Source organism: Mustela lutreola, chromosome 13 (genome assembly GCF_030435805.1).
Source record: "Mustela lutreola isolate mMusLut2 chromosome 13, mMusLut2.pri, whole genome shotgun sequence".
NCBI classification, from domain to species: domain Eukaryota; kingdom Metazoa; phylum Chordata; class Mammalia; order Carnivora; family Mustelidae; genus Mustela; species Mustela lutreola.
The window spans coordinates 22,990,365-23,062,453 of record NC_081302.1 but is presented as its reverse complement, the minus strand read 5'-3'; the positions used below and the strand labels follow the sequence as shown (position 1 = coordinate 23,062,453).

The 72,089-nt window shown below is 33.0% G+C and overlaps 1 pseudogene; it reads right to left on the bottom strand.

Moving 5' to 3' along the window:
• Positions 1-52,470: 52,470 nt before the first annotated feature.
• LOC131814255 (U4 spliceosomal RNA) lies at positions 52,471-52,623 on the bottom strand (annotated as a pseudogene).
• Positions 52,624-72,089: the final 19,466 nt, after the last annotated feature.

Below are 72,089 nucleotides of genomic sequence, written 5' to 3'. Positions count from 1 at the left end.
AATAAATAAATAAATATTTTATGAATAAATAAATAAATAAAAATAGATTATATAAATAAGATATTTTATTTTATAAATAAAATATTTTTATATTTTATAAATAAATAAATAAAATATAAATACAATAAATTAATATAAATAAAATATTATTGAAATATATCCACTTTATTTATTTATGTATTATCTATGGCTGTTTCCCCATAATGGCATTATAGTTGAATGTTGTGATGGAAACTTTATGTCCCCCCCAAATCTAAATTATTTGCTATTTGTATTGAAAAAGTTTACAGATCTTTGATTAAATAATAATAATCACTGATTATGGAAAGTTAAAAAAAAAATAAACTGGAAAAAACCCACATTGTCTTAAACTGAGCTGTCATTTCAGATCTTGTTAGATGAGTATTTTTCAATCTTCTTTAGGATGCTATACTTGGCACATTTGAAGAAATATATGCTAGAGCCAACTAGGTATTGAAATCCCAAAGTATCACTACTTCAAAACAAAATAATTTTTGTTATTTATTTTGTTTGAGATGTATTGGCATATGTTATCTTAGTTTCATGTATGGAGCATGATTTAATATTTGTATATATTGTGAAATGATTACCACAATAATTTTAATTAACATCTATCTCCATAGAGATACCAAAAATTTTTGTGATACAGAATTTTACTAATTACTCTTAGCAAATTTCAAATGTCTAATATTCTATTATTAACTATAATCACCACAGATTATATTGTATTCCCATAACTTAATTATTTTATAACTAGAAGTTTTTATCTTTTGACAGCCATAATAAATTTCATATAACATAAAAAATAAATGTTATTGAAAATTTCAAAATGTAAATATTTTGTGTAATTGCCAACTATAGTTTCTAAATTCATTTATACCTGCCAGATTAGTTAAAATGATTAACCTAATGGTTCATGTTTTATGTCACAGATGCTGAAATTTATTTTTTCTATGATGGCTATTTTCCCAGCTTTTGGTACAATTATGTTTGCAAAAGTGACTGTGCTTTAGTGTGACAGAAATTTGCTAAGAATATATAAATTTCAAGTGTTACCACACACACACACACACACACACACACACACACACACAGAGTTAACTACCTGAGGTGATGGACATGTAATTAGTTTGATTACTAACAGTAATGGTAATCATTTCACAATGTATAGATATATCAAAACATCACAAGTACATCTTGAGTATATATATATATATATATATATACACCCTTTGACTAGTATTTTTTGTTTCCCCCTTCCCCCAGTCTCTGGCAACCAGGATCTTTTATGAATTTGTCAATTTTAAAATACTCATTTAAGAAGTAACATGTAATATTTGTCTTTACGTTCTGGCATATTTATCTTACCTTAATATCCTCTAGCTTCATCCATGTTGTTGTAAATGGTGATGTTTCCTTTATTTTAAGACTAAATCAAGTATGTTATGTGTGTGTGCGTGTGTGTGTGTGTGTGTGTGTGTATAGAGAGAGTTTATAATATATTATAATATATTATATATTTATGTAAATAAAATTTATTATATATTTCATATAAGTTTTATTTATATAAAATATATAATATATTATATATGAACTATATATATGTATATTTGTTTATGAATTCATTCATCATCCATCAATGGATATTTAGATTGCTTCCATGTCCTGGTTATTGTCAATAATGCTGCAGTGAGCATAGGAATGCAGAAACACAGGAGTGAAAGATCCAGATTTCAATTTCTTCAGCTATATACTCAAAAATGGGGATACTGGATGATATGGTAATGTCTTTTTTTTTTTTTTAGGAACTTCCATATTTTTCGCAGTGGCTATGCCAATGCACATTCCCAACAGTATACAAGGGTCCCCTTTTCTCCATATCCTGAATGACACTTATCTTGTTTTTTTCTTTTATTTTTTGAGAACAGTCATTCTAACATGTGTGAGGTGGTATCTCATTATGGTTTTAAGTTGCATTTCCCTTATGGTTGTGATGTTGAGCACCTTTTCATATATCTGCTGGCTATTTGTGTATCTTTTTGGAAAAATACCTATTTAACTCCCTTGCTTTTTTTATCTTAAGTGTCATATTCAAGAAATCATTGTCAAGGCAAATGTCAAGATTTTTCTCTACGTTTTCTTCAAGGAGTTCTATGTTTCCCAGTCTTATATTTAATTCTTTAATTGACTTTCACTTGATTTGTATAAAGACTGTAAATAAAGAGTCCAGGTTCATTTTTTGTTTTCTTTTGCATGGGGCCTCCAGTGTTCCCAACATCTTTTATTGCATAGACTATCCTCTTCCAACTGTGTAAGGCCATATAGCTAGTATGATCCATTTTATATGTATTGATTTATGTAGTTAACTGAGATTTCAATTTACTCAGTGATATCCTTGTTTTCAAAAACATTCCAAGTATTAACTCACTTCTCTGTGGCATATGTTAGCTGAAAGAATATGTTATCTTCTTGTTTAGTATACTCTAAATGGTGTCACCCTACATATTAGCAAATTTCAGTTATTTGGTGGGGATAAAGTACCATTAAAAACTGTCAATGATTTCTAAAACCACGGGCTCAGATATAATTAGATAATAAACCAATATCTGTGATTAAAACTTGAGGTCTTCCATGGGTTTGCTTTCCTGCTCTGGTAATTGCCTCTCTTCACATTCTCTATTCTCCATCAGTTTCTGAGGATCTGAGTAGGAAAAGAACACTATAATTTCATCACCCAATTCTATCAACAATTTTAAATTCATCTCTACCCACTGCCGTCACAAATATTCAGGGATAATAAAAAAGTTCTACTTTGCAACATTTAATAAATTATCATTATGAAATCAAAGATTGAGCACAGATTGTATTTTAGATTAATAAAAGATGGAATAAACTAAAGGCAAAGAAGGAATAAATGACACATAGATAACATTAATTGCCACTTTGACCATGATACATGACCAACAATATATAGAAAAATTAGCTAGCATATTTATACTACAGACAACTGAAACTAAGAGGTAAAAATTAAAAAAGGCAAATAGGCTTGCCAGAAATAAATGAAGCTGTGTTTACTCATTCTAGATTGTCACTGGTAAGAGAGCTTTGAGTTCCCTAATTGAACACATTGTCTCTTGAAACACATTGAGAACTTGAGAATAAAATAAAATGCTACATATAATAAAATATTAACTAGATGTTATGTGTCTGAACTGAGAAAAGGTACAATTTCAGATAAATTAGTTTCGCTGACAAAAGACAAGTAGGACATTATTGGACCAGAGGCATGCTTTCGGGAAGATTGTGTTAGGATTTAAGTTTCTTGTATAAAGTAAAATTTAAATAACATTTTTAAAATGCTCAGTAGAGAGTTGAACATTGTAAATATCTAGTAAGAAAGACAAAATGTGCTTAAATAATGAACTATTTATGAGATGGAATTAGATATATGGCCAGTGATGAGATGTGAGTTCTGGGTGATATATGCAATTGATGAATTTTTGAGCACTACATCTGAAACTAATGATGTACTATGGGGTGTCTAATTGAATTTAAATATTTTTTAAAAAGAGAAAGAAAGAAATGTGGCCAGCAACAAATACAAATACAAATATTTTAATAAATAAAGAGACAAAGGAACATATTTTGACCTTGATTGAAAGTTCTTATTTCATGTAAGAGCAATTAAAGACCATGAGAGAGTTCAGAGAAGTGAATAGCTTGACAGAATAAAAATACTACTTCAGGAAAATCATTCTTGTTATTTTTGGTACTTTTGAAAAGTAAAAAAGAGTAGCGATAAGACTATGCTTCAGATAACTAAAACATTATAGTTCCGATGTATAAAATACCTGGATTAACACTGGTATTAATTTTAAAAATGTGGTATAGAAAACAATTTATGGAAAATTTGACATGAAGAAGCTTAAAGGAGACAGACTCAGGGATGCAAACTAATCCAGGATATTATATCTGAGAGAATGATTAACAAAGAGAAAGTTATATTTCTCCCATACTCAGAGATATAATGATAATGGACTAGAAACTTTGCACCAATATTAACGGCTGAATTTTCAGGTATCTTTAAATGGTTATAATACATCTGCATAAGCCAGTTGTATTTAAAAAATAATAAAGATGAAAATGAATTATTCACAAAAGGATCAATTAACAAATGGGATAACAGAAAAATCACATTTTCCTTGTCTCTTATGGCTCATGGATATCTCCAGGTTCTCTTGGAAACCCAGCCTTTTCTTCCATCTAGTTATAGAAAGCATTTACAGAAATCTTATTGGGATGACATCTGCCCATTAGCAGCTATCTCAAAAGCTGAGGAGGAATCTATACCCCTGAGACCCACCTTTTAGCATAGCGCAGATATTGATAAATCTTTCTAGAATAAGACTGTAGTAGTTAAGGGTAGCAGGAAATAAGAAGTTTTTCCTGTGGAGCATTTGGTGCGGCTTTCTCTTCATGGAAATGACTACACCTTCTAATCTTTTGTAGATCATTGTAGGTAACAATTCACCTGATAAATAGTTGGGCCTCTCCTTTGGCTTCTGAGAGAAACATTCTTACTATATACACCCTTTATAACATAAGCAATTGACAAATCCCTAATGAAGTTTCTAACTTCAGTGACCTAAATAGAGTCATTACAATTCCAATAAGGCTTAACCAACGCCACCCACAAAGGCTGGTTACATGGAAATTTAAAACCAAATATGTAGTACAAGAGAAAGAGTCTTTCTTGGCATGTCTCCTTCATATAGACTAAGTAATTAGTTGATAAACTTGATATATCTACCCAGTATTTCTGCTCCCAATTTGGAGTTATAGTACTTTCTGCATCCATTTCCATTGGAAACACAATAATATAATTTTAAATAATTCAAGGATAAACAAATACTTAAAAATAATTACATAATATTTGTTTTAATTTATTTTAAAATTTAATTTATTAATTAAAATTAAAATTTAATTTATTTTAAATATTTTAAAATTTAATTTATTTTCAATATCACAGTGTAGAATTTAAGATAATACTTGACTAAATTTGGTTAGAAGAATTTTTTTTTTTAATTAAGATACATCTTTTAAACTACACAGAGTTATTAAAATCAGTTAAATTTTAGCCCTGGTAAGCAAGTAGAATAGATGTACTTCTTGTCTTCTATTTTCTACAATGAAATGGAGTGCTTTCCAGAGCAATAATGCTGTAGATATTCCTGGAATAAAATATATAAGAGAGAATATATTTTTGTTTCAATAGCCTCTTCTACTTGGCTCAGCTGTTTTAAAACACATTGGATTTGAGAGCTTTTTTATTATTTAGGCTGACTAAAGTTTAATTTACATTAGCTTTATGTTCTTGTAGGAAAGAGTGGTTATTTGTGACCAAGGAATCCATTTATTACTGATTCTACCATTGATTTACTGTGTGTCCCTGAGCAAGGCAATTAACTTCTTTTTGACTCTATTTCTTAATTTATAAGGTGCAGGTGCCACTATTATGCAGAAGTGGTAGAATAAATTTTAAATTTCCAATGAAGAAGAAACTAAGGGACAGAGGGTACAAAGTGATGGAAATCTTGTCAGCTCTTTTAAAATGCTTGCGTTTAAATTCCATGGAAGCTACTTAACCTAGCCTGAGTTCTCAGTCTATACAATGGTAAAAGCAAGTGCTAGAGAATTTAAAGGGGTAATATATCTAATTCTTCTTTTCCAACACGTGAGAAATGCTATTTTATGTATGAATAATGTCTCACCTACATTAGCTGGCCTCCACAGGTCATTAAGAATGCAATAAAATGCCAATCAGAGCAAAAAAATAGGTTAGAAATAATTTTTCTTTCCTTATCATAGAAAACTATGAAAAAATTACACTGCTAGACTTTAGCTTTATAGAAGATTTTCACATTTAACATGATTTTGCATAAAAATATCCCCCTCAATGACAATTCAAATGCCTGAAATTATAACACTAAGAATGTATTTTCCTTATAGATATGGAAATTGCCCTCTGCTCAATAAAATGAAAACTTCCCCAATCAAAACACCTAAAACATTGAATTAAACATAGCAAACATCCTCTAATATTCCTGTAGTAAAGAGTGTAGGCAAATGAACAGGAAGATGGTGGAATCTAGAATTGTAATCTTGAACCAAAAGCAGCTGCCCTGGAAAATGGTCAGTGTTGGGGCAAGTTTAAATTAGCAGGAGAAAGACAGCATGTAAATCTGACAAACAAGAGAATGAGTTTCACTTGATTAAAAAACTGATTTATGAAAACATAAAACATTTATGAAAACATAGGAGGAAAGAAAGAAGGAAAGAAAGAAAGAAGGAAAGAGTAAGAAAGAAAGAAAGAAAGAAAGAAAGAAAGAAAGAAAGAAAGAAAGAAAGAAAAAGAAAGAAAAAAAAGAAAGGCCAGAAAGACATAAGATACATAAGAGGAGAAAAGCGGACAGGAGAGGAGGAGAAGAAATTTTTCTCATCTGTGATTTAGTTAGTGAAGTATAATATATTTCCCTCAAAAATTATAGAAATCATATTTCCTCCCATTATTCCATAGTTATCAATGCCAAGTAAAATCTGTATCATCTCAGAGGGGAGGTGGGTAGGGGGAATGGGTGATAGGAATTAAAGAGGGTACTTGTGACGAGCACTCAGTGTTATATGGAAATGTTGGATCACTAAATTGTACACCTAAAACTAATATTACATTGTATGTTAACTAACTGGAATTTATATGAAATTCAAAAATACTTAAACTGATACAAACTAATAGAGTTTTTACTTTTGCTTACATCTTTGGGAAGGGCTTGAGTGAGATAGAACCTGACTACAGTGGTAGAAATATTCTATTTTGACTGGTTTTGTGTCTATATAAATATAATAATCTATTGAGTGTTTACTTAAGATTTATATAGTTTACTTCATATAAACAGGACATAAAATACATCTTACTGTGTTTTCCTATTAATTGCCTTGTGCATTTGCAAAGTTTTGATATACAGCAAATAAGTATAATTTACCTAATTGATTCACAGTTTTATGTGATCTTACTCTAATATTGACTTTGTATACAATTTGTTTATATGTTAAAATGCGATAGTCTTTTAAGACCATCACATAGCTTATTAATTTTGAGAAACATTTTTTCTACATTTCTTTATTTGAGTACAATATGCTAAATAAACTTTGCTATGTAACTATAACTAACTCAGTTCTTTTACCTATGACCAAGCAACTAAATATACTAAAGCAACAAAATATACTAATAATCTCACAATTCAATACTATAGTTGATCAAAATGTGTACAGTTTCATTAATGAAATTTATATAGATTAATGTAGATTGGTAGTAGTCTTTTGTTACCCTATGATCCCTTGAATCATGGCTCATTGCAAAGTTTCTGGTAAAGTACACTAATAAATACTAGAAGACTGAAAGTCACTGATATTAGGGACATGTCTGTCTTAAATAGCTCCAATTGATATAGAAAATAGAATCTCTTTATATTTCATCCCCAGGGTCCAAATGATATCGGCATATAATGTATGAAAAATAAATGCATAGATTATTTTAAAAATTCTGTTAGATTGATCAAATATCTTTACACATTTTACTTACTTAACATATTTACAGAGCTTTTAAATAAATCATCTATCTATGTGTGGTTGCATGAAATTAAAATTCTAATTAACTCTCTTGGGGCACCTGGGTGGCTCAGTGGGTTAAAGCTTCTGCCAGGTCATGATCCCAGGGTTCTGGGATGGAGCCCCACATCAGACTCTCTGCTTGGTGGGGATCCTGCTTCCCCCTCTCTCTCTGCCTGCCTCTCTGCCTACCTGTGATCTCTCTCTTTCTCTCTCTCTGTCAAATAAATAAAATCTTTAAAAAGAATAAAAAAATAAAATAAAATTCTAATTACCTCTCAATTACTTATGTATTCATTAAAAGCATTATATATATATCTAAATACATTTTGTATTATTTTATATTTAAGTCACAATGAAAGGTGTCTTCATTAATTAATTTTAATATGTATTCAAAAATATAATATGGTAAGTACTGCTCCATATAGGTAAGAAAAAAATAGAAGCTCATTATTTTAATGGATTTATTATGTAGTAAACAACACACATAATGTTAAATGTAAATATTAACACACATATAATAATATTTCTAACACCATTAAATTTTACAAGTACATAAACAAAAAGAACATAAGAAAGTAACCTTAGAATATTTTATGCATTTTCTTCCAACAATATGAGTATATTTACAATAAAAACATATATTTATGAGTTAAAGTATTTGAATAAAACCCTTAGTCTGCTGGTATCCTGGAGTTCAATTTTGTGGGAGTAAATGTTCAAGAAACCTAAGAATTTTCTGTGCAAAATTGGTTTTATTAGTTAAATAAGTCTTTTTTTTAAAGATTATATTTATTTATTTGACACAGAGAGAGACAGAGATCACAAGTAGGCAGAGAGGCAGGCAGAGAGAGAGAGGAGGAAGCAGGTTCCCTGCTGAGCAGAGAGCCCGATGTGGGGCTCGATCCCAGGACCCTGAGATCATGACCTGAGCTGAAGGCAGCAGCTTAACCCACTGAGCCACCCAGGTGCCCAGAAAATGTGAAAATATTTTAAAAGAAAGTCTGCTAACATTAAAACCATGTTGAGTATTTTGATGTAGGAATCATATCTTCTTTTCTAAATTATGAAATTCAATATGAAAATACATATCTCTGAAAAATTACAAAAATATATATTTAAACCAAAAATCTTTAAATCTTCAAGATAAAACATACCCATAATATGACAATATTTTAAATTTTGGTAATCTAAAACTAATTTTGGAAGGAGTATTTTAGTAACTAGTAAAATTAATATCAATTGTGATTAGAAGCATTAAAAATTCCTCAATTGGGGGGCACCTGGGTGGCTCAGTGGGTTAAGCCTCTGCCTTCGGCTCAGGTCATGATCCCAGGGTCCTGGGATTGAGCCCCACATCGGGCTCTCTGCTCAGCAGGGAGCTTGCTTCCTCTTCTCTCTCTGCCTGCCTCTCTGCCTACTTGTGATCTCTGTCAGATAAAAAAAAAAAAAAAAAAAATTCCTCAATTGGTTGTAAAGTGGGTTATCTTCTTACAAATAATACTACTGTGCTCCAATTATGCATCCAGTACTTGCTTATCATTAGAAGAAAACAATGAATTTAAGCTATTTAACATCTTTATTAATTTAATGAGATAAAACCATATTAACATGAGAAAAACCCTAAATTAGTTATTTGTAACTAAAATGAAAGTTGGTTTGATAGCAGTGGAATGACAGATAATCAAGAGCAAATTTTCACAGATACAACACCCCCGTTTTCTATAAGAAAACACTACACATGTGACCATTATATTTACAAATATAAATTAGAGTTTGATTATTTGAAAGGAAAAGGCAGAGACACTACTATCAAGGTAAAGAAGGGTTGACTGAATGGGATAATGCCAAAGTAAAGAAGTGCTCTAAGTTTATTTAGTAGTGAAATCAATAAAAAGTATCCCTCAGGTCAGATGGAGGTGCAAATTACTAATCTACAAGTTTAATTCCAGTGACAGCTAAGTGGTATTTTCCAACTGGTTTGTACTGCGGTTTTCTGCAGATAAGGCTGTTTATGCACTACACTTTTAGCATGCGATTCGGTCTCCATATCTGACATGTAAGGAGTGTATCTGTATAGTCAGAAGAATTTTGACACTCATACCTGGAACGATTTTTATAAATGATTGTTGCCTAAAAGCCCATATATATTTATTTGCGAGAGGGAGAGCATGAATGGGGGAGGGGTGCGGGGGTGCTGAGGGCCAGAAAGAGAGGGACAAGCAGACAACCCACTGAGCAGGAGCCTGATGCAGGGCCAATTCCAGGATCCCTACATCAGACCTGAGCTGAAGTCAGATGCTTAACTGATTGAGCCACCCAGGCACCCCTATAGATCTGAACTTTTGTGGCATGCTCTATAGTTTATTTAATTTTGAAAACACAGCTCAGTGGGAGTTATTTGGAATCCACTCAAAAAGTGAAGTAATGTCCCAACACTTTTAAAAGAAAAGAATATAATCATCTGTAAATCAGGGAACATCGTATTTACAGCTATATGTGCTGCCGTGTGACCATGACATCTAATATCCTTTGACTTTGCTGTTAAAGGAAAAGAGTTTCCACATATCTCTGCTGGTCTCAAAATAAAAGGATGCATTTAAAAAATTTATATATTTTTCCCCAGCCACAGATATTTGTCCAGAGGTCATCAACTCGAATTATGAGGTCATCTCTGTTCTACAAAAAGGTTTGGAATCTTTGGTAACTTCTGAGTATTTGATATGCAGAAGTAACTCCTTGGAATCCTGGTAATAGTTTATCCTGGTTTAATTAGGCACACTGTCTCATTATGAGACCTAATAAAAAGATTTAAATGATGAACTCATTTGAGACAGGTTTGAGACTTTCCTCCACTCATGATGGCTGAGTCCTGATTTCTTCAGGGACAGGCATTCAGGCAGGTAGCAAAGACTGCAGCCAAATCTCTCACAAGAGAGATTTCACTCTGTAACACTAGTTATGCCTCGAAATACTTGTAGGCGTACCCTATAAAATAGTGTATAAAATTCTTGTCAGAGCTGAGCTTAGATTTTAAAAAAACAGAGAAGAAAAAAAAATAATAATTAAAAAAAGATAAATGGGAATAGAAATAGTGAGGATGAGACATCAGAATAACCGTACTTGAAATTAGTTGATAATTGACTTTTTCTTACATGGGACTTTTCTAATTATAATTATTATTAAAATTATGATTTGACCTAGATAAAATAGTTTATCTCTGTGAGTCACTGGAAGCACAGTCTTTATTTCATTTTTTATCAACTCCTATTACTTGCAATGTAAAAGAGCAAAAGGTATACACCTCATTTCAACTTTGAAATAGATGTAATAAAAATAATACATTCCTTATCAATACCAGGAATTTGAAGAATACAGTGTTAATACCATTCATTGTTTTATTATTTTTTAAATACATTTATACTTACAGTGACTTTGGACTAACTATAAGGCTGAGAATATCTTCCTTACATTTTTTCTCTGTCTCACATCTAAAATGTTAGCATGCATTGCATTATGTAAGACAATTGTCATCTTTTCAAGAGAGCACTGACTCCTGCACTGGCTTTAGGATTCATATTTCATCCAGCTACAGAGACAGGTTTGTTCCAAAGTCTGAGTGATACTGTAGTTCCATTATTCAAATTACATCTGTCAGTTCTTCACAATACTTTATTCATACATTACACTAAACTCTCACCCCCATAAGGATGAAAATATATTTTTATTAATTTTAGATTATTTGTATTTATTTTTATAATAGGCAAACCATTACTCACATAATCAAGTAAGAAATGTCCTAAGTGAGATTTTAAAATTCATCAATCGTCTTCAAAGAACAGTAAACTTGTGTATGCACATGTGTGTGTTTGTATGTGTGTGTGTGTTTGTAAAAACAAGTTTTAGTGAATATTAATAAATTTATTACAAGAGAAATTAGTTAAGTGAAGAAAAATAAGTTATAAGATTGAAATTTAGTTCATTTTAAGATATAGAAATAGCCTACATGGTTTTTTAATATAAATGAAATAAAATCTGTGAATGTTTATACTTATAATGATGTTGAAGATAATGATGATTATGATGGTCATTAATATGACTGATGGATTGATTGATTGATTATAGATACCAATGCTCTTTGGAGTCCTTTGCCCATGTTGAATTGTTTGAACTCTAATTTGAGTAGTATTTTTATTACAATTTTTAGATGAAAAATTTAAAAGAGATATGGGATGGTTTGCCTTAGATGGTATGGCTTGTGAGTCACACAGCTAATTCCTCAGCACAAAATGCATTTGAGTGGAAGCTGTGATTTGTGGTATTAAGCTAATGACTTACTAATAAAAGTTATATCATAAATATATTTTAAAGTACAATTTGCCCTAATAGTGATATAAAAAATATTAAATATATTATATTAAAATGTTAAGCAACCAACATATGAGATAGCTATTCAAATGAGAAAAGGTTGCTGAATAAAAGGGAAAAAAATAAGGTGTAGTACTTATGTTAGTTAATATGTTATGGTTTTCTGTCAAAATTTTAATCTGTAAGTAATAAATATGTTTTGTTTTATATAACTCATACAACCTTTTGTTTGAACAAAATAATTAGGTTGAAAAGTTTTTCTTCTAGATGTGAGGACTCAGAATTATTCTCCTAAATAAATAGGTACCTTCCAAATGAAAATATATTTTTTAAAAGAATGAAAAACATTAATGAGACAAGTATCATTTTGTTTAGTGAAACATGTCATTCATTAACTGAGATAGAGGAAATGTGGCAGGAAGTCCAGGTCTTGTCCAGGTATTGATTTGGGGGAATAATACAGAGATGATGTATTGCTAGTTTGCTATGGTTGACATAACAAAATACCACAGGCTGTCTGGCTTGCAAAGCAGAAACTTATTTTCTCAAAAATTTTCTGAAAGCTAGTAATCCAACATCAAGTTCTTAGCACGTTGGGCCCTTCAAAATCTCTTTCTGTTACTTAGACATGGCTTTTGTCTTCACATGATCTTCCCTTTATTTATCTATTTCCTAGTTTCCTCTTCTCATAAGGACATCCACTGTATAGGATTTGGGGTTACCACAATGACCTCATTTAAACTTTATTATCTCGTTAAAGACACTATCTTCAATCACAGTCAATCCTGAAGTACTTAAGTTTAGGATTCAATATATGAATGTTGAGGAGACCACAGTTCAGTTCATAATAGATGGTGTAGATATGTTTGGAATTTTGTTTGTGACCTTGACTCTATGTTGTCTGAACTCAGAAAACAAAAATTAGACTTCTGAGTCCTACTCTTTTTCTTTATGGGTATACAAAGAGGGTATATTAAATATATTTAAAAGTGGAAAAGGTATATTATTAGACTAATTAACAGAATACACATATTTCTGGCACTTGGAATCTGGAAAAAAAGCTAAATATAGGATTGTCCTTGTATGGGTGCTGGAATGAAAGAAAACAGAAAGGGCCTAACCTTTAACTAGACAGCAAGTATTTTTCATCCTTTTGTGTGTTTAGCACAGACCCAGTCAAGCTACAGTAGGAAATCAAGGACATGGCCAAGACGTGATAGCCTGATGTGGTAGCCCTTAAGAAACCTAAGGAAGGGGCACCTGGGTGGCTCAGTGGGTTTAGCCTCTGCCTTCGGCTCAGGTCATGATCTCAGGGTCCTGGGATCAAGCCCCGCATCGGGCTCTCTGCTCAGCAGGGAACCTGCTTCCCTCTTTCTCTCTCTTTGCCTGCCTCTCTGCCTACTTGTGATCTCTGTCAAATAAATAAATAAAATTAAAAAAAAAAAAAAAGAAGAAGAAAGAAACCTAAGGAAAATACTCATCTCTGGAAACCGCAAATACTTGTCATTTACCTATCAAAAGAGAATTAAAATTACAAATCAGCTGACTTTAAGTAGTTGTTCTGGAGTATTACTAGAACAAGCTCACTATTTAACAAGCATTGTTAAAAGATAGAAAAGACAGTATCAGACTGATGCAGCATGAGGAAGACTTGAGTGGCTACGATGGCTGGCTTTGAAGATGGAAAGAGACCACCGGCCAAGGAATCCAGATATACTGCAGAAACCGGAAAAAATTATTAAAATTGATTCTATCTAAAGTTTTCATAATGCAACTCTGTCAACATCTTGGTTTTAGTAATTTGTTACAGCAGCAATAAGGAAACGCAGGACAACATTAAAATAGATTCAGTAAAACAAATCTGCCCCTGACAGATTGGGGGGAAAAAAAAAGAATCTATGTTTCTAAGAGAGATAAATTCAAATGAAGAACAATCCAAAGGAAGTGGGTTTACTTTTGCCGAAGGAAGACTGAGAGTGAGCAAATTTTTAGGTCCCATTCACCTTGAAATACTAGCCTTGGATATAATCGAAACTAAAAAGGACTAGGTTTTAGAAGAAAACAAATAAAAATAACAATAACAAACACAAGAACTTGAAGTTTATAGTTTCTTTCCCAAGTACAAATGCTATTTAAAATTTTAAAATAAAAACAAATTTTATCTTAAGAAGTTAAAGTTTTTGAATAGAAACATGGTTAGCTAACCCTCAGCCGTTGTTATTAATAATAATAATAATAATAATAATGTTATTGATGCCACAGAGGCAAGAAATCCACTCCTTTTTTTTTTTTAAGATTTTATTTATTTATTTGACAGAGATCACAAGTAGACAAAGAGGCAGGTGGGGGGGGGGGGTGGAGGAAGCAGGCTCCCTGAGGAGCAGAGAGCCCAATCCCGGGCTCTATCCCAGGACGCTGGGATCATGACCTGAGCCTAAAGCAGAGGCTTTAACCTACTGAACCACACAGGCACCCCCCACTCCCTTTTTTAAACTAAAAATTGCATACCAAATGGAAGGATTTAAGTCCAAACAGAACACCCTATTTTCTTCTCTATGGGTATTGTGCATTTGTCATAAATCAAGGTAAGAGAGGGGATCCTTAAGACAACTGAAGAGAAATCTAACTGGAGGCTACTGTAAAAGCTTATTAATGAGTTGATCCTTACAATTATCCCAGCAGATTGTTTTAGTAAGTTTTCCAGGCAGTTGCATAGGGAAAAAGAAGGAGGCAGAACCCAGCATTTTCTCTAAATTGAGGACTCACGGATGGAAATCCAGGGACAGCCACAAGCACTCTGTTCAGATTCCATAGGGCAGAATACTAGAGAGGAGAAAGCCACACAGAGACAGAGATTTTTGGAGATTTCCAGATAACCCCAAGAGAGTCTTAAACTGTATTCTAAAAAGGGTATCTATATGAAGAAAATACTTTATGTTGAGAAAAGAAACACATGAAAAAATTAGAACAATCCCAGGAGAACATACAGGGGTGACACTATTTCTGCCCTCATCAGTCACGGTCATAGAAAAAGGATATAATAGGCAATAGGGTTTGTCTCAGTCTTGGATTGAGATCTATAATAGACATTGCTGTAGTTGAACACAGCAAAGCTTAAAATCAAGAACAAAAAGACCAACTGTTTTTAAGAAACTTTAAAACAGAAGAAAGCTCAAGAATATTTGTAGAAATATGAAAATATACATGATATAACAATGTAAATTTTACAAAGTTTGGAATCAGAAAAAATTACCAGGCATGTGAAGAAGCAGGAAAATATGACCCATAAGAGAAGAAAAAGAGTTAATAGATAATATAGATATATTTTCTCATATTTGAATATTTTAGAACATAAACATTTGTTAAAAGCAAAAGTTATAGTGATGTTTTATGTGGTTATAATTTTTTTAGTAGTAAAATGTATGACAAAAGTAATACAAAGCCTGATCAGGAAGAAATGGAAGCATACATTAATGTTCTTTTGCTACAAACAAAATACTGTAAAATCACTTAAAAGTAGACTATAACAAGTTAAGCATATACACTATGAATGCTAAAGCAGAATTTCTCTAAGATGGCACTGTTGATATTTTTGGATGGATGATTCTATGTTGTGGAAGGCTGTCTTCTGCATTGTAGAGTTTATTGTGCCTCTGCCTGCTAGTCACACCCCTCAGTGTGTCTCGAAGCATTGTCAAAAGACCTCTAGGGAGAAAAAAATTCCCAACCTAAACAACCACAGGCCCAAGTCAACTAATACTATATTAACTAATACTATATTACAAGAAAGAGTAATACCTAATAAGTCAACAAAAGAGATAAAATAAAATTGTGAAAATATTAAACTAATCTGGATGTAGAAAGATACAGCATGAACAAAAAATAAATAACATGAGGGTGATTTTAAAGTCAATTATATCAATAACCATAACATGTGATTTAGCCAATTAAAAGGCAGGGGTTCTCAGATTTGAATTAAAGACCAAGGCTGAACTACATGTTTCCTACAAGCTATTCATTTTAAATACAAATATGAAAATGGCCAAAATTTAAAAGCATGGATATATTTTATCACACTAACACTAATAACAAGAAAGTTGGAGTAGCTGTATTTAAATTAGACAAAGACTAGAACAAAGAATATTACCAGGGATAAAACAGGTCATTTTATAATGACAAAGAGAACAATTCAACAAAACACAAGTCTATTTACACACCTAATAGGAGTTTCTCAAAGCACATAAAGCAAAAACAGGTAGAACAATTGGGAGAAAGAGACAGATCCACAATTCTACGTGGAGGTTTCAGTACCTTTTTCATTTATTATTAATAAAAAGAAAATGGAAATCACTAAGGATGTGCAATAGTTGGACTACACTTCCAAAAATGTGACCTACTTGACATTTATAGAAGTTGCCATCCAACCACGGAACACATTATTTTCCATGAAAGAAGAAAAAAGGCCATGATTGATCACATAATGGAGTTAATGCCCAGTCCCAGAAATGGTGACACCCACTTCTATATAACAATTTTCAGAACCTCAGACTTCCAGGTTGTCTGCAAATTATTCAACTTACCTTCAGAGAAATGACTCGAATGATAAGGTGACTAGGTAACATAAGCTTGTAGAATTAATGAATAATTAATTCTATAGTAAAGGGAGTTCTTCTATCACCAGACAGGTAAATTAGGATATTCCAGGTAGGATTTTTTTTTTTCTTGGTCACGATGTATACTGTGGGTTTTCAAGAGAGGAGTGCTTCTTATCCCTAAAATAAAAATACTGCGTGCAGTATTCCAACGTATCTCTATCCAGTGATAGAGGAACTGATTTTATTGAACAGTTATTCATGAATTTTATCAAGTTTTGGTTTTAGATTTGGAAAAAAAAATGAAACTACAGTAAATTTCTAGAGCATAACTGTGCAGGTGAAGACATTTAATTTTTACTATGTTTGGCAACTGGAATACTAAAGAAAGCTCAATGAAAAGCTGTTATACAAAAAATGTCTTTAGGTTTATCCAAGCTGATTTTTGTTAGACATTGCTGTGGAGCAATTGCTAATCCCTTACAGAATATGGACAAATATATATCCTTCATTATTAGATTTTGAGAAAGTAAAGCAGATGAATTACAAGGCCTGGAAAAAAATAATTATTAATTCTTTTTTTCCTCTCTCAAAATGGCTATAGTTGATTAGTCTAAGATCAGCTTTAAGAAAATATTGAGGGGCTTTGATAAACAGTTTAGATACAACAATCTAGACTGTGCTCCAGTGTTTCTAATTATATACAAGGAATCTTTATCTTTATCTTTCCCTTTATATTTATTACATTGTTATTCATGTAGGAATATTCATGTGTAGGTCAGCTGTAATTTGATTGTGTACATAGAATAATTTTCTGACATAGAGTTTATTTAATGAATGAACATAGAGTGTATTTAATCTGGAATTTCCACTGTAAATACGATTTCTTCCTACTTGATTTTTTTGAAAACTTGCTACAAAGAACGAAGGAATATTCTAATGATAATGGTGTCATTACAACAGTTAAGAGTTTGGGAGATGGGAAAGTCTTGTCAATTCTTAGAAGTTTCCCCTAAGTCACTTAGTACTCCAAGGAATCTTGTGTTATATGTTGGACAGACACATGATGTACAGATATCCAGGTGACAGAAGAGACTAGTCAGACTGCTGCTCTTTCTGCATCAGCTGGGTCAGAAGCTAGCAGTCATTCCTGGCCAAAATCTGAACTATGAACTCCACCATGACCAGGTTGAAGGCTGAGATGGATGACGAGGGGGCTGTCTGCACTGAAATCAGGAGGGAGCTCTTTGAGCTTGATTGTCTCTTTTTGTTCATTTCAATCTGTGGATAATGACCCTTGGGAGGTGGACAGGAAATCAGGGGGTATTATTAGCTCTACTTACAACAGTGTAGTTCGATTTATTTTTAATAGTGGTCCTCTTGTATCTAGCCAATATGGAATAGTGGTTCTTCTAATGGATCTTTTGCTTGAATTTTATAAGTTATATCTATTAAACTCACAATTCATTGATAAGTGAACTTCTCTGTCTTCTATTATTTTTGGAGACCAATTATTTTATCTGGTGAGCCACAAAGCTGATTTCCAGATTATTTAATTTTTACTGTTGTTTATTTTACTTATTTATTTTTGCCAGTTAAGAAGATGATTTATTAAACGCACTTAAATGAAAGATGACTTGGTGTAGATACACTTGGATTCACATCGCATTAAAACAGTGAAGCCATAAGTTTTTTGGGGGGAGGGGGTTGTTTGTTTGTTTTAAAGATTTTATTTATCTATTTGACAGAGAGAGAACAAGAAAACACAAGCAGGTAGAGCAGGAGAGGGAGAAGTAGACAGGGCTGGATCTTAGACCCTAAGACCATGCCCTGATCTGAAGGCAGTTGCCTTAACAAACTGAGACACTCAGGAGCTCCAAGCCATATGTTTTGAATGTCAATTTCCAAGTCCTTTCTTTTTCCTTGCTAAGACCTATTTCAGATTGAGATACTTGGCAAATTGGGGAGAAACTCTTTTTTTTCTTTTACTTTCTGTCTTCTAGAATATTTTGAAAATTTTCTAAAATCAATTTTTAAAATCATTTATTGATCAGCTCTATTTCATTTGCCATTTGGAATCTGTTCAGCCTATTCTTAATGAAAAGTTTCTGAAATAGCTTTATGTGGTAGGTATCACACTCTTCAAGCACATCTATTTGAATTATTAACAGCTATGCTATTTAAATGTTGTACCAGCTTTCTTATTCTGCTGCTTTTAACATTTCCCTCTAAGGTGTTAACAATTAAATGAACTATTGGATTAAATAAGTATTAACAAAATCCTTAATTCAGAAGCAAATTCTTCCTGTCTTCCTGATTTAAGGAAATCTTTAATTATTGACCTTGTCTTGGCTGTAGATCATGGCTTAAATGCAATTTGTACAGATCCAGCATTTGGTCCAGAAATCTTAATGGAATATATGCAATAAGATTGTTCTTCCCCTTAGAACAAAAATGAATGAAAGAGTAGCTCATTTACAGAAACCAGAAGAATGGGCAGGAAAAAAGGAGAAATTTAAATAAATGGTAGAGGGGTGCCTGGGTGGCTCAGTGGGTTAAAGCCTCTGCCTTCTGCTCAGGTCATGATCCCAGTGTCCTGGGATTGAGCCCCGCATCGGGCTCTCTGCTCAGCAGGGAGCCTGCTTCCTCCTCTCTCTCTGCCTGCCTCTCTGCCTACTTGTGTTCTCTATCAAATAAATAAATAAAATCTTAAAAAAAATAGATGGTAGAAAATATATATATATATATGACAGAGAGAAAGGTTTTAAGAAGTTTAAGTTTAAAATGGTTTGAGTGCGAATCATTTTCTGTGACCTTTGTTAATTTTAAAAATAGGGTATCACTAGAGAGTTCTGAAGAGAAGATATCTTTAATTTTGAGGTTTCAGGACTCAAATCAAAGATAGTTAACCATTGACTGATCTGTTTTTCTCCCCTTTCTAGAGTTTTTGTTGTTGTTGTTATATATATTTTTTAAGATTATTTATTTGAGAGCAAGAGAGTGAAAACAAGACATCGAGAGAGTGCACGAGCAGGTGGAAGCGCAGGGAAAAAAGCAGACTCTCTGCTGAACAAGGAGCCTGATGCCAGGCTGGGGCCAAACCTGGGGCTCAATCCCAGGAACCCTGAGATCATGAGCTGAGCTGAAGTCAGAGCCTTGATTGAACGAGGAGCTCCATCTAGGTTTTTTGTTTTGTTTGTTTTGTTTTATGACTTTTTTTAACATGTCAAAATCTCCTGAAATTTTTATTCTATGTATCTTTTTTTGGAAGGGATTTTTAACATTTTAATTCCAGTATAGTAAACATACAGTACTATATTAGTTTCAGGCATACAATACAGCGATTCAACACATCCACACATCACCCACTGCTCATCATTACAAGTTCACTCTTGATTCCCCATCACTTATTTCATCCCTCACCCCCAACCACCACCCCTCTGGTAACCATCAGTTTGTTCTCCATAGTTATGAGTCTATTTCTTGGGTTCTCTCTCTTCTTTCATTTTCCTTTGCTTGTTTTTTGTTTTGTTTTGGTTTTGGTTTCTTTAATTCCACATATAAGTGAAATTATATGGTATTTGTCTTTCTTTCACTGACTTATTTCACTTAGCATTATACTGCCTGGCTCTATCCATATCATTGCAAATGGAAGGATTTTATTTCATTCTTTCTTATGGCTGAATAATATTCTACATATCTTTAATGAAATTTTACCATTTCTGTCAAGACAAAGAAGTTAGACTTTAATTGAAATTATATTTAGGAAAACAGGTTTTTTTTCCCCAGGAGGAGACTTCAACTTTCTTTTAGATGAAATCATGACATGTAAGAAAGAAGCCACTACAATTCTAAAATGTATGCTTATAAAAGAAGTCTCTATTTCCCAACTAAGTGGTAAAACTTGATATTAGAATTTACAGCTCATCTCCCATTGATTTACATGCAAACTAAGCAAAATGACCCTGTTTTGTACATTTTTCATGTCAGAGAACGTTCTAAAGTTTCTAATGATGAATCCAAAGCAAAGTCTGAGTAATTGTCTTTTATAAAAATAAAAATTCCATTTATTTATTTATTTATTTATTTATTTTATTTAAGAGGGAGAGAATGAGAACACAGAGCCGGGGGAGTAGCAGAGGGAGAAGGAGAGGGAAAAGCAAACTGTGGACTGAGCACAGAGCCTCACATGAGGCTCAATCTCATGACCCTGAGATCATGTCCTGAGCCAAAACCAAGAGTCTGATGCTTAACTGACTGAGCCAGCCAGGCACCCTTGAACAATCATCTTTGTATTGATTAGTAATCAGATGAATGCAGTTAAAATATTAGTCTTTTATGCCAGCTTAGATTTGAGACTTAACAAAATTATGCCTTCATCCATTCCTTATGGAGTACTCCCTCACAAATGCAATAGAGATAAAACAATCAAATGAGATGAGATTCTGTACAACTAGACAAACAAAAAACAGCATTAACTGCCATAGTCAAGAAAAATCTAAGAATAAATGGGATCTAAATATCATATAATATTTCGGATGGGATCCTAGAACAGAATATAAATATTGGGTAAAAGCTAAGGGCACTTGGGTAAATTATAGACTTATTTAATAATAAAATATAAATATAGGTAACAAACATAAGATGTTAATGTAAGATGAGAAAATTGAATGTGGAGTATATGCATACTCTCCATACTATTTTTGCATTTTTCTGTGAATCTAAAACTATTATAATATAAAAATTTATTTTAAAAATCAAGAATAAATAACTCAATTAAAGAATAAGAAATTTAATGTCAAGAATACTTAAGAATTGTGTTCTTCCAAGTCAAAGATCTAATAATTTATACAAAGATCTATTTGCTTACAAATTCTAAGATAACTAAGTGAATTAAGAAAGAAAATCTCAATCGGAGGTCAAACTGTTGTTTAAGCAATTATCTGGCAGCAAATCTGAAGGACTGTAGGGGTAAAAAGACACTAGGGGACAACTTTTTTTCCCCAAGAGGAAAACCACAAAAAGATGGTCTTCAAAGCAAAAAGCAAACAAAATATCATTGAAGCCTTCAGTTGTCAGTGCCATAGTGCCTAAAACAAAAATAAAATACATGTTTTGTTCATGAGGTGCTCTTGTAAGTCACAGCTTCCTTGAGCACAAAAAAAGGTGCTGATCTTATGTAGGGTTTAAAAAAAAGTATGAATGAAGCTCAGAAATTGGCCGACTTTCAGAAATCGAAGTGTTTAGGAAGGGTTGACCTTTATCTGTAGAAGTATATTTAATGGATTGTTGCTGTTACTTATTGGCTGACTTCCAGAAGCATTCACTGAAGTGAATTGTCATTGATTTATGAAATGAATATAAACTAGTTCTAGTGGTTATGTTTTATCGTGACTAGGAAAAAAATTGTTCTTTTCCTAGAACACTAGGAATTTTTATTATCACATCAAATAGGATACAAATATATCGTTGTTCAACCTTTTTTTATTTGATAACAAATTCACTAGCTTCCATAATATTTGACAAATGTTATGACATTTGTCATAACACTTGTACAGTATACACCCTATATACTGTATGTAAGGGCCAAAGCTCTTTCAGTGTTATAGATCTAAACAAAAAATGTAGGAAGAACTATATAATACTTAATAATGTCCCCTTCTCGTTTTTATTGCATCTTCTCCAATTTCAAAGAAAGTTAACAATCTACCAAGAGTGTCTTAGATAATCATGATTCACAAGTGAAATAAAATTGCATTTACTTTCATTCTTTATAACTATAGATTCCAACAAGGCAATTTATGGAATTTGCAAACTTCTGCCCTTGATAAATGTTTCATATTATATGTAAAGACATTATGGTGTGATACTAATACTATACAATTATATTAATAATGGTCATATCTTGAGTTTATGTTTCAAGTTTTGTAGTAACCATACATCACAATTGATCATTATAATAATCCTATGAGGAAAATAGGAAATGGAATAATATAACTGGCAAATCCTTTATTTAAAAAGACCTATTGAATTGGAATAGAAGTCTCATTTAAGAGTTTTAATTAACATGAAATTGTGAGACAAATTGCTTTTACTTAAATGTTTTCAATTTTTATTTTTTTAAAAAATTTTATTTATTTATTTGACACACAGAGGCCACAAGTAGGCAGAGAGGCAGGCAGAGACAGAATAGAGGAGGAAGCAGGCTCCCCACCAAGTAGAGAGCCTGATGGGGGGCTCAATCCCAGGATCCTGGGATCATGACTTGAGCTAAAGGCAGAGGCTTTAACCCACTGAGCCACCCAGGCGCCCCTCAATTTTTATTTTTAATTAAAGTATAATTGACATACAATATTATTTTCAGATATACAACATAGTTATTCAACATTTATGTAAATTATGAAATGCTTACCACAATTAACATAGTTAACCATCTGTCATCATACAGAGTTATTATAATATTATTGACAATATTCCCTATGCTATACTTTATGCCCGCATGACATTTTTTTATAACTTGAAATTTATACATCTTAATCTCTTTCAACTATTTTGTGTCTCTATTCCAATGCCCACCCCTGGCAATCATGATTGTTCTTTGCTTTTATAAGTCTCTGATTCGTGTGCTCATTTGTTTTGTTTTGTGGGTTCCACATTTAGTTGAAATCATATGATGTTTGCCTTTCTCTGACTTTTTTTTTTTTTTTTTTACTTATAATACCCTCTAGGCCCTTTCATGTTGTCATAAATGGCAAGATTTCATTACTTTTTAAGACTGAATAATATTGCATTGTGTATATATATACTATATTTTAAATGTGGTAAGCCTTTAATGTTCTTAATTTAATGCCATTTCTTCAATGTTTATAATAAGATGAAAAGTAGAGACATAATAAGATTAAAAAATTACAACCCAGGTCAATAGGCCAATAATCAATACATTTACTCATCTAGATGATAAGTTACAAATAAGATTAAATTTAAAGGAGTTCTTCATGTGGCAACAGATAGGTAATTTTTTTTTTCAGGCCAAGATTTCCACAGAGAACAATTCAGAAAGATAGACTGTAATGCTTTAAAACAAACTCAATCACAAGAAAAAAAATTGGAAGGAACACAAATACATGGAGGTTAAGGAACATCCTACAAAAGAATGAAAGGGCCACCCAGGAAATTACAAAAGAATTTAAAAAAACTCATGGAAGCAAATGGAAATGAAAACATAGCAGTTTTCAGAACCTTTGCGATGAAGCAAAAGGCAGTCCTATAAGGGAAATATACAGCAATACAAACCTCTCTCAATACATAGGAGAAGTCTCAAATACACAACCTAACCTTACAACTAAAGGATATTGGGAGAGACCAGCAAATAAAACCTAAATCCAGCAGCAGAAGAGAATTAATAAAGATTAGAACAGAAACCAATGAAATAGAAACGAAAACAACAGTAGAACAGATCAATGAAACTAGGAGCTGATTCATTGAAAGAGTTAATAAGAAAAATAAACCCTAGCCAGACTTATTAAAAAGAAGAGAGAGGATTCAAATAAATAAAATCATAAATGAAAGAGAAGAGAGCACCATCAACACTGAAAAAATACAAACAATTTAAAGAACAGATTATGAGTAACTATATGCGAACAAATTAGGCAATATGGAAGAAATGGATGCATTCCTAGAAATATATAAACTGCCAAAAGTCAAACAGGAAGAAATAGAAAACCTGAACAGACCCATAACTAGCAAAGTAATTGAAACAGTAATCAAAAATCTCCCAACAAAGAAGAGTGTAGGACCAGATGGCTTTCCAGAGGAATTCTACCACACATTTAAAGAATTAATACTGGGGTGCCTGGGTGGCTCAGTCATTAAACATCTGCCTTCAGCTTATGTCATGATTCCAGGGTCCTGGGATTGAGCCCCATGTCAGGCTCCCTGCTCTGGGGGAAGCCTGCTTCTCCCTCTCCCACTCCCCATGCTTGTGTTCCCTCTCTTGCTGTCTCTCTCTCTCTCTCTGTTAAATGAATAAATAAAATCTTTATAAAAGAAGAAGAATTAATACCTATTCTTCTGAAGCTGTTGCAGAAAATAGAAATGGAAGGAAAACTAACAAATTCATTCTATGAGGCCAGGATTACCTTGATCCACAAAACAGACAAATACCCTATTTAAAAAGGTGAATTTCAGACCAATATCCCTGATGAGTATGGACACCAAAATTCTTCTTACAAAGATACTAGCCAAAAGAATTCAACAGTACATTAAGAGGATTATTCACCATGACCAAGTGGGATTCATTCCTGGGCTGCAAGGGTGGTTCAATATCTGCATATCAATCAATGTGATATACCACATTAATAATAGGAAGGACAAGAACCTCTCAACTGAGACAGAAATAGCATTTGACAAAATACAACATCCTTTCTTGATTAAAACTCTTCACAGTGTAGGGATAGAGGGAATGTACCTCAGTATCATAGCAAATATCATCCTCAAAGGGAAAACAAACAAACAAACAACCAGCTTTTTCCTAGGGTAAGGAAAACAAGAGGGATGTCCACTCTCACCACTGTTATTCAACATAGTACTACAAGTCCTAGCTTCAGCATTCAGACAACAAAAAGAAATAAAAGGCATCCAGAATGACAACGAAAAAGTTAAACACTCACTGTTCATGGCTGGCATGATACTCTATGTGGAAAATCCAAAAGACTCCACCCAAAAATTGCTATATCTCATAAAATAATTCAGTAAAGGGGCAAGGTATAGTTAATGCACAGATATCAGTTGCATTTCTAGACATTAACAATGAGGCAGAGGAAAGAAAATTAAGGAGGTGATCCAATTTACAATTGCACCAAAGATACCTAGGAATAAACATAACCAAAGAGGTAAAGTGTCTGTCTCTGAAAACCATAGAACACTTACGAATGAAATTGAGGAAGACACAAAAAAATAGAAAAACATTCCATGCTCATGGATTTGAAAAACTGATATTGTTAAAATGTCTATGCCACTCAAAACAATATACACATTCAGTGCAATTCCTATCAAAATACCATCAACATCTGTCAAAGAGCTCAAACAACTAATCCTAAAATATCGAACCTGGAATTACCCCAAATAGCCAAAGCAATCTTGAAAAAGAAAAACAAAGTTGTGGCATAACAATTCCAGACTTCAAGTTATATTACAAAGCTGTAGTGATGAAAGCAGTATGGTACTGGCACAAAAACAGATACAGATCAATGGAACAGAATAGGGAACCCAAAAATGGACCCTCAACTCTATGGCTGAAAGTCTTCAACAAAGCAGGAAAATAATATCCAATGGAATAAAGACAGTCTCTTCAATAAATGTTGTTGGAAAAATTGGACAACCACATGCAAAAAAATGAAACTGGGCCATTTCCTTACACCATATACAAATAAATTCAAAATGAATGAAAGACCTATATGTGAGAGAGGAAATCATCAAAATCCTAGAGAAAAACACAGGCAGGAACCTCTTTGACCCTGGCCACAGCAACTTCTTACTAGACACATCTCCAAAGGCAAAGGAAACAATGCTAAAAATGAATTATTGGGATTTCATCAAGATAAAAAGTTTTTGCACAGCAAAAGAAACAATTGACAAAACCCAAAGACAACTGACAGGATGGGAGGAGATATTTTCAAATGTCATATCAGATAAAGGGCTAATATCCGAGATCTACAAAGAACTTATCAAACTCAACACCCCCAAAACCAAAATATTCCAGTCAAGAAATGGACAGAAGACATGAGTAGATATTTCTTCAAAAAAGACAAAGTAATAGCCAACAGACACATGAAAAGGTACTCAACATAGTACTACACTCGGCATAAGGGAAATATAAATAAAAACTACAATGAGATATCACCCCACACCAGGCAAAATGGCTAAAACTAACAACTCAGGAAACAACAGATGTTGGCAAAGATGCAGAGAAAGGAAAACCTCTTTCACTGTTGTTGGGAATGCAATCTGGTAGAGCCACTCTGAAAAACAGTATAGAGGTTCCTCAAAAAGTTAAAAATAGAGCTACGCCGTGACCCAGGAATTGAACTACTAGCTATTTATCCAAAGGATATAAACATAGTGACTCAAAGGGGCACATTCACGCCAGTATTTATAGCAGCCATGTCTGTGATAGTTCAACCTTGGAAAGAGCCCAGATGTCTATCAACAAATGAATGGATAAAGAAGATGTGATACACACACACACACAAAGAGATACATATGTATATACATATGCATATACAATGGGAAATTACTCAACCATCAAAAAAATGAAATCTTATCATTTGTAGCATTGTGGATGGAACTAGAAAATAATGTGCTAAGAGAAAGACAATTATTATATGATTTCACTCATATGTGGAATTTTAGAAATAAAACAAAGAATCATAGGGGAAGGGAAGGAAAAATAAAACAAGACAAAAACAGAGAGGGAGAGAAACCATGAGACTCCTAACTGTAGGAAACAAACTAAAGGTTGCTGGAGGGGAGATGGGTGAGTGGATAGGGTAACTGGGTGATGGGTTTTAAGGAGGGCATGTGATATATTGGGCACTGGGTATTATATGCAATTGATGCATCACTGAATTCTACCTCTGAAACTAATAATACACTATATGTTAATAAACTGAATATAAATAAAATAAAATTTTTAATAAAATAAAGTTTAAATAGTGATAAAACAACAATAAAAATAACAACATAAACACACAAAATTTTGAGGGAATTAGGCAACCAGCAAGCGCAATCCAGGAGATAATAAAGGTAATCCTTTAGTTATAAGGAAAATGAGCCCGGTGAAACTTGGAGATGAAGGGGGAAATGAAAAGCAATTATAAATACATAAGAAACTATAAACAAATTTTACTTGAGAAATTACACTGTTTGCATTATATATCAAAAATAATAGTACAAAATCTAGTAGATGGATAATTAGTGTGATGATGTTCAGTGGTTTCCTTCAGGAAAGGGAAAAATACCAATTTGCATTATATATAATAAAGCTAAAATATGTGTTAAATTTCCACTGAAAATCTAAAATAATCATAAAATAATGTATGCATAACAAGCTAATACAGAAAATAAATAATAATTTTTAAGAATATTCCAAAATAAATAAGAATGGAGAAAGGAATAAGTGATCCTGAAACAAAGAAATTACAAATTTAAAAAAAACATGGATGGAACTAGAGCGTATCATGCTTAGCGAAATAAGTCAAGCAGAGAAAGACAACTATCATATGATCTCCCTGATATGAGGAAGTGGTGATGCAACATGGAGGCTTAAGTGGGTAGAAGAAGAATAAATGAAACAAGATGGGATTGGGAGGGAGACAAACCATAAGTGACTCTTAATCTCACAAAACAAACTGAGGGTTGCCGGGGGGAGGGGGTTTGGGAGAAGGGGTTGGGATTATGGACATTGGGGAGGGCATGTGATTTGGTGAGTGCTGTGAAGTGTGTAAACCTGGTGATTCACAGACCTGTACCCCTGGGGATAAAAATATATGTTTATAAAAAATAAAAAAATTAAAAAAAAAAAATTAAATAAGTCACATAAATAATTAGAATGAATTAAAAATAAAAGAAACCTAATACTCAATCCCAACCTGGGGATCTTTACTATTAATATTATTTGTAATTTATTTTGTAATTCATTAAAAACAAAAGTTCCTAGCTTTAAAAAAAAAGTCCATAAATATTTAATGTATAAGATGAAATTTTTCATTTGGTATATTTTAAAAAACTATATATTTCTTAAAATAGATACTGGTAAAATATAATGATATAGGAAAGAAAAGAAATGGTGAAATATGAGTATTAAACCTTGCATGACACTATGCTAGTACCAAGCACTACAGAATTAAGGAAATAATATTCCATTTAGGTAACTATGGGTAATGACATAGAGACCTACACTAGGAGCATATGCTACTATTATATACTAATAATGTGTGTGTGTGTTTGTAACAGAATTAAAGTATAGGTTATCACATCCCAATTATAAATGTGAATTTAAACACAGCAACATAGAATAAAAAGAAAAACGTCAGAAAATACATATTATGCAGCTCCAAGACTACTTAAAAAACAAATATAAGAAATATAATTTATATATTTAGCACACACCCAGAACTGTAGAATAATGTAAATTACTTTGAAATGCATATAAAACATAGAGTGAAGCTCATTTTTCCTCTTTATGAAGAAAAAATTTACATAAAATAAACTGCATCCTTTAACATGGACTATTATGTGGGTTTTTCAACAGCTTTTTGTACCAGTAAAAATACTACCTCAAACAAGATACAAAGTGTTTCCATCATCGGCAAAAGATTTCTCACTTCTCTTTAAAATCTGTTCCTCTGTGTAGAATACACTCCAGATAATCACCAATTTGCTTCTTTGGTTCTCTATATTTCTATTTGTACAAATGGATTCACACAGCATACAGCTGTTTCTATCTGTAAATTCCTAGACTACAGAAAATGTGTCTTTCTCAATCCTGTTATAACTGGCATTAGCCGTGACCCCCCAATCTGGGAAATAACCGTTATGACATGAGTGCATTACAGGAATGAGGGTAGTCACATCTGCAAGTATGACAAAGCAATAATGTATTCTGAAGTAGTTACACACACACACACATACACACACATGCTTATAACTTACAAATATACAAATAGAACCCATATTTTAGAACATTCCATTCAGAGAACTACTTTATGTGTATAGCATAAATTCACAAATGAAATTACAAAATAATAATACTTGAATGTGTTTATTTTTACCTACAGTAACTGAAATAAAATTCTAGCTGGCACTAATTTACTTCTGCCTACTCAGAGAGCAATAATAATTTTTTAAAATCATAATTTACATTTAAACTTTTTTATATTTAAATTGATTTTTACTTGTAATCCTTTAAAAGCCACATATAACATTATAGTTTTAGAGTTACAAATGATGCAACTTCAAGATCCTGTATTCTGAAGCAATACTCGAGATGCTGGTGTTAAACTTAAAACTAAAACAGGTCAATTATTTTACCACTAAAAATGGATTTATTCAGGAATAACAGAGAATTGCAATTTGGGGCAAGTGAACTATGGCAAAACCATAGGAAAGTCCAACAAACAAAGGAGGAGTGTTATTTTAGAGAAGAGGGGAAAATTGAGAAGGGCTGTTTTGAACAAAAGTTAAAATATGAAAAATGAGAGTTCGGATGATGATGGTTCTTTACTGGTTAAAATGACAGCTTTCAACGGCTGGGTAGGCAATTTCTTGTAGAGGATGCAATATACACCTTTTCTAATGGGGCCTGGAACTGATCATTCTTTCTTATAATTGACACTGAGTAGTACAGCTCCCTCTTTCAACCTCCCTTCTAATATCCCAAGTCCACTTTAGTGAGGTTTCCTTTTATTAATTGGCACACACTAGAAAGATATATGGATACCAAAAGCATAGTGAAAAGGAAATCTTAAAACAAATCAAAATAGTTAGCCTTCATCATATAGGTCAGCAAACTTTTTCTGGAAAGGAACAGATGGTACATATTTTAGACTATGCAGATTATATAGTCTCTTTGTCAATGACTCAAATTTGCTTGTTGTAGTTCAAAAGCAGCCATACAAAATACATTTCAAATTGGCATTTCTTTGTTCCAGTAAAACCTTATTTACTAAAGGAGGTAACTGTATATTATTGGCTCATGGGCCATAGTTTACCAATCCCCAGCACAATTAATAGAGATTTATTCGAATGTATCAAACTAACACAAATACAATCATTTGCGTGACTAATAAAACATAAAGTAGTGCAAAATATCAGAAATAATTGTGTCTGGTCTTTTGTATGAAGTGTAGATGACTTAGAGTTTGTCTTCTCCAGTTGCATTCATTGTCTCATCATTTTGCTCTCTTGAGTAAATGAGAAACATAAAATATCTTCTGAACTGCGAGTCGCAAGCTTTTTCTCTATCAACTAAAATTTTGTCATGTCTTGCTTCTCCCACACTCCAATCATAATGATAATAGGAATAAATAAAAACTTCCTCACCCTTTCCTCTTTGTCCAAAAGAACCTAGACACTTTATTTGAATAAACACACAGCAAGGATTACACACATATTAAAAATGTCCTCTCACATTTTCATATTCCTACCCATATCACTGCAGTGAAAAAGCGATCTACCTTTGCTTTTGAAGAATAATGTATACTTTGCAGATTCAAGAATGTTTTTTTGCAAAGTCTGTATTTATGCTTCTCAAGTTTTATTGTGCACGTTCATTACCAGGGGGCCTTGTTAAAATGCATATTCTGTTCAAATGATTTGGTCTGAGGTTGGGCTGAGATTCTGCCTCTCTAAAGCCTCCCACTAGAGGCCTATACTGCTGGATCATAAAATCAAGATTATTTAGTATATAAAATTATGTTACATATACTACAATGTATGTGTATTACAATATGCTATAAACCATATGCTATATGTATATTGTATACTATAGTATAGCAGAATGATGGTGGCCCACATTATATTTTATTCTAAAAATTTTTGAGTTAATGCATATATTGATCATTATATTTTTAACTGTATGTTCAGAATAGGACTTCAGTCTGTGTGGTTTGTTTGTTTTTGTTTGTTTGTTTTTGGTGCAAAATAGTGGTTTATTAAAGCCTGGGTATAGGTCCTGTGTTGGCTGATTATATACTATGGGGTTGGGGTGGTAAGAAAAAAGGAGGTTTCAAAAGAACTTTCATATGCTAAAGAGGACCTACAAGATACTGAATACCAGAGGTCTTGCCCCTGTCAAGGTTGATTTTCCCCTCTAGCAAGGTTTTATCATTAAGAGAGTTGGGTTTCTATTTTAAAAGAAGAATGTATTACTTTTGTTTTAATTTTCTGTATAATACGCTTGGAATTTTGAAGCAGATCTAATTAGTAGATTAAAATAAAATTATATTGCAAAGTCACAGATTAGATACTAAAATAATCAACCTACAGAAGGAAGCTGGGTCTGAGAACCCAGGGAAGGGTCTCATAGGACCAACCAACAGTGTCCTTGACTTCTGTAGGATAGAAATAAAGTGTGTCTTGGAGAAAGTGAAAACAGTTTGTTGAATAGTATGAGTGACAGAGATTCGTAGATGGAGTGTCTGGGAGATTCATAAAGAAAAGGAAAATGAGTGTCATCATTGCTTGGGCTAGGGGTTTTATACTAGAAAAGGGTCCAGGGTATGTTTTCCTCTAAGAATCAAAGATAGAGTCTGATCAAAGGCAAGCGTGTCAGGTGAAAAATAGGTATTATTCCATAATTTAACAAAGATAGGGCTTTTGATGCCAGGGTCAGCCAAGATTTGTTTGAAGCTACTGTTCTGGAACATGTTTGGGATCTGGCTCTTCTCGGGTGTTATCAGGTGTTTGGAACCTAAGACAAAACTCAGAGAATGATTAACTGTCTTGCTTCCCCCTGGAAGTAGGGACATAGCTTCTGTGGCTTATTCAAGAAGCAAAATATGGAACATAAGCAAATGGGAGCTAGAAGAAAAATGGCAGAGATGGACTGTTTCTAAAATGGAGTCCCCTCAGTTCCCTACTTCAGAAGGGATGTACATTTTGTTGGAAGATTATTTTGCCAATATTAATGGTCTGACATTCATCTTTTAACTCTACAGAGTTTATATGACATTTATTATAGTCTATTGCATTTAGAGAAAAGAGCCAAGTTTACTGCATATAGATTAAGTTTATGCCTTGTATATTAAAACTAGCAACATATTTATTCTTATGACAAATGAACTCAATATATTTCTTTAGTAGTATTCCTCCATTATCTCAAAATTAGTACGGCATTTAATCAGGATATAATAAAGGCAATATTTCATCTCTGTTTTGAAATCTACAAAATTCCTTCTTCCATCTTAAAATAATTTTTCCGCTACACTCAAGAAGTGATTTGTTTGTTATAATGTATGTGCTGGATTTGAAAAGTATTGCCTCAAGTTATGTTAATGGTTTCATAAAATAATTAATTTATAATATATAGTGTTTTCTCCAGTTTCAAATTTATTAATAAATAAAGATTGTGAAGCCCAGTGACCTAGATATGATTGAAAGACCAAAATAAAATAAAATAAAACCCAACTTGTCCATAGTGTGTATTTTTCAGATTTAATTTATATTAATATTTTCTAAATATTTTTCAAAATTATTACCCTAAGTGTATGTTATTATATTTGCTTCTTACACCTTTATTACTAGCACAATACCAAATAATTCATTGTCTACATCTGGGTAATCAAATAAAAATATAGTAGATGTTATATTTTTTAGAGTTCCTTTTTCCTTTTGATTACTCCATAGGCAGTTTGGAAATGCTCACGCTTACCCTAGAGTTTCTGCTTCAAAGTGTTACTTCCTAAAGGCAGGTAACTGCAGGTGTTTCCCATGCAGGTGTTTGTCTATGGAAAATCACTGCTAGTCAATGTAAGACACAGCAGTCCCTCTAGCAGCAGAAAATAACACAGAGGATTTTTTTTTTTCAGTTAAATGTAAGCTATAGGATACCCACAATAAAAATGCAAATCATATACTGAGTTTCAAATTGGAAACCAGGTATTCCAGGAGATTCCCTTGTGTATACAAACAAAAGATGTTGGTTTGGAAAAGTCGAGCAGAAAGTAATATTTTGTGGAGTGATGCTATGGAGATCTACTAGAAAATGTCTTTTGATAAAAATGAATTGAAAATAAAATACTGTGGGATTATTTTACAAACTGTACTATGCTGTCATTTATGTCTACTCCTATTGTAAAACTGAAATGCTGGGCTATACTGCTTTCTTTCTCATCTTGTTTTTGTCTGTTATGTTTTGTTTTTAAGTACAAAAGCCCATATCAGGGGCATGTATACACTTAATTGTGACAGTGCCCACTTACTATGAGACACATTTAATGAGGGAAAGTGTGTCACTAGGATTGGGGAAGTGGAAGAAAAGATTGATAGAGTTTGGGAATGGTCATGAAATAACTCAGAAAATGTCTGTTCATTGCATTGAGTAATTGGATTTGATATGTAAAATTCTCCAACTAGAGTTTGGGAGAGTTGTATGAACAACATTCCAGAAAGTAATCCTGAAAGTGAAGGCACCAACACATGGCATTCCCAGACTCAGATCACCATCTATATACTACTGAGTCACAAAATTATATCTAATAGAATAACAAAAGGAATGGACTTTGCATGACATTTTGGTTAAAGTCTCATTTGAAAGAATGTATTATTTCTGTACATACCTTTTTATTCCTAATGGACCTGGGGGAAAGAAGACAGAATTGAACTACCATACCCTGGCAATAAATCACTCTATTATGTAATGATGCAGTGATGAGTATCTTTGCATTTCAACATCTGCTGAAAATAGACATCCATATCTGACTACTATTTCAAGTAGTTTATGTTCAAATGAAGTTTAAACTTAAAAACAAGAGAAAACAAGAATGGTTACCAAAGAGGACATGTTCTCTCCAGGGGGAAATAAAAATAAGGGAAATCACCTAATGTATCAGCATTTAAATGCTTTATTCATATTTAGAAACAGGATTATATTTGACTTTTCCTTAATATACTTATTATATAAAATAAGCATAAATTTCTATATTTGTGTATCTATCATCTATTCTAAAATTTTATATATGATTCTTTTTTTTTTTTAAGATTTTATTTATTTATTTGACAGAAATCACAAGTAGGCAGAGAGGCAGGCAGAGAGAGAGGAAGGGCAGCAGTCTCCCTGTTGAGCAGAAAGCCTGATGCAGGGCTGGATCCCAGAATCCTGGGACCATGACCTGAGCCGAAATCAGAGGCTTTAACCCATTGAGCCACCCAGGAGCCCCTTTATATGTGTTCTTAAAGATTGCTCTTTTCTCATTAATTGCCTGACTTTACATTAATATGTGACAGTTACTTAACTCATAGACTAATTTTCTGTGAAAAATGAAGTCAGTCCCCTTAAGTGATGAAAAGCTGCAGAATTTTAAGAACTTTACATTATCTCTGTCATATTTCTTGTTTTACCACATGGCCAAAACAATTTCTGTTATACCTACCTACTGGCCAAAAATATGGTTATTTAAAATACCCAGCTGCAAATTATAGGGCAAATTGTTAATGGTGTGGCATGAATAATCTTTTCATGGTTTTACAATTACAATATAATATCTATCTGAATTTAAAATTTAAAATAGTTTTCACTGACATGTTTTAAAAATAGTATGTTTTTTTTAAGATTTCTTTATGTATTTATTTCTTTATGCATTTATTTATTTATTTGAGAGAGAGAGAAAGAGAGCAGACTCCTTACTAAGTGGGGAGACTGACATGGGGCTTGATTGATCCCAAGGCCCTGAGATCACAACCCTAGCAGAAATCAAAAGCTGGACACTCAGCTGATTAAGCCAACTGACACCCTCCAAAATTGTATGTTTGAAAAAAATCATTTTTAATTTAAAATTAGTTATTTGATTTTGAAAATTTGCAAGTTCCATGACCAATTGAATATATAAATTAAGATTTTATGAACTCAAAAATAATTATTTTTGTAGGCTACAAAAATTCAATCTGTATAAAATATTGCTTCTGTCCTCTAGTGACAGGAATAATTCACAAAGGACTCTGATGCCAGATGCCATTCCCCATTGCATTTATCTTATATTCTTTATGTGTACTGCAAAGACAAATATTTTGAAGATTCTGTAATTTTTTTAAAGATTTTTTTTTAAGTTTTATATATTTATTTGAGAGAGAGAGACAGTGAGAGAGGAAACATAAGCAGGGAGAGTGAGAGGGAAAAGCAGGCTTCCCACTGAGCAGGGAGCCTGAAGCAGGGTTCAGTCCCAGGACCCTAGGATAACAACCTGAGCAGAAGACAGATGCTTAACAACTGAGCCACCCATCCACTCCTGTAATCTTGATTTTAAGTGCAGAACCAATTACTACTACCACAGATCCGCAATATAGTGATATTAATATCATGTTAGTGAAAATGAGATTAATAATATAATATTCCTAGGAAGATGTTTATTTTTCAACTGATAGAAAAGTTACTGCTTTCAGTTAATCCTTAAAAACAGCCCTCTGGAGTACCTGGGTGGCTCAATCATTTAAGTGTCAGGAATTAGGCTGATTTAGGCTCAGGTCATGATCCTTGGGGTCTTAGGATGAAGCCCGTACCCAGGTTCCATGCTGGACATGGAGACGGCTTGAGACTCTCTGTCTCCTTCTGTCCCTCTCCTTCCCATGTACACAGGCTTTCTAAATAAATAAATAAATAGTAAAATCCTTAAAAACTAGCTCTCTTCTGTAACTGATTTAGTTACAGATGCTTTAGAAATAAAAATGTTTAAAATTCTTTTAATCTGTGAATATGATAAATTCTGAAACATGAAATATGTTTAACTAGAGATTATACTCTTTGTTTTTTAATCCCTCCATTTAGACCATTTCTTCTAGCAAAATAATCTTTTATTTTAATATTATTTAGTTTTGATGGTTAGGAGGACATTTTACCTGCCAATATTTTAGCATTATTGTATGCTTTGTGACATTTTAATCTTGACATGTTTTCACTTTTTTAAAATTATTGCAACCTGCATGTTTTTTTGTATACTGTTAACATGCATCAGTTGAAAACAAAACAAAACAAAAACGCTCCTATCTTTTCTATCTATAGATTTCTATAAATCTATGATTTATAGAAAAGTCACCATTGGCAGATTGGAAAAAATCAAAACATGGGAACTCAATAATTTCTTATTAAACTGTAATTATTTTTTTAAACTGTAATTCTTACATATAAATTTGTTTTACCTTGTTTGATGTATTTTGAAAAATCAATTGTGAAAAATAATAAACTTACTTAAATGACAGCTTTAAGCATATATAAGCATAAACAATTTCTATACCCCTTGACTTACCAAGCCTAAATATTTTAAATATTTTGAGTAGAGGTGTATAAGGTATAAATATTTTGGTTAAGAACGAGACAATGGGGGTGTCTGGGTGGCTGGCTCAGTTGGTCGGGTGACTGGCTCTTGATTTCAGCTCCACTCAGGTCATGATCTCAGAGCCCTAGCAGTGAATATGCTTGAGGGTTTTCTCCTTCTGTCCCTACTCCCATGCTCACTGTCCCTCTCTCTCTCTCTGTCCCCAATAAATAAATAAATAAATAAATCCTTAAAAAAAAGAAAATGAAGCATTGAAGAGGAATGCAGTTAGCAATGGCTAAATTAGTTCAAATTTACTTATGCATGTGTTTATAAACATTTGATTTGCTATCCTGCAGCAATTTTTCTAAGCAAAAGACTCGAGATTAAATCCATGAATACATTTCTCATCTTGTAACGCTTCATATAATTTCATAAAAAGAAGGAAGTTTTACACATTGATTCAGCATTTGGCCTAATTTGCTGGCAGACTAAAAATATGATTGTATCCTTTGTGATCTGAATTTGAAGATTATTTTCTCCAGCAGTGATTTTTATTTTTCATCTGCTTCTGTCCAAGTGAGTGAGTAACAAACACACACCAAAAAACCACAGGCAGATATTTTTTTGTTCCAACCTACATGAGACCAGATTGGTTGTTAGGAATTGACAAAATCATCATCATCATCATCATCTCCTCAATGCAAGGGCCAAAGACAAGTGTGTCTCCACAATTTGTAGCTGAAGATAGTATTCTATTGTCTGGTGCTGCCAATGGTTCTTATCTCCTGTCATATCAGTTTCTTTTCAATTTTTTTTTCGGAATCTAATGTAATTGGAATGTTGGATATATTTTTTGTTTAATTTTAATACTAATTAAATGTACAGAAAAGTTGAAAATACAATACAGGGAGTTTCCAGATACTTCATTCAGTTTTACTTATTGTTAAATTTTTACATTATTATGGTGCATTTGTAATGTGATTAAACTGATAGTATTATTATACTATTATTAAACAAAACTCAGATTTTATGTGGGTTTCAACAGTTTTCCATTAATATCTTCTTTCTATTCCAACATCCAATCCAGGCTACCACATTGCGTTTAGTCATCGTATTTTTTTCCAGTCCTGTCTGTCTGATCTGTGATAGCTTCCCAGGCTTTCTATTTCCTCATCTTGGCAATCCTGAAAAACAACTGTCAGATATTTTGTAGAATAACTTTTCCTCATGATTAGACTGCAATTACACACACACAAAAAAAATAGTGGAGTGCTCTTCTTATCACATCATATCAGGAGACACATGACATTATCGGTTGTATTGATCTGTTTAGGTAGAGTTTGCCAGTTTTATCGATTGTATAATTACTATTTTCTTTTCTGTCCTATTCTACTCTTAGAAAGTGATTCACTAAAACTAACTTACTGCCAAGAGGACAAGGGCCAGGAACTATTCCATCTCTTTAAGGGGGAAATATCTACAAATGTTCTTTGGCTTTCTTTTCTACAAAAGATTTGTCTCATCCTCTTCACTTACTTGATTTATTCCTTAACTTATTTATATTACCATGGTTTCAACTATGTTTATTCTATAATTTTCACTGTAGTCCAATACTCTGTTATTTATATTGTTGCTCAAATTGCTTCAGTTCTGACCATTGGGAACTCTTTCAGTTTGACTTCTGTGTCCCTTTGGCATGCTACCATTTGGGGTTTTTGAGCATTTCATTACTCTCTGGTACTTTAAGATATCCTAAATCCATCTTGTACTTCTCCCTGCCCTGATCAAAGAATCAACCATTTTTACCATGAAATTCTGGTTTCTTTTATTGGAGAATGGTGTTTGTAAACCAAGATCTCCATGTGGGCTGTTCTTATTTCTCCTAGAGCTTCAATACTTCTAGGCATTCTCAGTCAACAGAAATAGGAAATAAGTGTGTATGCTAACGATATATACATACATTTGTAACAGTCTCTATTATACAGTCTCTGTATCTATCCATTATGTGTATGTTAAGTTACACATGAGTTTATTTTGTTTCCAGCTCTAAATGGTACCAGGTGATTCATTCTAGCCTTCCTTTCTTGTTTATTGGTAACATTTCTCTCTGACAGCAAGATACAGCCTTCAGTTGGGTATTTCAAGCCATAAATCCATTTTTTTTCTTCTGTACCCACTTTAGGATCAAATGAGGCAATCAGCCTATGTCATAATATTTATTATCACAAATGTCGTTCTGGTGAGAAAGCACAGTATTTACAAAATATCTCACCAACTTCTGCTCTCTTTGTCCTTTATCATATGCTAGTATTGGACGATTGTTACTCCAATACCTACTCCAATGATTACAGTGTGTCATTTTTTTCCCCCTCAGAAAGAATATTTTAATGTTTTTAAAAAAAAACTGTGAGAATTTTAAAATTGTAGAATTATGCAGTTCTACAATTCAATCTGTGGTCCGTATTTCACAGGAAAGCTTTCATCTAAATTACACTCTAAAACAAACCGGCAGCCTTCTTTCACTTCCCAAAGAGGTGATATATGCAAAATAGATCATTGTATTTAATGAAGGGAATTTTTTTACAAAGGTATAGACAAGGCTAGAGAACCATTATGAATAGTAAAGCACTACAAGATCAAGAAAAGTAGGAAGCCATTATCTCTCTTTAAAGGATAATAATGGGGACGATGCAGAACTGTTTTTGGAAATCAGTTAAGCTATAGCTTGATGTGAGGCAATGTCCAGCAATAGTGTGGAGGAACAGTCAGTGCCTAAACCACGAACCCTGAGAAATGAACCCTAGAATGAATCACCTATTCTGTTGGTGCATCTTTTGGAAGTAATACAACTTGAAACTAAAGAACAAAGGAACCCAATATTCCTTAATTTCAAGCAGTCATTAGAGATCATCCTATCTGGGACACAGAGCATGATGGAAAGAATAGAGTGAGTTTTCAGGTGCATATGGAAAATACCCTATTAGCACACAATCATTGGATTATTACTGGGTGCAAGCATTCAAATTTTTCTTTTCTGTTAGAAAATGAGATATTTTACTAAGTTGCATGATATGCATTAAATATTTAAAAATTTACTATGAGAACTTTTTTTGTATCTATTTTTCATCTCCTCTGTTTGTTTATTTATCTTATTGCTTGACATGTTTTATTTGTTTGTCCGCTGAATGACCTCCTCTGGAGAAAAGAAAATCTTTATAAATTTTATTCTTTGAGAGCCTAGTCAATAATTGAATCCCTGGTAGGATCTCAATAAATATATTTAAGTTGAACTATAAAGATTTTTCTGTCTCAACTCCTTCATCACTTAAAACAAATTAATTGTGTATATTTTATGGATCTTAGTGACTTATATGAGAATATATTGAGAAGAGACATTGCTAAGTATTGAAATTTATAAAATATGCTGTTCAAAAATTATCCTTATTTAAATTCTATTTTACTTTCATATATTGCTTATATTTTTCAAATTTAGTTTGTATATAATGAGTTATATACAAATTACTATTTTTTTGTTGATCTATGCTTCATAACTCAGGCACTTTTCCCACTTCATCTACTTCACTTTGTATCAATATATTTAAATGTATAAATAAATGTAATATCAATATATATGTATATATTTAAATGATATGTGTGGTTTTCAGTTATATATAAAGGAATTAAAGTATATTTTACTTCTGATAGCTTTAAGAAGTAGTAAAGTGAAAATACAGGGATGCATGGAATGATGAAATAATATAAACAGCAAAAAAAAAAAAAAACCCAAATAAATACAAGAAGAGACATCACAGGAGCAGCTGGCTAGCTCAGTTGTTTAATTGTCTGCCTTTGGCTCAGCTCATGATCTTGGGATCCTCAGACAGCCCACCATATAAGATCCCTGCTCAGTGGGGAGTCTGCTTCTCCCTCTCCCTTCCTTTACCACAGCCACCACCAACCCCTTCATGCTTGCTCTCCCTCTCTCTCTAGTAAATAAATAAAATCTTGAAAGGGAGAGAAAACACACAAAAAACACAACCTCAGGAGCAAAAGGAGCAGTGTCAATTGATTAAGTTTGACAGAGGTAACAGAAATGTGCCCCTATTGAGGATAACCCAAAACAATTTATATTACCTGAATACCCAAATCCTCAAAAATTGGAATGCCAGATATTCCTAAAAAAGAAAGTAGAGATATGGGGTGCCTTGATGGCCTAGTGGGTTAAAGCCTCTGCCTTTGGCTCAGGTCATGATCCCAGGGTCCTGAGATCAAGACCCACATTTGGCTCTCTGCTCAGCAGGAAGCCTGCTTCCTCCTCCTTCCTACTTCCTTCCTTATTTATTCAAATAAATAAATAAAATCTTTAAAAAACAAAGTAGAGATAATGTATAATATCAAATTATTGGTTATAAATTATATGTATAAGAAGTTAGAACTCTCAGATTTTTTCTGTCTTCCATCCTGAGAAGCAGACACAACAATATCCACCTCTTTCTTACAGAAGAGTGAAGATTTACTTGCAGGAAAGTTTTTATCTGAGTTGGTAGGTATACAAAGCTAGAAACAAAAGGACTAAATCTTAATAACCACTCATGCACCCCTGAACAGGCACTCAGTATACTGACAGCATCACTTATTTTCCTGGGGAGGGTTGATTCCAGGGGCAAAGGATTATAACCACAGACACTGATGTTGAGAATTTTTAATTCATGGAGGTTCCATTTTAATGACCTAAGTGTTTCCCAAAGGCCCCCTCCTCCTAGTAACATCACATTGGACAGTCCTTTCCAACATAAGAATTTGCGGGCCACAAACATTCCTAACATATATGTTGGTTAAAAACATCAAGTACATTAAAAAAAAAAAAAAGAAAAAAAGAAGAAGAAGAAAGGAAGGAAGGAAGGAAGGAAGAAAAGAAAGAAAGAAAGACAGACCTTACCGAAGTAATTGAAAGTGGTTGTCTGTGGTAAGAGTTAAGAAATAGAGCTTGCCAGGTAAGAAAACTTGTTTTAATTTTAATTTATGACTCTTTTAAAACAATTTTATGTTGGGGCACCTGGATGGCTCAGTGGGTTAAAGCCTCTACCTTTGGCTCAGGTCATGATCCCAGGGTTCTGGAATCGAGCCCCTCATCGGGCTCTCTGCTCAGCAGGGAGCTTGCTTCCCTTCCTCTCTCTCTGCCTGCCTTTCTGCCTACTTGTGATCTCTGTCTGTCAGATAAATAAATAAAAATCCTTAAAACAATTTTATGTTAAAGAAAATATAACAACCTGCTATATTGCATACTACTTTTAATAAAATAAATTTTCCTTTATTCATTCACCTATTGAAGAGTAAAATGACTTTTTCAAAGGCACACTCTAGTTAGAGTTTTCCATTTACTTCAAAAATTATATATTTGTATATGAGAACAATCATCTATGATATTCTCCACTCACTTTTTTTCCTAAATGTTTTATTTTTTTAATTTTTTAATTTTTTTAAATTTTTTATTAACATATAAACATATTATTAGCCCCAGGGGTACAGGTCTGTGAATCGCCAGGTTTACACTTCACAGCACTCATCATAGCACACACCTTCCCCAGCCAACCTCTCCCTACCCTCTACCCCTGCCAACCCTCAGTTTGCATTGTGAGATTAAGAGTCTCTTATGGTTTTTCTCCCTCCCAATCCCATCTTGTTTCATTTATACCTTTCCTAACCCCCCAAACCCTGACGTTGCCTCTCAACTCCCTCATATTGGGGAGATCATATGATAATTGTCTTTACTAAATGTTTTAAGGTTCTTTCACTTTGTTTTGTTTATGCTACTTTAATATTTAATGCTACTTTAATATTTATGCTACTTTAATATTTTCATATTATCCTTTGTCCTTTTACTGTATATCATATTTGACTGACTTTAAGAATACCTTCTTTTATTTCAAAACTCTCTGAAACTAAGTTATGTCTTATATTATATAATGATAGTCTTTCTGGTATAAATGGTAAATTTTTTTTAAGTAGTATATAAAATAATGATGCAATTTGCAATAGTGTCTTAGATTAAATAAAATATAATTTTTAGTCAGACCTTATTGATGGCCTTTTAGTTTATTGCTTGCACTTGAAGTAAGAACAGTATTGCAATGTTGTAATGCATATATTAACACTGTTTGGGTTTTTTGTTTGTTTGTTTGTGTGCTTTTTTTGAGGGTTGGGAGCAAAAGTAGAAGTATTATCAATAGGATTAAAAACAGAATGAAACTTCTGGTTCAATTTCATGTGAAGTTTTTTTTTTTTTTTTTTTTTTTTTTTTTTTTTTTTTTTTTAAATATTTTATTTATTTATTTGACAGAGAGAGATCACGAGTAGGCAGAGAGGCAGGCAGAGAGAGAGAGAGGAGGAAGCAGGCTCCTGCTGAGCAGAGAGCCTGATGCGGGACTTGATCCCAGGACCCTGAGATCATGACCCGAGCCGAAGGCAGCGGCCTAACCCACTGAGCCACCCAGGCGCCCTCATGTGAAGTTCTAATTTAGATAAATATTAAAGGATCAGCATGTAAAAAAGATACAGCGATTACTCACAGTCAGTCTTCAAAGTATCTAACCTCTATTTCTACGAAACTTTTTTTAAACTTTATCATTGCCAAGCTGATAGGTTAAAAATTCATCTTGTATTATTATTTTTATTCATATTTCTGTAATTATAAGAAAGTGATATATACGTTTAAATTGTTAATTGTAATTTCACTTAATATGAACTAGTCTTCAATTCTTTTCATATTTACCAGTGTTATTAGTCTGCAAAATTTATAATAACTCTTTAAACATTTAAATATTAAGCAATATTATTGTTTCAATTATGCTCTGTAAATATGGTTTAACCAATATGTAATTATCTTAATATTTTAAATGTGGTATACCTAATATATTCTAGTTAAGGTTATAACCCACCCTAAAGCCATAATTATAATTATGTATTTGTTTTTGTTATGTTGGGCCAAAGTTCATTTTGAAGAATCATATTATTTCATTAACAAATTTATGGTTGGGGTGATAAAGGGAATTTAAAATGCTATAATTTAGAAAATAACCACAGGGGGCACTTGGGTGGCTCAATGGGTTAAGCCTCTGTTTTCGGCTCAGGTCATGATTTCAGGGTCCTGGGATAGAGCTCCATATGGGACTCTCTGCTCAGAGGGGAACCTGCTTCCCCCTCTCTCTCTGCCTGCCTCTCTACCTACTTGTGATCTCTGTCTGTCAAATAAATAAACAAAATATTAAAAAAAAGAAAGAAAATAATCACAATGTTCTATACGTCAGCCCAGAAAGTTCAAGGAACTATTATTTATCTTATTTATTAAGGAAATAAAATCATATGTGCCTTCCAAAATTTTCAGACTATAAAACATTTTAAGTATTTTATAAGTCATTTATATTATAAACATTGCTACATGAATACCTTACAATTAAGATAAATCTTCACTTATCTACATTTTCTCCCATGGGTAAAATATTTTTCTGATTATTGTGAGTGATACAATTTGTACTCAGACTGACAATGCACTGGCAAATATTGAAATGGTTCAAATTTGCATCAGAGTGGCCAGTATAACCTCACCCAGACAGCAAACATACACTCTTATTTTATTTTAAACATTTTTTTTTCCCTTGGAGATGCAATCAATGTGGCATACAAATATAAAAATAGGAAATTAAACTAGATAAGAGATTAGCAGTGACAAGCAAAGAGAGTGTAAAAGAGATATGCTGTATCTACATCTACCAGAATCAGTTGGAGCTAGCTGCACCAGGGAGAGCTGAGCGGTCCCATACTGCCACTGATATCCTGGCTATGGCATTCAGGAACTGTCACAAGGAAGCCTTAACTGATCCTAATTTCCAGGATGATATATAGCAGCAGACAGTGCCTCTGTGAAAACTTTGTTTACTTATAATTTTAATAACCTAGGTTACAGAGATGGGAGAATTCTATAAACTGCCTTTAAAAGACGTTTTATTAACCTTCACAACAACCTCATTTCAATTTTTAGTATATGCATTATAGTTTGAAAACATGTGGCACAATGTTCCTGAGCTGGATTAGTTATGTCTTTATCAGTTGTCAGAGGAAAATTCATTGTGACATTAGGGCCATTTTGCTTCACATCTATCATAATATATTTTATTCAGTAACTTATTGATCACAGAATGTGAATAAAGTATTGTGCTCACTCTTGGTAAAACAGAGAGAAATAAGGCAGAGACCTCATTCTGCAAAGTTTCAAAGTATAATTTGAATTAGTAATTCTAGTAAATTTCATTTGACATATTTGAAATGGAAGTCCACATTTTTTCTCCATTTATCGCTTGGCACATTATATATAGATTTTACAGAGAATAGTTTTCCTTAGTGTAATTGCTCCCTGTACTAGATTTAGATGCCCCTAAAATATTTTCATAGTTAGATAAGTTCTTGTAACTACAATTAAGGAAATATAATGATAAGATTTTCCTATGTATATAAGATCTTAACTAGAAATTTTAAATTGTTTATCATGCCTAACACATATTAAATGTGATAATTACTTATGTGATTTTTTTCTGAAGTCTTTGGTGATGAAAGAGAATGCAGAAACAATCACCTCAGGTGTTTTTTCTGTTAAAGTTGTTGACATTATCTTGAAAAATTCATTAAAGAATATTTAATGAAACAAATTGGACTTTGCTATAATTTTATTTCTTTAACTTGAAAGTCAGGAAATAACATGAAAAGTAGCTAGTGTCTTCTGGGAAAAGAGAAAGTTATTGGATGCCAACTCCCACAGACTGTGAATCAAATCTAGTCAATGCAGACCTGAAGAATCTTGAGATCAAAATAGTATCTGATCTTTTACATGACCATGACTGGCAATTGTATGACTGCTTCCCTTAAATTATTATCATTTAATACACACTTATTGAGATTCAGCTATGGATTAGGTGTCATGCAGAGTCATGAGGATACAGAGTGATAGCAATATACTTTTAAAAACGTTTCAGTTTTTGGATAATCCTAGAACAGAATGAGATAGAAGAGGTTTTCAAATGAGAGGGAATTTGGGAATGGTTCAGTTGACACAATAATTGTGTGTTGGCATTTATTGGGCAGAAGTCAGGGATGTTAGATGTCCTAAATATAATGATATATAGATATTAGATGTCCTAAATATAATGATAGCTCTGTATAACAAAGACTTATTCAGCATCTCATATAACTCAAATATCTAGAGTGGGACCATTTTTAAAATAGAATCTATTTCAATTTGAAATGCAAGTATAATCTAATTTTTAATCAATTTAAATAGACTTTTTTTTAGCTTTAAAAAGTTCAGTTTATTTGAATATATATATATACACATATGTGTGTGTGTATATGTGTGTGTGTGTGTATATATATATATATATATATATATACACATATTTTTAAGTATAGTTGACACACAATGTTACATTAATTTCAGGTGTACAATTTAATGACAAGTTTATACATTATGTTATATTTACTAGAAGGATAGCCATTGTTTATCCAGTTTCGTAGCCATTACAATATCACTGACCATATTCCTTATGTTATGCCTTTTATTCTTTTGACTTATTCATTCCATAACGGGAAACCTGTATCTCCCTTTCTCCTTCACCTATTTTGCCCAACCATTCACTCTCCTCCTCACTAGCAGCAGTCCAGTTATTCTCCATATTTATAGATCTGATTCTGCTTTTTGTTATTTTATTCATTTTATTTTATTCGTTGTTTTTTTGTTTTGTTTTGTTTTTTTAGATTCCACTCGTGGTTTTTGTCTATCTCAGCTTGACCTATTTAACTTGGCATAATATCCTCTAGGTCCACCATATTGTCTCAAATGGCATGATCTTATTCTTTTTTATGATGGCAAAATATTCCATTGTATATTTGTGTGTATGTGTACATTGTCCTTATCTATTTGTCTATTGATGGACACTTAGGTTGCTTCCATATCTTGGCTGTTGTAAATAATGCTGCAGTAAACATAGGGCTGTCTAACTTTTCAAATGTGTGTTTTCATTTTCTTTGTGTAAATACCAAATACTGGAATTATTGGATCATAATATGGTATTTTTTATTTTTATTTTGGGGGGAATTTCATACTGTTTTATACAATTGCTATACCAATTTACATTCCCACCAATGGTGCACCAATGTCCCTTTTTCTCCACATCCTTACAAACACTTGTTATTTCTTGTGTTTGTTGTTGTTGTTGTTGTTTGTTTTTAGCCATCTGACAGGTATGAGGTGACAGCTCATTGTGGTTTTGATTTGCATTTCTTTGATGGTGAGTGGAATTGAACCTATTTTCATGTATTTGTTGACCATTTGTATGTCTTCTTTGGAAAAATATCTATTCATCCTATGCCCATTTTATATCAAATTTTTTGGCTTTGAGTTTTACAAAGTCTTTACATATTTTGTATATTTACCTCTTATTGGATATATCATTTGCCAATATTTTCTTTTTAGTAAGTTGCTTTTTCATTTTGTTGTTGTTTCTTCATTTTACAAAAACTTTTCATTTTGCTATAATCCCAATAGTTTGATTTTGCTTTGTTTCTCTAGCCTTGGGAGACACAACCAAAAAAAAATGTTGCAAAGGTCAATGTTGAGTCCTTAGGTGTTAATGTTGAGTAGAAAACTGTGCTAAACCATTTCTAAAATATGTTTTAGTATTTCCTTTCTCCTGGTATATGTTTACCTGACTAAATGGCTATATGCCATTTTGTGGGAAGAATGGAGAAATCATTTATATGCTTGCTATAGTGTTCCAGCATTTTTCCTTATAAGGATCCAGCCTATCCTTCAGTCAAGAAATTTCTTGGCCAAGAAATGGTTCAAATTTGAAAACAGGTTGAGGGATTATGCCAATTTATCAGTCATGCTCCCTGCTGCCTCCTGATTATCCATCCTGGATTTATTTTGTGCTGTATATAGAGCAGTAGCTTTTTTGACCGCCCATGATTCTTACCCCTGAAAGGTCTATGTGCTATAAAATATCTTCACAGCTCTTTATGGGTCAAGCCTTCCTAACTGGCAGTTTTAGATTCAGCTTATTACAATAATTGAATTCACCTGGCTTCATTTGATTAAGTACTACCACCTGGCCTCCATTATTTTTTTGGCTCTTACCATGCCTATTACTATCAGGGAACTCAATTCTGTAACAGCATCTCCTCTCATCAGCCCTTGTCTACTAGAGACAGTCACCACTGAGCCATTTATTGATGCTGGTTCTTCTCCTCCCAGTGCATTCCCATGTCTTCACCTGTGTGCTCTCTGTGAAAGCCAGGTGGGTCAAGGCAGATGAGGGTGTTTATTGTAAACACAACAAGGTCTTGTCCTTACTGCTCTACCCTGCAGGATGTGTTGTCTTCACTGGAACAAATCAATGAACATGATATACAGCTATTGATTCTATGAATGTATTCTTTTAAATACTCAGCAGGGAGAATTGAAAGTAGGTTATCTTCCAGTGGATAAAAAAGAGCAGCACATCACTGTCTAGTCTCTAGATTATTTTTAACTATCCTGCTATCTGCCATCTTACATGACAGAGCAATTTTGTTTGTCTTGGTATACCATATAGCAGCATACTGGACCTCTACATTGATAACTGGTTCTGGTGAAAAGGATTTGTTGTTACCCAGATGCCTATTAGATATCCTAGATGATCTACAAAGATAAATTCAAGTCAAGGAGTAAAAGTAAATTTCATGAATATTCAGAGAAATTTTAACATACTTTTATTTTCATGAGCCCATTGTTTTGGTCATGCTGGATGATCACTTCTAAATAGGATGACAATACCAACTCAGTTTGTGCTGGACAGACCCTTTACTTTCAAAATGAACATGATTAGGATGATAACCTATTACTACCCTAAAAAGACAAATTGTTGCAAATTGTCACCATTCTCACACAAAAATTTGAATATTAGGCCAGAGAATCACAAGATCCCCTGAGGGACAGGCATTCCAATTTTTAAAACACTCCATTTGCAAGCTAATAGCTCAGTCATATCAGTGAGGCTAAGATCCCAAACCCCAAAGGTTGCCTGGAAGGAAGCTGCTTTTCTTTGTCAGAAGTTCCAATAAAGAAAATCATTAGTCTAGTAAATGTGAAGATCACAGGAGTCAGTAAAGATGCAGTTCTCTATATACACCAATTCCAAATCAATATAATGGTTCTAACATTTATGGGATGAAGAATCACTAGATAGCACATCAATTAATTACATTCTCATGTGGAAGAAGCAATGGATCGCTGAATTACCTCAAAGCATGCTAAATGCAATTGCCATCTTTATTTGTTCTTCTGTGTATAATGAGTTTTTTTAATTGGAGCTTTTAAAATTTTTTCTCTTTATCACTGGTTTTGAGCAATTTGATTATGATGAGAATTTGTGCTACTTATATTCATATTTCTTGCACTTGGAGTCTGTTGAGGCTTTTGGATCTATGGGTCATGAGATTTTGCTGCCTGATTAGTGGAAACAGGTAGCATACCTAGACTTAATGTGGATGCTTGCAAATATTATTTCTAATTCATTTGGGTGGGTCTTCCCTAGACTCAAGTAATTTTCTCACAGGTATGTTCTGATTGGTACTCTAATGAATAGCAAAATAAGACTCTCTGAAGATGGTTAGATTTCTCTTTCCATGCATCTCTCTTTTCTCCATTATTCTGTCCTATAAATTCTAGATGCCTTATCCTCTTCAGATTATCATATCCGTCTCCTCTATTCAAGATGGCCACTGGACTTTACCTGGATATTCTTCCCTGATCTGCATTCAGTAAATTTTCTCAATGCAAGGAAGTTTATGTGAGGGTAAATTTCACATTGTTTGCTTCCTGTGTCCTTAGGATCATTGATCTTTGTTATTTTGGGTTGTTGTAAGAGACAGAGTAAATGCGGGTTCTGCTACTTTTTGCTTTAGCAAAAAGCAGAAGCCTGTGGGGTCACAAATGAAACACTTACATTTCAGGGTTGTGCCATTTTTCCATAGCCTGAATCCAAGATTGCTGCAATCTTTGCCAGCTTCTTATTTTTTTTAGTGAGTTGTAAGGTTTAATTCCAGCTGGCCTAGAATTATTGAACTGTTTTATTTAAATGTGATATGTACCTCTGTGCCACTGACCCTTGGTGAAGACATGCCGTTTACTGATTGATAGTCTGTTTTTCAAACATGGGTCTGGAGATATATGGAGTGGTTTGTACTAGCTTTTTGGTATTTTTATGGTGACAGTGAGATTGATGATTTGCACCTGTCCTCAGTGGGAACTCCATAGAGCTCTGCCACTGAAGCCTTATCACATAGTAAGAATATACCTTCTAGACCAGCAGGATATTAGGGATTCTGGATGAGACTCTTTTGGACTCTCTGCTTCTGTTATTCCATCAGTGTCAGTAGTTCTCCATCCAAGAGAGAAAACTCTTTCAGCATGTTTTGTACAAAGGGAGATTAAAACTTGCACCTGGCTTTTTCTTACCTTTTCAGTTGGAGGCAGACTTTGGCTGTTTTGCATACTCTTACTAGATGTATGATTTTTAGTGATAAAACATATGCAAATATTTTAATTTTGAGTCTTAGGCGTTTCTTTTTGCTTTTGTTTTGTTTTGTTTGATATTGATCTATTTGATTTCTAGGAGAGTCACACTCCTTATAGTTTAATTAAGATTTGGAAAAAGCCTTGAAAGAAAATAATACTCAGTATTTTAAGGTACCTGCTCTAAGATACGTTCTCCTTTCAAATCCGAGCCTCCATGGAAACCGGAAACCCCTTACTCTGTATCCTCAGCTCATGGAAAATGCTGATAACGCCCTGTTGCTCTTTTTGGCTCCTTCTACATTTCCTTTACCCATGAAGCAACAAATCAACCAAATAGAAGGAGGAGAAGAAGAAGAAGAAGGAGGAGGAGGAGGAGGAGGAGGAGAGGAGGAAAAAGAAAATGTGCCTCTCTCATCTGTGTGTCACTCTTATCTCAGATACTTTAGATCATCAACCTGCCCATCCTAGTTACTTCTCAACGACTTCAAACCATTGTTTCATTTTCCTGTTGTTGTGGTTGTTGTTTCTTTTTCGTGTAAAGATGGTCCACCATGATATACAAATTAATTACTACAGTTGAGGACCTGAGGTACATTTTAACATCAGGTATATTGGACTGAAGTTACAAAGCATATGTACCACTTTATTTGAATATTAGTTTCTAGTTCTACACTATGTGATATGGTGGCCATTAGCCAATGTGTGGATTCAAAATTAAATCCAAATTCATGAAAATTCAATTAAAGTATATATTTGACTCCTCATTTGCATTACTTATGTGGCAAGGGTCTACTTATCAGATGGTGTGGATATAAAACACAGTCATTATCACAGAAAGTTCTATTTGACAGTTATGGACTACCCTCAGTAGGGTCAAAATTACATAAACTTTTTCAAATTTTGGTAATCACACTCAGGTTTAACAATTCATTCAGAGGTAAAATCCTGTAGAGAGAAAATTGTCAAAATGCTGTGAACACACTATTCTATACCCACCTTTTTAAACCAAATGAAGAGGACTTTAAAACATCCTCTATGGAAATTCTACTAGCTACATGGCCCCACAGCTCAAAACTTAATAATATGATGTTCATGTGGATTTGTTACCCTATGATAATTCACATGTTTAGGGACAATGCCACCATGTATCTTAACTCCACATCTAACTCTGTCCCCTTCAAACCTGAAGCTTTCCATAATCTAAAAACCTAAACAATGTTTTCAGCTGTTCATGTGGCCAATCAAGTGGAGGTGCACCCTTGACTGAAGGTATATCAAAGCACCATGAGATTTCCAATTAATGAACCTATTCAGGTTCCTCTGCTCACATAAAGTACATTGAAAGAAACTTATTATCTTACTATCTATCTTTCATTGCTTGATCTACAGTCGAGAAGTCATTTTATGTGTCTTCTACTTTTCATTTTTAGCAACATACATGCCCATATATATACACATACATCCATGTGTATATACACAATAACAATAACAATAACAATATATCACAGCCCTATATACATACATATGTATATAACATATATACACATATATGTGTATGTATAAAAACAGCAACATATCATAGCAAAATACGTATTAGATTTTAACCTCACACTGTATCTTTTAAAAAATTAATTTTGCTTACTTCACATTTCACTGCTTTTGTTCTAGAGCAAAGTTAATCAAGTCTTGTTTACCGTTTAGCTTCACTGTCAAATGTATGATGATTCTGAACCATTGCTATATGATGAAACTTCAAAATAATTTTATCATTCTTTTCAAGTTGTTCTCCCTTACTCTACTATAATTTTCTCGGAGTCTTCCTATTTCTGAAAGTTTTGGTGCATAATTAATTCCATCCATGATACTGGATTTCCATGTTTCATAGATTCAGCCTGTTTTGCATTTCGGTGATCTCTCTTACTGCTTGACTGTGCATTTGATATGTTATTTATCCTTTTAGTGTTTAGAACCCCTCCCACAGGCTATGTGAGTGGATGTGCTAGGCTACAAAACAACAGTTTTAATCTTAAATATTTTCTCATGTATTTTTTGCATTGAGGTATTTATTTCTTTGAAAATTATAGTTAGCTTTGGATTTTAAAAGCTTTACATTAGTCTTTATAGCTTCTATGTCGTTTGTTCCATATCATAAACCATGAGGCAGGGCTGGATCTCCCTGGTCCTGAGATCATGACCCAAGCCAAAATCAAGAATTGGGTGCTTAACCAACTGAGGTACCCAGGTGCCCTTAAACCCTTATTTTTATATCTGCTATGTTTTGAATTAGCAATAATCGCGCCTCGGATAAACCTCATTGGCTACGATACTGCCACTGCGCAAAGCTTGTTTTGAATATTTGTATCCACCTGCCAGCTTCCCTCCTCCTTCCCCCGACCCCACCAAAAAAATATATTGAAATTGTAATGCCTGACATGTTAATATTAGAAGGTGGTGCCTTGGGAGGCACTTCGGTTATGAATATCAAGCTCTTATGAATGAGACTAGTTTTCTTAAAAGGAAGGCCTCACAGAGATCACTGGCTCTTCCACTGTGTGAGGATATAGGAAGAAGGTGCAACTCATGAACCAGAAAGAAGGCCTTTAGCAGAATCTGATAATCATACAAATCATTCTGGAATTTCCAATCTTTACCGATGCAAGAAACAATTTTCTTTTGTTTACAAACCTTCCAGTCTGTTTCGTTTTCTTATAGCCATCTGAACAGACAAAGACAAATATCTCTTCACAGAGCAGAATATTAATGTTGGTATAATTCTGTCAGGATGTAAAATTACAGATATATTTCCTGAAACACTTATCTGTATTTAGGTAGATAGATAGACAAGTTTATTTTCTTCAAGCTCAGCAGTACAGAAATTAATGGTTGGGTTTTGAGAACACTGAAATTATTTAGCTGTTATGGAGAGAAAAAAACCCAGCTTATATGTGGTATGCACGTTCTGCTCATGATAATCTTGGTTGTAAAAATATTTCAGAAATTATCCTTAATGAATAAGAAAACTAGCCAACAATTAAACTGTCATTTAATGGCTGCCATAAAGATGGACAGATACTACATTAATTTGTCATCTGTGCATTATTAGAATCATTTAATTACTAATGCATAGTGAGGTTTTGCACTGCAGAATTCTGAGAATGAATGATACTTAACTAGAAAATTGTGTGTCAAATATTAGGGAATAAAATTCATAAGGTGTCAAAAATTAAAACCAAAAAAAAATTAAATCTAAGCAGAATAATGTTTTTTATCATGACATGCTTGGTTAAACCAGAAGTTAAGGAGCAAAAAATTTATTTACAGTTACATTGGTAAATAGTACTTCTTTCCAGAAACAGTTTATAAGTTGTAGGTTTTTATAACAATAATAGCTCCCTATACTGTTTGTTAAATTATTCTATCTCTCTAAATAATACCATTTATAAACGGTGCAGAAATAAAATAAACTTTAAAAATACTAATAACTTTGTCATTCATATTCAAATTTATTTTATAATGATTCTTTAATAATTGTTAGTTCTAATTTTTATGTGTGTGTGTGTGTGTCTCAAATCATCAACCACTATGTAATCAAATTAATAGTTTATATTATTGCCTGAGTCTAATAAGCCTGGTAAGCATGTTTTTTAATGGCTTCTGCACAAAATTTTTGTATTATTGTAAACAATAAGATTGACTTTTGTCCAAAACTATCTTGGTAGCTAAAATTTGCACCCTCTTTTGACTTTCTTGACTTGGGGGATAAGGAAAGGTAGATTTCTCTTTTATTGTTGCAAAGATTGTACCCAGTAATGGGAAAGTTCTGCCTAGGAAATTGGTTACTCAAAACTGGTGAATTTTCCCCCCCTACAATTAGCATAGAGTCTTAAAATTAAATACCATGTGTAATTCTGAAGGTTAGTGGATTAGATAGTAAGGACCTAACTGCATTTCTTTTTCAAGTCAGTGTTAAATATGAGGCCTTAGTGTATATGTTGCAATAAATTCCATGTTCTAATTGTATTCTGTGGTTACTATAACTTATTCAAAAAGGCATTTCAGTCTTAATTTAATCATTATTTTATTGATTTTTACCAGTTTATTCATCTATCTCAGAGTAGTTAAAAATTGCAAAAACTAAAGAACATGCATTGGGAATGCAAACTTGTAATAATTAAACCGTGTTACTATAGCTCTTTCTTTGCATTCCAATGGCAGAAGAGATATTGTTTTTTAACTCTTGCAATTTGCTATTACTGATCTATATGTTTATTGACCTATTAGATATTTATTCAAAATCAATAGTATTAAAAAAAACATTTTAGGTAGTGAAGGTATTCTGGTGAACAAACCAAATATCATGTCTTCTGATAAGAGATTAAACTACTTACTATTTTGAAATTCAGATTTGCAGATATATAGGTGATTCCTGAAGTCATGAAATGAAATTATTTTTTAAATTCAAAAGATTTCCTTATAATATATGATTTTGAGTGTTAAGAACTAGGAAATGTTTCCAGAAACAAATGGTCAACTCTAGGCCTGCTTCTTGAAATTCCTACTAAGTTTATTTACATTATTCACCTTATTATTATTCAACCAGCTTGACTAGAATTTTATCAGAAATAATCATTTAAGGTGTAAATTTCCTTAACAGAAATATATTGAAAACAATAAGACACAATAGGGAATAATTAAGAAAAAAAACATTATATAGCAATTAATAATCTTCTCAAATATTATTAGATCAGCTTGCATATACACCAGGATGAATGTAAAAATCTCATTTCCCTAACCTCATATAAGATTTATCTTTGCCTTTCATCTGACATTTATCAATTAAGATTTTCTGTGTCAGCTGAAAAGTACAAAAAAATTAAATATTCCTTTCAAACTCAATAGCTCAAATTCTGAAAATAGACAGCGAATTTTACTTCTCAATAGCCTATTGATAACGTAACTGCTGGTTGGAAAGTAACATCACCCAAAGTCCATCATTCATGGAGAAATTTGATTAGTTAAAAGTAGTAAATGATCACAGGAAATTACTGTAAAATTCAATATCTAAACATGTAAATGCAATGCTCATATTCTATTTCTATAAAATATTCTTACACTGTGATAACCAGATATTCCAACCTAAATTACACTTTACATTAAAGTATAAAGTCTGGGGGAGTCAGTGATTTCTGATTTGGGGCAAGATTTTTATTCATAGAAGTTTCATGCTAGGTTAGCAAAAATTTTTAAGTTTTTGAATTTTAAAATGACCTTAATTTATTCTACTATTATAATTAAAATGCATATTGTGCCCTTGACATATATCAGCATATACAATATTTATGCTCACTTAAGAATTGCCAGGTAATATCTTGAGCTTTTCACACATTAGGGAAATTGATGAACTTATTCCAGTTTTATGTGTTGTTATAACATGGTTGAATGATTATTGACTCCAAGTTTTGTTTACTTGAACTTGTGGTCTATCTTCACTACATATACTTTGTATGTCTTAGGAAATTACCAGTTACCATTGCCAAGTTCAAAATTTCTTTCATTATGTATAATATTTACTGTCCTTTACCCATAAAGTTGTAATTACAAAATTTTCATTGTCAAATATGTGAATTTTTTCGAAAGGAATTTCCAAACTGTATAGTTTCTCATTTTCCAACTCACACTTCTGTTTTTTGTTTTTTGTTTTTTTTTTACACTTCTATGTTGTACACCTGATTCTCGGGCTGGGAGGTAGCACATCACATTTTTCCTTTGCCAACTGGCTTCTTTTTAGTTTTTATTATTAGGAGTAGCTAGAAGCAGACTAGAAAGCTGGACAAGGAAGAAAGAACTTTGTTCTGTTTACTTTCTTTTTTTTGCTAATGTTAGTTCAGCTGAGTTCTTTATCCAGTAGCAGCAGTGGGTTCCAGATGGCAGACTTTCTACCTTTAATGGAACCCTTCTCTCAGTGCCCTCTCCACAGGGGCCTGAGTGCCAGCCCTGCGGGGCCCCATCTCTGAACTCTGAACAGCATCTGTCTTTCAGTGCTGGTCTCCAGAGGTCTGGATCTCAGCTGCTAATCCCCCTCAGAGGTCTGGTAGTTCTGTAGAGAAACTTTTCAAGCTCTTTGTGTATTTGCTAAATAATATCTCTTCCTCAAAAGTCTGAGCATCATCTGAATGGAGACCTTCCTCCAAAATCAAATTTTAGAATGTCAGTCTGTTCCCACTATTGACCCAGGCTTAGTGATGAGAGCTGTTTTCTGCAGTCACTACCTCTCTGATATCAGTGCTTCCTATTTTGACATACGATTCTCTAATATTCTATGGAAATAATTGTTACTGTTTCCTGATTAGTTGTGATTAATACAGTAATTACTAGCAGGATGAGGAAATAGTTTTTAAGATTACCATATTTGGGAGTATGTGTATGGCTCAGTGTGTTGTGACTGCCTATGATCTCGAGGCCCTGGGATTGAACTCACATCAGGTTCCCTGCGCAGTGGGGAGTCTGCTTCTTCCTCTGTACCTCCCACTGCTTGTGCTTGCTCCCTTTCTCTATCCAGTAGCAGCAGTGGGTTCCAGATGGCAGACTTTCTACCTTTAATGGAACCCTTCTCTCAGTGCCCTCTCCACAGGGGCCTGAGTGCCAGCCCTGCAGGGCCCCATCTCTGAACTCTGAACAGCATCTGTCTTTCAGTGCTGGTCTCCAGAGGTCTGGATCTCAGCTGCTAATCCCCCTCAGAGGTCTGGTAGTTCTGTAGAGAAACTTTTCAAGCTCTTTGTGTATTTGCTAAATAATATCTCTTCCTCAAAAGTCTGAGCATCATCTGAATGGAGACCTTCCTCCAAAATCAAATTTTAGAATGTCAGTCTGTTCCCACTATTGACCCAGGCTTAGTGATGAGAGCTGTTTTCTGCAGTCACTACCTCTCTGATATCAGTGCTTCCTATTTTGACATACGATTCTCTAATATTCTATGGAAATAATTGTTACTGTTTCCTGATTAGTTGTGATTAATACAGTAATTACTAGCAGGATGAGGAAATAGTTTTTAAGATTACCATATTTGGGAGTATGTGTATGGCTCAGTGTGTTGTGACTGCCTATGATCTCGAGGCCCTGGGATTGAACTCACATCAGGTTCCCTGCGCAGTGGGGAGTCTGCTTCTTCCTCTGTACCTCCCACTGCTTGTGCTTGCTCCCTTTCTCTCTCTCTCAAATAAATAAATAAAATATTTTTAAAAAGATGATCTTATTTGTATCTTTATAGACTTTACTAAGCACAATACTAATGATAAAAACTATGATCTTGAATATTGAATATCTTAAAATTAATAATACATTTTATATTTAAGTTCTTCAATTACTTAAACAATACTTACTCCTCTATATTTTCTGTGACCTTCATTTCAAACATCTGGTAAAAAAGATTTATTTGTTTCACTATGATTCCTACATGTAATAGTAACTAATGCTTGGCTACACAGTATAAAAATTTGTCATTCTAGGTAGAAGTCAAACAGAATAGCTTTAATTTGTTTCATGCCTAGATAGTGGAGTTTTATTATATGGTTTGTCCAATTATACTTTTAGTTATTTTTTAAGACATTATTTATTTGACAGAGAAAGAGAGCACAAGCAGGGGACTGGGAGAGGGAGAAGCAGGCTCTCCCCTGAGCAGGGAGCCTGATGTGGAAGTTGATCCCAGGATCCTGGATCATGATCTGAGCCAAAAGCAGACACCTACTCAAATGAGCTACCTGGGACCGTGGTTTGTATAATTATATATGCTGTTTACTAATCAGCATAGACATTTAAAGGCATTTTGTGTGATTTACTATTTTATTTCCATTCTAATAGTCTCTGTAATTGAATGTTGACATTCTTGTTACGTCTAAATATTAAAATAATGGATATTTAAGAATACAATTTTGTAATTTATGTATATCATATAATTAAAATATTTTAAGAATATATGTATTGGAATATATGCACTGAAAAATATGATATCAAATGTTGAAGCCATTTAGTGATTTTTGAAGAAATTATGGCTTATTTTGCTCATGTACATTTTTATATTGCATAATAAATGTATGATTTTAACCATTATATATTTGCTGGATTAATTAATGAAAAATAACTATAACTTTATAATATACAAACTATTTTTTGTTTTAGAAATTGCCAGAATGTCTCTCCATGTAGTTTCTTATTTCCTAGCCTACACTTTCCCAATACTTGCCTTTTAGGATAGATTGTTCCTCCCTAAGGCTCTCTTCTCGTTATCCCTCCATTCTTAAAGAAATTGGAAATTTTTAAGGGTATTTCAGGAGCTTTGACTCATATCACTGAGCTGTCATATCTTTCTCCAAATAGGAATAAAAGATTTGGAAAAAGAAACTGAGGCAAGAGTAAAATGGTCTATACTAACCTAACAGTGTAAACTGCCTAAATAAATCTTCCATTTATATTTATTTTTATGTGTCTTAAAAGATCAAATAAATTTTAGGCAGTAGTCCGTGTATAAAAATTTGGAAGGCAAGCAGATATTTACCTGCAACTCTTATATCTGAAGATCAGCTTATTACCCCTGTGGTATCTTCAGGGTTTTCATAGATGTTACCTCTTTTGCTCCAGGCATATGGTAGGGTTGTATTTTTGTGTTCTGATTTGAAATTTGTGGTCATATGTTTTTTATTTCTTGTGCTGTGTGTGTGTGTGTGTGTGTGTGTGTGTGTGTACGCATGAATTGTTATGTGAATGAATTGTTAGCAAAAATGAGTGTCAATTTCCAGGTGTAAGAGTAACACTGTAAAAAGAATAACATTGTAATTCACTATGATAGTTTTTTAGTCACTGCAATCAGGATCACCATGACCACTGATAGTGGCCATTAGCTGATAGACTTGGTCAATAATGATCATAATGATCAGAAGAGCGCCCTGCCAACTCACAATGGACATGCACACAAGAAAGCAGTGATTTTTTTTTTTTTTTTTTAACACTCAAGCTTACCTTTCCATGACTGAAATAACCTCTGAGGTCCGGTCACATAAGCAGCCTCCCTCCGCTCCCAGCATCTATCTTACATGTTCTATTGTGACTGCCATTAAGAATCATAAGCCTCTCTGTCTATTTCCAAACAGTTTAGTGAGGGAATCATTTGTAGCTTATGTTTGGTGAGTGGTAGGACAGCTTTCTTTTCAATGAAAGCCTACATCATCCTCTTCCCCCGACCCAAGACATTAAAAAAAAAGGACTGTGAAAGAAAAAAAGTTTAATTTCAGATTTTAGTATAACACATACTGTTCCCCTCAAGCTGTGGCATTTTAACAACCATAGGAAATTCTTATGCTGTATTCTTGCTGTTTCTTTTTTCCTCTTGTTAAATTTAATAGCTCCGAAATATTCATAGGTTATGTTTTATATTCCTTATATATTTCCTTTCAGGAAATCTCATTCTTTTATTTTCATTAAGATGTAGTGCAGAATGAAAGACTACATGGAGCTATTAACAGTACAACAAATATCTATGTACCCAACTCGCAGATGAAGAAATAAAATTACAATAATATGACTGGTATTTTCTGTGAGTACTACTCTCTGGTCACATCCTTTGGAACCTTTGGAATCTACTCCCATAGAGAATTCCATCCTGTATTTGGTTTTCACAGTATACAAGCATCTCCTTATTCTTTTTACCACATTTGTATATATTATCAAGAGTAACATTTGCCTACATATTATTCATTTTTAAAATTTTCCTTTCATAAGTAGTACTTATATAAATGTTTTTACATATATCCGTGTATGTAGATGTGGGAGCATTCTTTTTTAACACTTTCTTAGGAATGAAATCATTGATGACATACACTAACCTTCATTTCATATATTACCAAATTACTCTGCAACGTAGTTGTGCCAGTTTTCATTTCTCTCAACAGTGCAAACGAGTTCTCATTGATTTACACCTCATTACCACTTAGAATATTGCCAAGATGTTAAAAATTTCCTTGAGTGAATCATTTTCTTTGGTTTTAATTTGCATATATGTGATTGTTAGTACATGTAGGAGCTTTTAGTAGATTAATTACCAAAAATTTTCAATTTCAGAACTTTGTTGTTAGAATTGATACTCTTTAATGATTATTTCCATTTTATTACCTCCAAATGATGAATTTAAATCAGTATTTATTATTTTATTCTTCTATTACAAATATGTTTTATTTCCATTGTCATTAATCACTTAATCCAAGTTGCTTAAAAATATGTGTGGTGTTTGTGTGTATGTGTGTGTATTTAATGTGGTTTAAGTTCCCCTAACAAGAGATAACATCTACTGGGTATACACTCAGTACTAAGCACTAATTAGTACCAGTGTATTAGATTTTACATATTGTTTTGCATAACACATCATATCTCTAAGGTAAATATTTGTATACCCATTTGAACATCAAAGAAATTGAGTTAGAGAAAAATTAAGCAACATGCCCTAATGTGTCAATGAATGAATAATTTGATCTTAGGAAGTCTAATTTCAGAATTCACTCTTTAGAAAACATGAAAAAAGTTGCATGTTTAGGAAACTCATTTCCTTGTCTGCCTTATCTTTTGACACTGTTTGCCTTCAACCCCCACCTCAAAAAATGGGAAGTTCTTTATGAACAATGGACCCCAGCATGGAAAATCCAGAACCTGAGTTAAGGAGAGCAAACCCAAAAGTGAACAGCTGCTATCATACAAACACACTCACAGATCACCTTGGAAAACAGTTCAGGAGGGAAATCAAAACATTACAGTTTGTGCTGTAGGTTTTTTTTTTTTTTTTTTAAGATTTTTTTAAAATTTTTATTTATTTGACAGAGAGAGATCACAAGTAGGCAGAGAGGCAGGCAGAGAGAGAGAGAGAGAGAGAGGAGGAAGCAGGCTCCCCGCTGAGCAGAGAGCCCAATGCGGGACTCGATCCCAAGACCCCGAGATTACGACCTGAGCCGAAGGCAGCGGCTTAACCCACTGAGCCACCCAGGTGCCCTGTGCTGTAGGTTTTATTCACTTACCAGGAAAGAAAATGTTCCCGGGATAGAATCAACACAACTTATGATCAAATCATAAATGGGGTTATCTGGTTATTTTATGATTTAGAAAAAAAAGACTAGATTTAGAAAAAAAAAAAAAAAGAAGACTAGATTAATTGGAAGTTCAGGAAGTGGTTTGTGACTGACATTGTCCAGAATGAAAGCACTCACCGTTACAACCTTAAGACATTTTGGATGACTTTCTCTGTTTATTATACTTCTCTATTGGACATGGGAGAGGGATGAATGCTTTCATCTTCTCAAGCAATTTGAACTTCTCTTGATCAAATCTGACCTGTAAAGTATCATTTCAGTATTCAATTAAACTACAATAATAACTCATCTTGACAATCTATGATTGCATACATCATAAAAAGTCTAACTATATACACCATACACATGCATGGGCACAAATACTCATTTGCATTCATACTAGTATTATTCTACACATGAGTATTTGATGCATACATTTATCCAAATTTGTTCTTAGACTTAACACTATATAACAGAGTATGTAAAGCAATGAAAAACATGAAGGGAAAGATAAATCTGCTCCTTACCTTCACCGGGCTTAGAGTTCAAGAGAGAACAGAGATATTTCATAGCCTCAGCATTTTTTTTAGTAACCATGGACTCCAATTATGTCTTCAGTTATTAAATACCAGCTGAAAAGTTAATTTAAGAACAATTAGTATAATGTCACCTTCTCCAGGTCACTACCTTCAGGATGGGAAAACCTTTTAAGTGACCAAGAGACTATCATTATCTTTAAGGAATGATTGTATTCTGTGTTTTCAACTGTTTTCTCAACCTTTCTTTCCTTTAAATTTTCATTGTCATTCTCCCTAACATTGGGCTTTCATTTTGATAACCTGTGTATTCTTGATTTAAACTGCTTGGATTCAATCCCAGGTCAACTCTCACTAACTGAGTATTTTTAGAGAAATTTCTTAAATTTATTTACTTCCTGACCTGTAAAATAGGAATACTACTATACTGTTATTATTAATAATACCATTCTGAAACTTAAATAAGATAATTTTCGCACATATAAAAACAATACTTAAAACTTTTTAAGTCATCAACATTACCTCTTTCATTGTTACTTAGCTATGAATTAAATTTTGCAATACCCTTCTAAATTCCAATGCCTACTATACATCACACACATTTTTTTCCCCAGAATATGTTTAGTTACTCTATTTTCATACTCCAAAAATAAAAGAGAGCCCATTGCTTGTATTAAATAAAATTCCTGCCCCTAATACTGAGGAAAAAGAAAAGTTTCCACAATCTGACCTTAATTCCCTTTCTTATTGAAGTTTTCCTAACTTTTATCTTCATTCCAATGTAACAAGTATCAAATTAGTATAATTTGGCTATTCATATCTTTAACCCTTTATTCATCCTCTTTTCATTTCATTCTTTCATCCATCCTTTTGCCAGAATTCTTCTCACTATATTTATGCCCAGTGATGTGTGAGGCAGTTTTTATCCTCAACTCAATATCCACATTATTCATAAATTATAATTAGATTAATCAATAATCAATAATTTTGTTTTATTTTATTTATCTTCAATAGATAAACACAAAATTCATAAGTCCAATATAATATTTTAGTACCTTACATTCATTATGTCTTATTTTTGTAACAGCTTTATGTAAATGTCTTGCTATCCTACTGGATCATAAATTTCTTATTTGGAGGAACCCCAAGGCCTAACAAATTTCATTGGGAATAATGCATTTCTGTTGAATGATTAAATAGGGGATTTTAACTGGTCCTTCCTACTCTTGAATTTTAACATAATGATTTATACATAACTTGATTTTAAAATTTTAAAACATTAGGTTCAGTAATGTCTCAACTATATATTTGTCAGAATTTAATAACTGTTTATTAACATGATTTTAAAACTGCTCAGTCCAGCTCCTCATACTACCAAAACTTGTCCATAAGCTACATTTTTTTAGTCTGAAAAAAAGAAATTTTTTTATGAATAAGGCATAAAGGTGATTTTTTAAAATCATGGAATTAATCTCAATCATGAATATTAGATTTTTATTAAAATAAAATGAAATATATTTAACATTACTTAATTTTTAAAACTAATTGTCCAAGATGATGTCTTTTAAGTTACAAAGACATATTTGAAATTCTTCATCAACAAAATAAATTATGAAAAGTTGAACAATCAGCAAAATCAACTCTTAAATTTCTAGTAAAAGGATTTTTTTTAAAAGATTTTATTTATTTATTTGACAGAGAGAAAGAGATCACAAGTAGGCAGAGAGGCAGGCAGAGGGTGGGGGAAGCAGGCTCCCTGCTGAGCAGAGAGCCCGATGTGGGGCTCAATCCCAGGACCATAGGATCATGACCTGAGCCGAAGGCAGAGGCTTTAACCCACTGAGCCAACCAGGCGCCCCTAAAAGGATGTTTTCTGATGAACAACAATCACGGGACTGAATATTTCAGATCTCAAATACACACACACACACATACACACACACTCACACACACACACACACACAGACACAGCTCTACACATTAGTTAGGATAAATTTTTGAAAGTAAACAATAGCAAGCAACCAAATTGCAGTAGTTAGGAAATATTAACAGAATTACTAAGAATTGTCCTTAAATCTAATTCTATTCCATATACTGAAAAAAAAAAAATCTCTAAAATCAGAAAAGAAATTGATTATCTGCACTAAATAATGCAAGGTTAAATTTCCCTGTTTCTTTGTATATCAGTAAAGAAGATCACACCTTACAGTGAAATGAGACTTTCTTCTTTTGTTTTTCAAGTGCAATGTGTAGAGCCAATGTGTAGAGCCTCTACTCTAATGTGTAGAGCCCATATTAGCCAATGCTATTATATTAGCATTTCCACATATTAACTTTTGTGTTTCATGACACAAAAGTTAATCGAATTTTATTATTTTGCAAATATTGTTAAAATGCACATAATTCTTTTACCCCATTAATTATTTGTTATATTCCACACAGAAATGTTTATATCACAATATTTGTTATAAAGAGAATAATAAGTTTTATAACTAAGCTTGAAAAATGTTAAATATTAAAAGAAAGTAGTTATAGGTAATAGTAAAGATAAACTGTAAGGGAAAAGCAAAACCTGGAAGTCTTGCTTTGCTCATGACATGAGAAATTAGCTGTGAATCAGAAGGTGGTTACATCATTATTCCAGTTCAGTTTGTCAGTAGTTCTCAAATTAAAGTTAAAATTATATTAAGTAAAGTAATAGTGTTTGATATATGAATTGAGGCTATATTCAAGTGAAGATTACATTTAGACAATTATGGATAGGAATTTAAGGAATATTTTCTAATTTACAAAAATAAACAATTTGGTTAAAGACTGAAGATTTATGGCAATTGGGTATAATGATTTAAAGTTTTAAATGTAATATATCCCCAATGAATGTAGTAGTGTAAAAGTGGGAATGCATTTTATGAATATATGAATTAAAATTTGTCAAGAAGATTGAGTCTTATGTAAATTTTCTGAGGAGACTTCGTAGTCATGACAGCAAGTTGCCAGCAACTTACACATCATTTTGTCAAAACAACTTTCTTTGGGAAAATGACTTTGTATTGAATCACAATGCAGTTATTACAAAAATAAAAATTATTCACAGGAAAAATAAAGGAAAATGTGTCAGGGTTTCAGATAATGCTGTTTTAAGTGCCTTTATTTATAATTTTATGAAATTAGGTAGTTAATGGAGAGTTGACTTAGTATCTTTGTATTGTGCCTAATGCTTATGATATACTTTTTTTCCTTAAAATTTTACCTTTAAGAAGTATTTATTTATATAACACCGTATATGGGTATCTTCTTTTTCCCATTTAAAAAAAATCTCGACCATTAATGACAGCAACACAATTACTCATTTTTTAAATAAATAATACATGCTTTGCCAATATCAGAATGATGATTCCAAGACAACCACAAAAATACGTCTATTCTAAATAGTTAATATTATTTTTACAGTTCATTTTGTTCCTAGGACATATTTAATTAGGTGTATAAAATCAAATTACAATGTTTTAAGATAACTTGGAAGTGTTCCTCTATGAGATTATATCCCCAACTGGATATATGGGTAGGGTAACATTTTGTGTTCAATTTTTGGTCATTTTACCTTAAATTTAATTTAGTCTTATATTTGTAAAAAATGTTAAAGGAAAAAAAAAGCTATACATATTTAAAAAAAACTATAAAGATGCCTAGCATCCATCATAGTATCTTTGCCCAATTCACTATATTTTATTCCATGATTTATCTTTCTATATTTTTACGTGTAATCCACTGGTATTTATAACCTTTCTTAGATCAATGATAGCTCACCATAAAATTTTCTTTGTGTTTCTTCTCATCATTTAATGAAATAGTCTGTTGTTTATTCCCTAACAGTGTATATAAATATTTCTTTTTGTTTTATGGCTGTATACTCTATTGTGAGGAGCATATTACAAGCATGTGACCCATCCTCTATTAAAGAACATTTGGACTATTGCTGTTCTGTAGCTATTACAAATAGAGTCAGTGCTAACAAACATCTGTATTAGCACTTAATAATTTTGTCATTATATCTTTGAGATAGATTTTCTAGAAGGAGATTGTTAGGTCAAAGTATTTAACCATAAACAAATTTGTTAAATATGAGATTTCCATTCATAAGGATTAAATCATTTTGCATTTTTAACACTGATGTATGAATATTATTCCTCACAGTTCCTCAAGTGCCTGTTGTCAAACTTGGGTTTTTGCCATGGTAATAGATAAAAAAAATGGTATCTCATATAGTTTTAATCTTGATTAGTTTTATTATAAGTGAGAAAAATCTTATTATACACTGCAGAACCACTTTCATATATTTTTCCCTAAACTGTTTAGAGCCCCCATTTTTTTTTTTTTTTGGCTATAATGTTATATTTTAAGTACATGATTTCTGATGATAAAAGTTGGTTAAAAATGTATTCCACCTGTAAAAATTGCCATAGATTTCAATAGTGATTTTAAAACTGGTAAATAAGTTATTCTTAAAACAATTATCATTTACTTCTCACGTGGCAATCACTCTTTGCCAGGTACCAGCAATAGTGTGATAGGTACCAGCTAGGTACCTTGGTACCTTTGCTAGGTACCAGCAATAGTGTGATAAATAAAAGGCTTTACTCACATCAGGTATGGTCTGGTGGAGGACACAACCCATAAATAGGGAAACAAGATATCAAACAGAATAATATAAACTATTGCTAAATATTAGTAAAAAACAAAGCAGAGGCTGGTGGAGGTGGGATGCTATTTTATAGTTATCACTGACGATCTCGTTGAAGAAGTTACATTGAGATTTTGACAAAGATGGCATACAAGTGAGCCATCTGAAGTTCTAACATGAGGAGGGAAGATATAACTAATGCAAAGGCCCTACATTGGATAAGGAACTGGCAAGACTGAGTACAACAAGATGGCCTGTGTGGCTGGAAAAGCCACAAGCATCAGGGTGGTATGCTAGGTAGATTAGGTCAGAGGAGAGATTAATGCCAGATCATTTAGAACTTTGAGGGATATAATATAGATATTCAATTCTAGGTTTATAAGAGGCTATTTGAGATTCTTAGTGAAAGGAGAGATATGAGTTATGATATCTGGCTATAAGTGTTGAAAATACATTGGGACTGGACAGCAAGAATGAAAGCACACACCAATGTAAGGGAGGAAAAATAATTTTCCCTCTACCTTTCTGAGTTCTTAGCTGAGACTCCTGTGTAATAAATGACAAATTAACAAGAGAAACGCAAACAGAAATGTATTAACATGTATACCTCATGTGTACATGGGAGATGCCCAAGAGAAAATGAGTAACTCCCCGAGGTTGACTTAGAATTCAGACTTAATTGCTATATTAATAAGGTAAAAGGAGAGGGGCACCTGGGTGGCTCAGTTGGTTAAGCATCAGCCTTTGGCTCAGGTCATGGTCTCTGGGTCCTAGGATTGAGACCTCCATGGGGCTTCCTGCTCAGTAGGGAGCCACCTTCTCCACCCTGTTTATGCTATCTGTTGTTCTATCTCAAAAAAATAGATAAGTAAAAAATTTTTTTGAAAAAGGGAAAAGGAGAGGTATGTAGGCCTCTCAGAGGAGAGTAACTAAGTTTTAGGAAAGATGAATAGGTCCTTAGAATAGACAGGTAGTATGATAGCTTGTGACAAAGTTTGTCTAGATATACTGTAGAATTCTAGTCTCCTCACCTGTGGTGAGAGTCAATCTTCCCTGGATGACAAAACTCCTGTGGAGGGGATCTATTACAATTAAGTTCCTTTTAGAGGCTCTGTCTTTCCAGATGTAAAAAAATTCAGAAAAAAACTCCTCTTGCATTTCTTTTCTAGATGCCCACAGCTCAAAATAATCAATATACCACAGTGGCATGTTTTGGGGTGACCTATTCTGCTACTTTTCACTAGTCACTGTTGTAAGTGTTTTACATGAATTGATGAATTTAAGCCTTACAATTTTATGAAGTAGATAATCATTTCACAAATGAAGTAACTGAACTCCAGAAAGGTTAACTAAATTGCTCTAAGTCATACATCTGGAAGCAATGACGATCTGACACTAGATTGTCTCCAGTCTGGCCTGGAATTTTGTTGATGTTATATGGATGAAAACTTAGATATTAAAAAACTTAGTATTGTTAAAATTCGTAGTCCCACTTAAAAATCACTCTAAGAATATATTTAAGGGTTTAAAGTATCAGCTCATTTCAATAATTTTTTTCTCTGTTATTCCAATTGAAGTTGGAAACTTTTATTGGGAAATTAAATCATGAGAGATATGCCCTGGGAATCTCTAAATGAACACAAATTAGCATACTTTTTTAAAAATTTGATTTTATGATTTGAACTCATAATATTGAAGTAAAAATCAAATCTAAGCATCTCTGTCTTCAGTGAAAAAGGAACGAGTTTTATTTTTCAATGGTAAGTTGCAAATCATATTCACAAAAGGATTTGATTTTTAATGTGAATTTGGAAAAAAAAAAGGTTTAGAGGAAGGGATGATGGTAACAAGGGGTAGTTTAACGGGACAGCTGTGTTTTCTGCTGTTGCTTTTTTAAAGCCAAAAATAAGCATGTTAAACATTTGCTTATGATAGCACACTGGTGATAAAGGAAACTGGGGGATGTTAGACCTAATGAACCTAATGAACCTTTGGAGTATAACTATCTTCCCCAACATGTTCTTGAAAAAAGCTGTAAGTTGTAAGGGCTGAAATGTTTGTAGCCATTGTGAAAAACTTAGTAAGTGAAAACCAATGTATAAAAGCAAAAACCATACAATTATGATAAAATTATAATTCATAATAAATAACAAAATTTCTTAAGATAGGAGAGAATTGCCTTTGCACCTTTTTTGATGAGTCACCTTTGAAACCATGTTTATTTCCTACCCTGGGACAATTGTATCCTGAAAATCTGCTAAACAGGGTTATTTTTACTTGAGGGCCATTACCTTTTTTAGAGGACAATGTGGTTGTTCAAAAATACATATTTAGTCAAAAACACAATGAGATGCCACTTAACACCCACTAGGATGACTATCAACAAAACAATGAAACTATCAACAAAACAGTTCTTGGTGAGAATACTGAGAAAATTGAACCCTCATACATTGCTAGTAATAATGGATAATGATATAAGTGCTACAGAAGGTAGTTTTGTGTTTCCTTAAAAATTTCACCATATGACCCAGCAATTTCAGTTCTAGATACATACCCAAAAGGATTGAAAAGCAGTTACCCCCATAAATACTTGCTTATGAATGTCTATGTTCATGTCCTTGTAAATGCTTCATTTGATAACAAACAGTACAGGTGCTTCCTGACTTAACATGGTTCTACTTAAGGGTTTTTTTACTTTACAATGGTATGAAAACAATTCAGATTTGGTAGAAATCTTACTGGGAATTTTCAGTTTGGATCTTTTCTAGGGCTTGCAAAAGGTAATACAATACCCTCAATTATTTCTCCTAAATCAGGAAACCAAAGCCCTTTGTAGCCATGAAATCATGAGGGTAAACAATGGGTTCACTTAGAACCATTCTGTATCTGTACAACCATTCTGTTTTTCACTTTTAGTACATGATTCAACAAATTACATGAGGTATTGAATACTATAAAACTGGCCTTACGTCAGGTGATTTTGCCCAACAGTATGCTAATAAAATTTCTGAGCACATTTATGGTAGGCTAGGCTAAGGTACAGTGTTCAGTAGATGGGTGTATTAAATGTATTTCTGACTCCATGATATTTTCAACTTATGATGGGTTTATTGGGATGTGACTCCATCATAAGCTGAGGAAGTTCTGTAAAGTAAATTTTAAAGATTTCTTAAAATCCAACAAATGAATCCAGGGCTGTGCTATGCGCTCTGGGAGATTAAATCAATCATCAATCTAAATCTCTCCTCAAGGAACCTAAAGAGTTATACATTATAATTTTTAATCCTCATGATTAAATAAAAAGAAAAAAAAAGAGTTACTGCTATATACACAAGTTGGAGAAAATTGATTTCATTTTTAATAATTGTGAACTAGACAACGTTCTTCAGGAAATAAAATAATTGCAATGAACTTTTAATGAAACAAAATCAATACCTGACATATACTTTTTTTAAAAAAAGATTTTTAGGGACGCCTGGGTGGCTCAGTTGGTTAAGCGGCTGCCTTCGGCTCAGGTCATGATCTCAGCGTCCTGGGATCGAGTCCCACATCGGGCTCCTTGCTCGGCAGGGAGCCTGCTTCTCCCTCTGCCTCTGCCTGCCATTCTGTCTGCCTGTACTTGCTCTCTCCCCCCATCTCTCTCTGATAAATAAAATCTTTAAAAAAAAAAAAAGATTTTTATTTATTTATTTGACAGAGAGAGAGATCACAAGTAGGCAGAGAGGCCTACCTTTAAGAAAGGTATCATCAGGGGCACTGCTGGCTCAGTGGGTAAAAGCCTCTGCCTTCAGCTCAAGTCATGGTCCCAGGGTCCTGGAATAGAGCCCCACATCGGGCTCTCTGCTCAGCGGGGAGCCTGCTTCCCCCCTCTCTCTGCCTGCTTCTCTGCCTGCTTGTGATCTCTGTCTGTCAAATAAGTAAATAAAATCTTAAAAAAAAAAAAAAAAAAGAAAGAAAGGTATCATTATTATCCTAGTTTATAGATGAAGAAACTCAGGCACAAAGAGATAAAAAATATTTTCTAAAGGAAAGAAGGAAAAACAATTTGTACTTAGATAGTATAGTCCCATAATCAATATTCAATTTGGTTGCCTCTAACAGAGATTATAACAGTATATTTGTATAACAATTACTAATATTTTGACCAACATTAAGAAAAACAATGCTTATTGTAGGTCTATGTAGCCATGGAATAAAAATGAACATATATTGAAATTTGAAAAATTAAGATAAAATTCATTAATGAAGACATGAAATAGTTTTATTCGAGTGAATTGGTTCTTTGTTCATAAATTTGGGATATTGTCTTGAGGGAAATAGAAATGTAGACATTGCAATTGATTCAGTGGCAGCATGAGGGCATCCTAAGATCATGGATATATTGTCATTTAACCTCTACCAGTCTTTGAACATACTTTGCAGACATACTTCTTTTAATACATATCACTTTTAAAACAATCTGTCTTTTTGGAATAGTTGAGAGAGAACTGAAACCCTTACTTAAAAAATATCGATTTATTTCTTCTGACCATACAGATTTTTTACTTTTCTACTTATTCTAATTTGCTCTACATTAGACTAATATTAATGTGATAGTACCGGAGTATCTCTTCAGCCTTTCTGTAAGGATTCTTGATTAAAGTAAAGGGGCATTTGCCTGGCATCTATGTTTCCTCTCTCTCTTTTTATTTCTGAGAAAAGCAGAGAGATACTTGATCCACGCTTGTATGCCAGGATTTCTGCATTCATAATTTAAACCCAGAGGCAAAAGTTGCAGATTTAGGTGCATTAAAGACTCCTTCTGAGTCCTGCTTTACTAAAGTGAAAATTATTCTTGTGATTTGTTTAGTATCTTAAAAGATCACTTTTTTTCTTTTTTTAAATGTAAGTTGAATTTTTTGTTTCCTATTTGTTAAATGAAAATAAATTTTGATTAACATGGCATGAAATCACAGTACATAGTACATGTAAAAAGAAAAATGCAACATCACGGACAATTTCTGGTTCAAAGCCTTCTACGGTCTAACATTCCAAATTTGGGTCCATTTGGAAGTGACACTAAAAAAATCCCAGAGTATTGTTAATTAATTAACAATACTCTCAGAGAGCTTTGATCCTCTCAGGACAGTTTCCTGTGATAGAAAAACCCTTATTTAAAATCACTGATGAAGCACTGAGTCTATACTTCTGACAAAAATGTGACCCATTAGAGAATGAGAAACTGATACCAAAGAATCTAAATAATTCTTATGGTCAGTCCTTCATTCTAAAAAACGTACCTTCCTTGTGTATAATGACCAGGAGAAAATTCAACAAAGGTTGTCATGACAATGTGGCAGCAAATGGCCCAGAATAAGGTGGGGTCCTCAAAGAAATTACTGTGTGATCTAATCCCAAGTTACCCAAAAGACACAAACCCAGAACATTAGTGAGAAAGCAATACGTTATAGCTGTTCAGTCAAGGGACTCTCAAAACTGAAAGCATCAT